Here is a 72089-nt window from a genome sequence, read left to right on the forward strand (position 1 = left end):
TTTTCACTTCGCAATCACTTTTCGCGCAAAACGATAAGATTTAATCGGACGATCCTTCCTTATGAAATTCAAAACGATATTCGAAATAGATATTGATTTCAAGATGTTCCTTTGCTAATTTCATAATCGAATTCAAGAATTACGAATATAGGATCGCGCATATCCGATCAAATGTACGTAATATAGACTCATTACGGCGTGCACAATACATGACATTTGTGTACAGACGACGCCCCATGGATCGTCATCATCGCCGGATATTAATGCGATAACTAATAGTAACAAGATTCAGCCCGGGCTGATTAATTTCGTGCAGCGTGCACAAACACTAATATATCCCCCGTGTGTATCATGATTCCACGATAGCTCGAAAGATCTCATATATACAGGTAGGTACGACCGCAAGCGAACTTTGATCATCGCGCGACACTGTGTGGCGAACCATCGATAGAGAGTCGAGGCCGGATAATCCCTTTTCAAGTACGAGGAGCGAAGGGTACTCCACTCCTGCAGGCGGGTTCCTCCCTCGGCAGACGATCCGTCCTCTCGACGTTCTTTCTCGCCTTAGGTCACAAGAGAGCCTCCGATCGCAATGCGCCGCGTCGCGTTTTTATTCCCGCCTCGAATTAGATAAACGTCCCGACGAATCCGCTCGCAGAAATGCAATTTTCTGGATTCTAAGTTGGACGACTCTGCAACGCGGAAGCACAAGAGTTCCGGCGATCGAAGAAAGATAGGCAAGCCAATCGATAGATTTTCTGCAAAACTGAGAACTGCGTCTGGAGCCTAGAAAGCTTATTTCGTAATTCGCCAGCTCGCATATCGCGGCTATAAAATGCGTATGATGCACTATATGATGCACTCTTTGCATTTCATATGAAATCTTTGTAATCTTCGCCATGAATAATCTATTTGACATCCAAGTCCATGTTTTCATGCATTTTTTTTTCTTTTTTAATGAGATAATAATGCTTATTATCTGGCGCAATCTTTGTCATTTCTTATCTGTAATTCTCTGTGATATCACGGCGGTGGCCCTATCTTTGTAGCGGAATAAAGCCAATTGTAAGCTGCAACTTTTAAGCTGCAAGAGAATTATGACTCAATCTGTAATGTGATATCTTTACGATATTGCGCAACGAGCGCAACGTACACTTTGTTGGAGAAGTTATATAATACAAAAATAATAGAAGAGGTCCTTTGATCGAAAGAGATACTTTCTTGAAGAAGCCGGACTGAACATCAAGTTGCTTCGAGAAAAAAAAAAAAAAAAAAAAGAAAAAAAAAGAAAAACCGATTGCCGTACCTATCAACCCGTGCAGCGCCCGTGTGCATTCGTGTGTGCACCTTTTGTCAGTTTCTCCCAAGTGCCTCCGGCGAAAGGATCGGTTCTTTCTCCCGCGGATCGAGACGAGCGAGTCGCGAAACGAAAGCGCGCTTTACATCGCCGCGTGTTACATTGTGGCTAACCGTCGCGATACGAAGAAATGGATAATCCCCTTTGTAAAGCACGATAGAGAGAGAGACTCGGGAATCCGCGTAGTTGCACCTCGAGGCAGGCAGGTGCAACTCGTCTCCTGGCACATAGACGCGCTTCTCGCCTCGAGATACAGGCAGGAGGATGTTCTTCCCGATCGGGGTGACATTGTTGACCCTCCGCCACATGGCGCTTCGCATATGGCGCACGACACGTACTCTCTCTTTCTCTCTCTCTCTCTCTCTCTCTCTCTCTCTCTCTCTCTCTCTCTGTCGTTTATTTTGTATATACTACGTAGATGAAATTCTGTAACGAGAGAAAAGAGCCGGGTGCATCTAGCTCGCCGCGCCGACAGATTGCCGGTTGACTCGCGAGATGCACCTGCACGCGATCGAGCCGAGACTCGGCCGCCGGAGCGGAGTGTTCAAATTTTCACGGGCTCGCTAACACAGCGGTAGAGTATAGTACTCTTAAGTACTCACAGTGGACTCAAGACTCTGATGTCTGGCAATGTAAACTGCCTGCGAAGCAAGCGCCATGTGCAATAATTTATTACGCCGCCGTGCAACATGATAATGCGATCGTAACTTTGGAGTCGTTACAATAATTATAAAGATTTGAACGATTGTAAAATATTCTCTGTGGAGAGAAGTGTCGTACCTTACATCGAGAATTATCAAAAAAATGTGCGTATTAAAGACGCACGAATTGAAGACGTATCGTTCTTCGAGAAAGAATTAATTCTGTACTTATAAATTTAAAGAGTCGAGCATCTTTAATCATTAAAAATATGACGTAATGTTATGTAATTACGTAATATTTCTTTCCGATACTGCGGTGACAATATATCGTGACGTAAATCGTCATCGCGATAAATTACATCACGGAAGGCTTGTAGCGGGACGGGCGAGCGAATCGTAAAAGGCGATTGCGCGGAGCGTGGCGTGAAGCTCGGTCCCTCCGCATAGCAATAGATGTAGTTTAATCAGAAAACTGCAGGGAGAGAACGGAGGGGGAGAGGAGGGGGGGGGAGGGGGGGAACGCGGACAAGTACCTACCCTCCGCCGCCAGAATGCAGGGGCATTTAAGTAGATGGAGGGTATAGACCCCTGTCTACTCCATTTGCTTTCAGCCCAGGGGACCTCGCCGCCGATATATATCCCAATATTCTCCGTAACAATGATGAATCACTGCGGAGCACCTCTTGCGCAAGAAGTTGCACACTTCCAATGCGCCCCGGTAAGGTCTCTCCATTCTCGGGGATACGGGAATACGGGCGACGCTTTAACGCGGATACGTTTCTGCACTTTGCGCGGTTATGCAAACCTGACGTAAGTCATGCCCAGGCGAACATGAATTCCATCGCCGAATAAGAGAGTACCGGGCCGACTATCCCCGGGCCGGCGATCCCTTTTGTGCCGTAATAACGCGGAAGCGGGAAGGGGCAGGACGAGAGCGCGATACGAATATCTATTCCGCGGTGCCAAACGGCGCCGATATTCGAACGCGAGAGAAAGAAGTATTCCGCGTACGCAGCGATTTAAGCGCATAAAGGATGAAACTCCGCCGAGGGGAGAGACGACGCTGCGCGACTCTTCCCTTGTATAAAATATGGGACAGCTTTATTTTTATGACAACGGTTACGGGGAATGTAATACGCGAAGTATATCGCGCGTCCTTCGCCGTATTATATTTACGCTTGGTGTTGTAATATTATATAAAGAAGCTCACTTGCACTTGCATATAATAGTTATCTTCTGGTGTTTCAAATAAAAACAGAGATATAATATTTTTTCGCTCAATAGAATCGATAACACTGCTTTTCCCATCGGCTACCTTTGATCGGTAACATTTTCATTTTTTACAAATGAATTTTACCAGAATTTCTTCTATATACTATGTAGATGAAGAGTATATATACGTAGATTCTATAAATTGTATAAATTTTTTGGTATATATTATTTTAATTATAAATTGTAAAAATAAATTTTTATTTACTTTATATTAAACATTAAATTGAAAGAATATACATTTGAATTATATACGACAGTTGTTTCTTTTATCATATTTTAATTTAATTCTATTAGTTTTAAGATAGATTTAAGTAATTATTAGTAAAATTAAATTTCTTAGTAATACTATCATTGATAAATTACTAAAAATATAAGATAAATTACTATAAATATAATCTAAAAAGATTTTAAATATCTTTGTGTATTATACTTGAGTAGATTATTTGAAAGAAAGAAAGAAATACTAATTGACTTTCAACATTAAATATCTCTGAGGCAGGACATACGTCATAATGACGAATCAGTTCGGTGGCGAGCTTGGCTGGTCTTATTAATACATTCGCTTCCCAAGCGACATGCTATGAATCATTCGATAGGCAACTGGGGAGATTCTATTAGACTGATTGGTTTGCATCTCTCTACGGTTGAATCTATGCCGATACATCTTTGTACCAACCATGCGCAAAATGCAACTGCCTCTTTTGATATATTCAAAGTGCTTGGAAAGATTGTACATGAATCTCGGGGAATGACAAATTATATTGCACACGATCTAAATATATTTCTAATCTCTTTCGGTTCAAAATTCATAATTTGTATGTATATAATCCTTTATTAAAAAATGTCTATATTTATTAAGAACAAAATGTAATCAAAACCAAATTGTGAAGATCTTAATTTTCAAAGATGAAAATTAACAATTTCTCGTTTAATTCATTTGAAAAGTTTAAGCTACTTTTATTAAATCCATTTAATAGTCTATTTTTCTCAGTTCATGAGTTATATCATAATGCGAATACATAAAGCTTGAATGGTTCCATGAATGAGGATCTTGTGATGGAAAACAATCGATTAGCCCGCTCTGAATTCGTGGTATTCTCCTCGGGCGAATCGTATCAGCACATGACTCAGCTAAGCACCTTGATTGCAATGACAGAAACGCGCATGCAACATTCCCCTGACTGACCTAGTTCGAAAGTCGATCGCGTTAATTCAGGAAAGATTCATCGTCCAGTGGCGAAGAGCATTGTAAGAGGAATTTACAGGCCTGTGCAGCCTAAACCACCAAAGATATCGCGAAATTAATAATAAAATAATAAAAATATTTTTATGCAGATTCATTAACTTATTTGTAATTTTCGTTTATAATTAGCTTTATTATATTATGCTTGTTTAATGCTTTCTCGTTATAGCATCGGTTTCACGTTTTCTGGCATTTAATCTCCTTTCCCCTAGGTTTCATTAAACAGACTCTTCAAATATGGCTAATCTGCAGACTTTTTTTGTACCCTTAAAGGAGTTAACAGCCACGTAGTCGCAACCGCAACAACTTAGTTTACGTTAAAAACGTACTACGTTCCGGATAGGATTAGCGCGCCCTAATTTATTGACTCTTCGTTCCACTGGCACAGAGAAAAGGGGGCTCGAACCCCCCGTGGGTTCGGAGTTAACGGTGTTTTACAAGAGGGGTGACCCTTCGCAGAGAAGCCGCCATCGAAAGATGCATATTGCATGCTTGTAATCAAGTCTGACAAAATATCACACACGCGGTGTGATCGTTCTAGTGTGAATTATTTACGTATATGAAATATTATACATATATATGTATGTATATATGTATATATATATATATATATATATATATATATATATATATATATACACGAGGGTCGGAATAAAAGTCATCGTGACGAGAATATACAGATCGAAATACCGCAGTATAATTATTTAGAACTAGTTCCTCTACGCTTTTTTAAGAGGGAAAATATATATTTTGTAATCTGAAACGAGCAGCGTCATATTGCACTGGTTTATTGAAAGCAATTAGTTTACAACGAAAAACTCGGGAGAATTTAACGTCTAGAAGTCGGATTCATTATAATTCTATAATACTTGAAATATTCGAACATCATAAAAGGATCATACGAATAATTATTCTGCAATTGTTTCAATTAGTGAAAAGAATGGCGATTAGAGAAATGACGAGGATAAATATAGATATAATAGAAATAATTGAGTATTTATCGATTGTTCTAAAATACACCTCTTGTATTATTTTATAATCATGATGATATATTGAAGATCTCAAATAAGAGATTCGCAAATGTTTAAATTTCTTTATAATTAACTCTAAATATGATTTTTATTTGTCTTCAATATATAGTATTAAAAATCATTTTCCTTTTTCTTTATATAATAATATATAATGTATGTACTTTCAAAAAATTTTATCTCATCCAGTTTTAATAAAAATCTCATTTTTATCGATTGGTTCAATTCATAGAATAATCTTCTCTTTCTCAAAGATAATTAAAAAGATTTTTTTAATAGAAATATAAGTTATAGAAAATACATTTCCCTTATCATTTTGAATTAAATATTAAAAAGCTGAAGCTATTTTTAATGCATGAAAAATTAATCTAATACTACATACAATGCAAAATGAAAAAAAGACGTATTTCAATTTCTTAAAATTAAAATTGTCTCAATATTAGCAGCTTACTATTATATAGAATAATTCAAACTCTCGTGTATGAAATATATATTATGAAAATAATAAATAACATTATCCGTTTATCGTTTAACAACCTACGATATTCCAAATGTTATTTTATTATAAGATAGTATAAACAAGGCTTGATTAAAATAACGTATAAGAATAAAGAAATGTCGTGACCATTATCATTTGATTGGACAGTTCCTATTTATACCGCGTATTAAACTACGTGGCATGACGTGACATACATATAAGGGGCGTAGAAGTTTGCATTCCATCCAATTCTCCTCAACAAGGCAATAACGGGCGTCTCGAAAATTTCCCGTCCTTCTGCCGCAGATCCCCCTAATTAAGAACACTAGCCGAGTGTTAGAGAAGGGAATCCAATGACGATGCTCATGTTCAAAGCCTAAGCGTCTTTCTCCCGTCCCTGGAATCAAATTTCCCATTCTATTAGCATCCACATTAGCGTACGAAGGAAAGAAATTAAAATATATGCAATTATCCAGAAAACTAAAATACAACGAATGTTACGTAATGTTATAACTATAAAATATTATTAAATAAACACTATCAAACAATATCTCAAATAGAACATAACAGGAAAAAATACAATTGGCTAGAAGTCATTTCTTAACATAGAATTTTCAACGCTATTTTTAAAAAGTTCTTTCTTAGTGTTCCTATTATGTTCTTTCTGTACTCTCTTGTGCTATGTTTTAACTCTTTTGTGCTATGTTTTAAACTTTTATGTTTATAACAAAGTTATTGAACAATAAATTTTATGCATATTAAGTTGAAATTATAATTTATTTTATATGATTCTCCTGTTTTTTTCCATTCACTGAAGGAAAATTTTAATTAAAGTGCAACTTTAAACTGAATGTAATACTAGCTACTAGTATTGCTATCTAGCGATGGCACGATGTAACTAAAATGTACAACGTATGGGAAAATCGAATAATCAATTGACACACACACCACACACACCACACACACACACACACACACACACACACACACACACACACATACCACACATACCACACTACACCACACCACCATACACCACCACACACATCATACACACACACACACACACACACACACACACACACACACACACACACACATACCACACTACACCACACCACCATACACCACCACACACATCATACACACACACACACACACACACACACACACACCACACTACACCACACCACCATACACCACCACACACATCATACACACACACACACACACACACACACACACACCACACTACACCACACCACCATACACCACCACACACATCATACACACACACACACACACACACACACACACACACACACACACACACACACACACAGTATGATTAATTATAAATACATAATTATAAATATATTAAACATTTATACAAGAATTATAAAAAAAAAAATATATATATATATATATATATATATATATATATATATATATATATATTTATAATTCTTGTATAAATAAAAATTATATGTGTGTGTATATATATATATATATATATATATATATATATACACACACATATAATTTTTTAATTAAAATAATTTCTTAGAAATAATAAAGAAAGAATATTCAACAGAAAATTTATATTATCTTCACATTAAAAAAAATAAAAATAGTTCAAAGAATAATATTTCTGTATGTAAATATATGAGAATATGTTTTTTATCTGTCAAATATATATAGTTTAAAATTGACAAGATTATCACTTTCAATAATAATAAGTAAGTAATAAATCAAACAAATAGAAATGAAATTCATCATATTTTGAAAAATATTAAAAATAATTAATAAATAGTAAATTCTCATACAAATCTTGTAATTATATTGCAGAAACTTTTGTAATATTGTAACACTGGAGCAATGATGCAAGTTTTTTTGTCATACAGGTTATATCCGGGCAATAAATATAATCAATATAATTTATTTAGAATGATAATATACGTATCTGATAACATCAATCAATTACATTTTTATTATATCTCGACAAAAAATAATTTTTTGGCAAAATATAACAAGAGATTTCTGTTCGATTCTTCATGTTGGAATCATGATACTGATAATAGCAGGATATTTAATCAATAAACTGATATCTTATGAAAGATACTCATAATATTTTTTCTCGCGTAAGTTGCAGTTTAAACAATAACAATTATAAAAAGTAAGAAGCGATTTGAATTTTAGAATAAATCCTTCGATTTGCCGCGCCGCGTTCCATAAATCATCACGATTTGATCTTTGTGAATATCAAAGATTGTATTTAATAAAAACACTTATTTTGCAATTATTAGTTTTCAGTGCTAAGATTGGATTATTCTTTTAAATTTAAAAATATAACTTAGGGTGCAGTCTTATATTACAAGTGCTTCGAAATGTTTAATTAGCCAATCAGAACAAAGAATTTGTTATGAGTTGACCAATCAAGACTCTTGATCTTAGCGCAACAATTTCCAATAATTATCAAATAACATTCTGTTAAAAACGCAATCAATAAAATATCAAAAGCGAGCGAAGTGGCAAGCTAAATAATTTATAATAATTATCAGATTGGTACAAAAAATTCATTGTATTTATTAAATAAAATTGAAAATGAAATTTCAATAAAAGCAAAGCAAAATTGCTGCCATGGTATTTCAATATATTTATTTTTTGTTTTTCTTTTTAGAAGGATATTTTACTCTTTTGTTTTTAAAAAATCTGATCTTTAAAATATTTAAGAGGTTCGACAGAAGAATGATGAATTTCCACATCAATCAAATATTGATTTTTGAACGTGTTGATTGGCTGTACAATAGTGAAATTTTCAAGTCTCCAAAAATTAACTATCTTGTAACCAATCAACATATTCCAATCAAAAAGATTATCGCACACGACGAATGAAATGTCAGATTGAGATCACGGGTATTTAATCACGTGACTGTTGTCACGCGTGTGTATCTTTAATTAGATAAAGTCAGCTGATTTCGAGTGATTCTCTGGAGCAAGTAAAAGAAGGAAATATGGCCAAAGACGAAAATCCACCAACGGAAGAAATGAAAAAAGAAGAAGATATGGAAGAGATACAAACAGAAGAAGCTAGTTACGATGACACTGACGATGAAGTAACCTATGTCGAAAACGAGGAACAATTGTTGTCGTCTATGGTCAGTCACATGGTTGATCACATTTGCGATCGCATTGAGGAGGATGCGTTTACTGAAGAAGATATTATCGGTAAATAAGCATTCTTGGATCTTTTCGAGTAGTTTTTGTGAAGATTTGAAATTTGATAATACCCTATAACTCTCCTTAACATCGTAAAGGGGTTACAGAATTCCATTAAAGTTTTATTGCATGTTCCTAATGTATATTTAAATAAATTCAAAGATATATGTATGGACAATTTCGAAAATAAACATGTACCTTTGAATTATAATGTTGAGCTTTCTGATAATGATTGAAACAAAATATATCTTTTTAAATCTAACTAAAATGAAAAAGTATATACTATGAATTAGATACAGGTATGAAGGCGTTAGAAGATGAGTTGGAGGACTTGGAAGCTGCTTTGGATCATTTGGAAAAGAAGAATGATGATATACGTGCACAACTAACTGAATTGCTCCAATCGAATCGTGAAGCAAGAAAACAGTTTCAAGAATCACGACTTGAAGAAGAACAGTCAAAGTGATGGTCACTTTGTACTTAATTACATGATTTATTTATTGGATGTTTAGAAATATTATCTAATCTCATTAATGAGATATTTCTTATTTATTTATAAAGAGAATGAAGGATGCTTTATAATCAAATTCATCAGAATATGAAATGAAAATTTTAATAGCATTCCAGATAGTAAGAATAAAATAAAGTTAGTTTGTGTAATCAATTTATAAATATATATTTAGAAAAGATATATTAATATGTGCATTTTTGTTAGATATATATATATATATATATATATATATACATATATGGATATTAAATTTTAATTGCATAATTTAAGAGTCCTAAATATAAAAGATATATTTTTTATTATATTATTAAAGTATTGTATTAAGATATAGTGTTCCAAATCAATTAAGAATAGTAAAAAATAGTAAAAAATGCACTTTTGAAAATAAAAACAACAGAGAAGAATAAATGTTTTTAAAACCACAAGTGAAATGACTAGAAAATATAATATATATAATATATGCGATTATCTATATATCTATATAATTGGAGCATTATTCCATAATAGTTTAATAATACGCCAAACAAGAAGGAAATATTTAAAGCGATAAATGCGTAAGAACAGTTATGTAAATTTTATTTGTATATAAACAAATACGTTTAATATAACTGTCAATAGTAGTAAAAGTATTTTTAATCTATTAATTTAGTTATATCTATCAGGGACTTAGTAATAAAGAATTATTATTAAGTTAAATATACAAATCAATAAACTAATATAAACAATGTATTTTATACATGCAGAATTTGTGTTATAACATTAATCACTTAAGTAGTTTTAACGTATACATATCTGGATTAGTTGTTCTCTTGCTGGCCCCTAATTATTTCTAAGCAATGTCATTGTTCTTTATTACAGTATGTACATATTAAGTGAAATCAATAATGATTTATCACCATATCAAGCGCAATATCAAATAATTCATTATTTTCACTTTCAATATCTCATTAATTTTTGAATATATTACTGATACCTCTTCAACAGTGCAATATCACAAGTATAACATACATATTTATTCAAATGGAAATACTTTTTATGATTAATATTTCTCATTAAACACATAAATCTGACATTAATATAACAGTTAGCAAATATCATCTTATACAGAAAAATATGCAAACATACTAATCATTTTAACGTAATGAATATCCAGATACTCATTACACATTAAAAATTTATTTGAAATGGATTTACACTCAGAATGTTAAAGTTCAATTTCACATAATAAGGCGTTTAAGCTTTTATTAGAACATATATATGGCTCAAAATAACGTCTGAATTTTGCTTTGGTGATAAATGTAAAATTTCAAAAAGTTACCTAAATCAAATTAAGACATACAATTATAACTTTTTTAATATATAATCATATACTATTTGAGCCATTTCTAATGTAAATGCACTAAATATATAAAATGATAGTAACACAGTCATTACATTATATAATCAATACTTATATCACATTAAATAATCGCATACATATATCTAAGGGGCTAAAGTATAACTTAGTGCATTTCATTAAATAGATTAAGACATTCTTATACAGAAAAAACACATGAATTACTAACCTATTGATAAAGATTCGAGATAAGATTTCAGTGTGTCCACAACACAACGATGCTAAGCTATATGTTTCTTAATCAAGATAAGATTTAAAGCTCGGTTCTCTCGCGATGCGATATGGGTTGTGTGACGTCAGAGGCGAGAAATGACATGTAAAAAGTTTCTTGCGTCGTATAGCTTTATCTTGTATTTTTCTCTTAAAAACATGATATTTTCGTAATTCTTAAAACTTGTAAAAAATACCAAAAAGTAAGATATCTGCCCAATAAATCAAACAATTAGAAATAAATAAATAGAAACAATTAGATTTAATGATCTGGTAATTTCTGATAGCTAAGCAGTGTACTATTATTTCAAGATTTATTTTACACTTTTACGTGATTTTGGACAGATTTGGACAGATATCTTACTTTCTGATATTTTTTAATAAGTTTTGTTTAATAAGAATACGAAAATATGTTTTTAACTACAAGACAAAGCTATACGATGCAAGAAACTTTTTACATGTCATTTCTCGCCTCGACGTTATAATTCAATATGGCTGCAAAGAGACTGTCGAGTCTTAACGAGTTAAACTTTTTTTTTTACACAACCAAAATATTTTCTGTAAAAATAATTTTTTCATATTAGCTGCTAACATTATATATATGTGTGTGTGTGTGTGTGTGTGTGTGTGTGTGTGTGCGCGCGCGCGCGCGCGCGCGCGCGCGCGCGTGTGTTTATATATATATATAATGTATTACATGATATATATTTGTTATATAATATATAATGTTAGATATATTCACACATCAGGATGTTCTGAATTAATACGAAATAAAAGAATTAATAAATTTTCATAAATTCACAATGAGTGTGCGCAAACATTCTCAGAAGTGTATCAGTGCGTATTCAAGATACATTTCAATACGTATGTAAAAATATCCATATTCGAAAATTTAAAAATTTTTACATATTACATATTAGATTTTACATATTAGAAAGCACTGAAACCTTAACTTGCAATTATCACTTTTTATGTTTTCATCTTATATCGTTATGAGGTAATTAACAGTTATGAGAATAAAAACATATGTTTATGAGGAAAAACAACTTTCCTTTTATGCCAAATTTTCAATCTTATGAGCTTATATTTTAATGTTTTATATAGTATACGAAAAAATATTATATTATTTTATATTGTATTTATATTTCTTACATCTTTTTCGGAAAATTATTTAAAATTTTATACAAAAAAAAAACAAATTTTTTTGATAATTTCACATTTGTTAATTTGCAAAATTTTAAATAACAATGATCATTTCATTATCTATTTTTTAGTAATATTATGTTTTGCTTTCTTGTAACTTTTGTCTGTTTTAAATATTTTATTTTCCAACCTATCTTTAATTGTTATCATACAGAAATATATATTTATAGAATTTCACAGTAGGCTAAAAAGAATTGTAACAGTGCACTTTATCTAATCCTTTATACTATTTTTTTCAAGTAATTAAATATTCACAAATAATTATCTAGAAAAAAAAAGAGATAAATAAGATATACAATACATATAATAAAAAAAGAATAATATACAGGTATTATGTAAAAAAGAAGATCGCAATTAAAGTTTTATGTTTATATATAGCTCTAAATTTATTTAATTTTCAAGTCTATTAATTTTCAAGTCTATTATTTTTTAATATTTTTTTCCAAACAAAATATATAATGTTAAATAAAAATTTTATAAAGAATAAGATGCTATTCATAAAATCTTGAATAAATCAGATATAAAATATTATGAAATATTTAATGTCACTTATATCTTATATAAAACACTATATATATTATATAATCGAGAATCACATTTATTTTTCAAATTATATCAGAAAGATAAAGTGCACCGATTACAATAGCAAGGATGTATTTCTTAACCTATAATCTTTTTTCATTTAATATTTCTATTATATACATACATACATAAGCATTCAAAGTATTTATCTGTAATACATTGTAAAACAAAAATTGATTTTTTATAGTTAATTCAATTCCTGATAAGGTTTTCTATATTCATATTGTGTAAATTATATAACCATAATGTACACTAATGATGTGTGAATTTCCAATTTATTTACATACATAAAAATAATGTAAAACTTTAATTAAATCTCAAACTATTACACCCTGATCAAGTAATTTTTATCATTAGTTCGTTATTCAAAATTTACAAAATTATAGTAAGGTATAATTGAAACTTAAATACTATGCACATACATTTATAAATTGTTATGGCAAAGTAGAAATTTTACTAATTTTTTTGACATATTATGGCTTTGATTTTATAATAAAATAAACAATTTTACAATCAAGATATTTACATTTGTATTACAGTTGAATTACTTTCTTATTTAAATCTGCAAAGAGAGTTATTACTAATCTATATCAACAAGACAAAAAAATAATATAAATTTGTTTCATATTAAACAGAGATATTCATTTTAATCAGATCTATTATAATGTAAATCCAATTAATTTTCAATGGTAAATGTATTATCTATAAAGATTGTCCTATAAAGATAATCATGATATCCAACATTACATGAATTAACAATACTTTTATGATTGCAAAATATATTAAAATTTTTATTTTAATTTTTACAGTTATGTCTGTTGATTAAAGGTACTGTTTATATTTAACCATACACAATAAAGTCTATTGAAAACAAAGAATTGGATATAACAGTGATCAACCCATATTAAATAAAGCAAATATGTTTTTTTGTAAAACTAAATGTATCCTTTTATAACCTAATTAAAATTTTGAGGATCTAATTTGTTACAGATTGAAAAGATTATTTTAATAAAATAATATAGATTATTACATATTTATAAATATAGAAAACCCAATACATATTAAAAATGTATGGTTAAACTTTAAAAAAATTAGAAACTGAAGAAAACTTTTAAATTGATTTGTTTCAAGAAAGCTATAAATCATAATTAACAAATTTATGATTTTGGATTTACATTATTTATCAGATGAATCAAGAAGTTTACTTTCCTCTAAATCTAAATCTGAATACTGACTATTTGTAGGTAAATCTGGATTCGATAACGATGGATTTTCCAAGAATATGTCATCAAAATCTAGTAGGTTAGATGATGAATTATATGTCATTAATTCCCCACCAGTAGATCCATTGGTAACATCTGATAATGTATAAAATTATAAATTATTTCTGCTCTATTTCCTTTATTAATTTTTTGCAATTAAAAAATTCAAAATTTTCTAATACTACTATAAATAGAAAAGAGAAAACATTGTTTTTCTTATATTTTAAATTAGAATCTAGGTAAACATAAATATAAAAAAATATCACATACACGTATAATTTTTTTGCAAAATTTAATAAAATATTTTAAATTACAAATCAAAAATTTATTTATTAAAATTAAGATGTGAATTTTGAAATCAAATTTAGGATTTATGTTTATGTAATAAAAATTGTTAAATCTTACTTATATTATCATCATCTTCTCGTCCACAATTTGGAGCCAACTCTGAATTAATTGGTAATCCAAATAGTTCATCTCCACTAAATAGCTGCTACAATAAAAAAAATCAATATCAAAATTTTTTACTACAAATGTATTTTTTTCTAAGAAAGAAAAAAAAAGAAAAGATTTTTATCATTTGATTATCATTTTTGCAAACATTTTTTTTCTTATTCCAATATTTAGAAAATATCTTAATTTAATATTATATTTACCCCAAATATATTAGCTACATTAGCGTCAATATTATACTTTTCAGCAAGTACATATTCATGCAAATTGCCCAAATCATTCTGTATTGTTTCCAGATGAGAATCCATTTCCTCCCTAAATTATCAACAAAAAAAAAATTAAATATTTGTATATAAAAAATTAGATGTAAAAACTGAATAGAATATTACTCCTAGATAAAATCTAGAAAATAATCATTTTCGTAAAAAGATAAGACAATAATTTTCAAGAGATACATAAAAAATATTTTTTAAATTCTGTCATTTCTTAAATACTTTGAATATTAATATTACATATAATATTATTTTACTTGATTTATAAAAAAACAATCTAAAAATTAGATTAATATATAAAATTGAAGAAAGTGACAAGATATAGAAATTTATATTCAATATAAAAGATAAAACAGAATTTTCACCTGTTTAATAATTTCTACTATAAAATTGAATAGAAATTATTATTCTTAATAATAATAATATTATATTATTCATGGTCTATATTGGACTTACGTTGGTTCTAACCTGTAATTAGCTTCAGATTTTCCAGAAAAATTAACACAGCTCACAGATAAATTTTTCGATGAACTTGCATCTGTCTTATCACTGTTATTTTCTTTTTGTGGACAATTTATCATTTTGTTTTCATTGAATTGTTCATTATTGTTTTTCACTAAAACACTTTTCCCACCATCGATTTGATTAAGTCTCTTAGTAGCTTTATTAGATTTGTTGTTATTATCTTGCTTATTCTCAATATTATTTTCAATATTATCATTAAGCATTTCCGGGACAATTAGGATATCTTCTAGTTTCACCATTGATGCATCATTGTCCGAAGCTTCTATGTCATCCTCCAATTCAGTTGGGATGTTCATATCAGTATCATGTTCATCTTGAGATTTATTAATATTCGCTGCCATTGCTGCGAGTTTAGAACTGCGCACAGTCGCCATGGGTACTGGTTTAGAACCAATGGATTCATTTTTCAATAAAGCAACAGCCATAGGCTCATCTTCATCAGTACCTAATTCAAGCATATGCAATTCTTCCCTATAAAGAAAAATAAATTAATGTCAATCTTCATTTTCTTTTACAATATTCGGACTTAAATTTTTTTGTTTATATATTATTCAATACTTAAATGCTACGATATCTCAATAATATAACGGTAATATAAAAAAATGATACAGTACATCCTAAGACAAAAGATAATATTCATGCAATTGTTTTCAATCTAAGATATACCAATATATAATAGAGTATAGTGAAACAAATTCCAAATAAAAGCAAAAATATCCATAGTCATATATATAAGTTAATATTATGCAGATTAAATATATAAATACCAAAATATTTTTCTAATAACAGAACATCTCCCTCTTTCTTTCTCCTTTTATCCTTTTCATTCACAAAAAAGTAAAGAATAGTGTATTTTATATATATATATATATATATATATATTATATAATACACATATAGGATGTCCCGCAATTCGCGACCGAAATTTTTATGACATTCTTGAGTTAAAAATAAGACGAAAATTCTAATGCGCAAATGTCGAGGCTATAATAGTTTTTAAATTATTAGCGATTAAAGTTGGTTAATCATAGAGTTTTATATATATATATATATATATATATATATATATATACATATAAATGCAAAATAATGCAAAATAATTCAGAAGAAAAAGTTAATAATATAAAAAGTGATAGTATTGATCATAAAAAAGAAATCATTCATATTTGTATATCTTCACATATTTCTGAAAGTTCATATGGAACTTTCTTCATAAACTAACTTATAAAAAAATAATTAATATTTCAATAAATTGAAAAATAAAATTAATATATACATTTCATAATTAATATAATTTCAATATTTTATTAATAGAAAAAATATCAATGTCCTAAATAATATATATATAATAATAAAAATAATATTTATAATTGCAAAATTAAAGAGTAATAATACTGTGTAAAAATTAATATAAGATGTATAACAAATATAAGTTCTCAGCTATAGCAAAATAAAGCTGTGTAAACATAAAGTTAGAGTAAAAGAAAACAATCTAGAATTATTTTGAGAAAGATTTTGAGAAATAAATACGTTTTCTATAAAAAATAACAGAAAAGTTGGAAATATATTTCTTTTTCTTATTACTTTAAACATTTCCTGGATAACTTCTAATAATAATATTTAATCTTATTAAAAAATATTTAGCGATCAAACTTATATAAGTTACATTATATATGTCCCATCTTAACTGTCATACTATAATACAAACTCAAATCGGTGCATCATCAGTGCATCAAAAAAATATTTCAAATAAAAGTTTTGAGAGGGTCATAATTATGATACTGATTTATTCGCAGGTGGCACCACTGTCGAGATTTTTTATGATCATTTTTTTAAACAAAATTATAAATTTTTGGTTATGCAATATAATTTCTCTAATTTCTGTGAATAAAAAAGTATTAGGTACACATGTCTAAAAATCAATAGTTCACAAGATACTTTATTCTGATATATTCCGATATATAAAATATTTCATCAACTATTCATTTTTTGATAACTGTATCTTAATACTTTTATGCATAGAATGAGATGAATAAATTGATATAAAGAAAATATACAGTTATGTCTAAAAAAAAGTATGTACCTGCATTCTGCAGCTTGCATAATTTTTTTTTTAAATAACTATGTATCTTCCTTTTATATACACACATTATACATGTAATGTGTGTGTGTGTGTGTGTGTGTGTGTGTGTGTGTGTGTGTGTATGTGTGTGTATTATATAAGTTCGATCATATTTCTGCAATATAATCACATAAATTTAATTCATGCAGAGAAATAGAATAGTAACGCTAACATAACAATATAACTACAGGAAAATTTTAGAACACCGATACCAAATAACAAGACAAAAATTAAGTTAACCTTGGTTTTTCTCCATTTTCCAATGGTGGTATTGAAATTCTGATAGGCACCTTGTCTTTTCTCCTGGTAATATTTAAATAGTATTTGGATAAATATAATTAACAGGATTTTCAAATAATATTGCTAAATAATTGCTTATAAATGTAACTAATTGTTATTAATAAAAATATTAATAAAAATATTAATTTAAATAAATTAGCAACTTGAATTCTATTTTTTAAGTATATATAGAAATTATCATGATAAATTTCCATTCTCTGCATTTAATATTGCTATTAATTAACATCTTTTCTTTCTTTTTGTAAACATTTTTAGAGAGATAATTTTTTCTAAATAAAAATCTTAATATTCAATAATATTAGTAATTAAATCAATAATTTTTATTTTTATTTACAGTATATGACATAAAAATGTTGAGATATTTCATTTTAATTTCTTTTTCTAAATTATTCTGAAATTTCATGTAGAGTGACATCATGTTAATTTTCTGCTAATACTATATGCTAATATATATCATAATATTCCATCATAAATTGTCTGTTATTTGTTATTAAAATATATATATTCTTTTAAAAATTAATATATGCACATATTCATTAAAAATTTAATACAAAAATATGAATCAAACTTACTTCTTTTTGCCTTTGATAATATATTTTTTATTTTTATCAATCTCAGGATTTTGAATAGAATCTTTAATTAAATGAACAGTTTCCATCTTTTCATCATCTATTTCATATTGTTCCTGTGGACTTTGAACATTTGGAGTTTCACTTTCTAATATACTAAAATAAATAATTATTAAGATATAAATCTCAATGTTTATAATAATACATATTACACATATAAAAATATTAAATATATATTTTTAAATTATTGAAATAAAAGAAATTTTTATTACAAAAATTTAAATTGCTAATTTAAAAATAAATATAAAATTTATGCACTTACTCAGCAGCAACGTACTCTGCATTGACATCAAGATCTGATGCATCAAGTTCATGAATTACTGGTCCTGTAGGAGATGCTTGAGGCTACAAAATATATATTATATTTGTTATATATACATACACCACACACACACACACACACACACACACACACACACACACACACACACACACATACACACACAACGATCATAAAAAAAATATAACAGGCGCAATAATCATACTACCTTAGATACTTTGCTTTGTTTATGTGGACAACTTGAATCATCTATCATTAGTGGATATCGCCTCTTAACAGATAAACCACCTCTTGATGGTTGCACAAGAGTAACAAGAAAGTGAATAAGTTTGTTAACAATTTGTTGCTGTTTTAAATGTTTTTGCCTCAATGCTACCAACTGCCCCCATAATGTTGCATTTTCAAGCTTCATTGCACTTAATTTATTATCCATGTCTTCTTGACGATCTTTCATGTTTCTTACGTCATTTAACACTTTGTTCATTATTTCTGATTTAATAGGCGAATGTGTAGAATCTTGATTTTTATTAGAAGCAATCTAACAAAAAATATAATTCTATATCATATGTATCACTACATACGTAACAATATTAATAAAGTTTAATTTTCCTATTTCGAGCTTGTATTTAAAATTGCATCTTTTATGAATTTATTTTAAATTTATATGATATTAATAATGTTATCATTAAGTGTTTGAAAATAAATCATTAATATAGAAAATCAGGATTATTCTTAAAATCTTTTAGAATCAATTTCTAACTTTAGATTTTTAAGAAACAGAATATAACTGCAATTTTAATACTATGAAACATTTTAAAATACATACTTTTCTTTTAATATGCTCGACTAAATAAGGTCTATCTTTGATAAAGTACTGATGTGCAAACTCCATATCATCTTTATCACATTTTAGGCCACCCAGTTCTACAGATACCTTCTTATGAAATCCATCTAAAATATAAGGAACATTAGTAAATGTCTTTCAATCTCTCCATTATTCTGTTTCATTATATATATCTTAGAATCATGTAAAAGTTAAAAAAACTTACACATATTCAACTGTCGTATAAAACTGGCCATATTGTTATGTTTGTAGTAATGCGGTAACAAATCTCTCGCAAACTTTGCTTGATCTCTAATGAAAAAGCTTTTCCCACTCTAAAACAAATATGTCATTCAACAAAAATATAATCATTCAATATAATATAATTCAACAAAAATATAATTCATTATAATCTCTAAGCCTGTATCAGATTTATTAACTGTGAAAACTGCGATTTAATTGCCGACTACTGATTTTTAATAGACCAATCACAAAAAATGTCGACTGACTGGATTGATCAATTTAAGTTTAGACTCTAGTGCAAAACATGACAATTGGGTCGGCTCCACAGTCGGTACTCTGATATGAACTTGACATATTATTCCATTTTTTAAATAAATACATCAAGATATAATTTGATCGAGCGAAAAAAACTAGTTTTTATTCTCTTTTCATTAATTTTCAACAAATATAGCGAACTGGCGAAAACACGTTCACAATTCAATCCAAATCAACTTATAGCAAAATATATTAAAAACAAAATAATAAAATGCAAATGTAAATATTAATATATTAATTATAAAGTTAATAGAATATCATATCGAGCCGATAGGATAAAAATGTGTATCATTTTATTTAATTACATAATTTATTTAAATAATACTTTAAATAATACCTTTAATTCTTTCTTCAAATTAATTGCAATGTTTATTATAAAATATATACATAAATATAAATAATATTCTAATATCATGTTCTGATATACTGCCAGTATTAAAAATCTATAGCTTATGTGATATATATTATAAATTTTCAGTATTAGCAGTGTATATCAGCCTAAAGTTAGCGAAGATACGCTTCGTGAAAAGGAAACAAGCAATAAGTAAGGTCGAGAGCACACACTTCTGCATAACACATAATGCATAATGTATAAGAAAAAGAACCAATCATAATCCTTCATTTCTATACTCACAATGAAAATGAAAGTAATTGGTTCATTTTTTTATGCGTTATGCGCAGAAGTCTGTGCGATGGTCCTAAGGCTATTCTGCATTGCGGTATAGTGGGAATAATATGCTAACTTTTCTTTGTTCCATAAAATTACAGCTTTATGAATATTTCACATATTACTTTTTAATATATATAGATATATATACCTAAATTATGTGTATTAAAATTAAATTGACAATACAATTAATATAATAGTAAATTCCTCAGTCAATATTCATTTACATAACTTTTTATTAAGTGCATATTATTAAGTAATACAATTAAGAAATTAATAGTGAATTCTGTTATCTATATCTTGGATACTACACTGGATTATTACACTGGAGTATACATTAAAGGTTATTATATAAAATAATTAAATGCAATGGCACAGTATTACTTCTTTGATAATAAAATCATTAGTGCATTTTGTATTAAATAATAAGACATAAGACTCATTGTTGACTATTTATATAGTTGTTTGAAATGTTATATATTTATATATTTTTTACATTTCATGTTTAGCAACTTATAGTATGCATTAATTCGATATATTGTGAGTAACCAAATTTACGTTATACATTCACGTGGTATTTCTTATTTAAATATTAAAGTATATTGAAGCTTTTTTCTAAAGGTAGAAAAAGTTATAGACTGCCAATAGCAGTCTTTTAAATGATGAATGATGTAATATCAAATGTCGAGTGACAATCGATACATGAATGCATAAATATTAATCGCAATTGAAACATAATCAAAGCCGAGTTATCAGAAGTGAACATCCCATCCCATAGAAGACGTCGACGTCGCACGTTCGATGATCGCACATTTATTGACGCGGTTGTTGCGGCGTGATTGTTGCTCTCGCCGACAAGGCGGCCGGAAAAAGCATACAGTGGCTACAATGCGCAATTCAACGATCGACACCACGTGTTTACCATTCGTATGATCTCGCGAAATAATCCGGCTCGGAGTTATGCGAATGAAAGGTAAATATAAACGGATAAATAAAGCGTATACTCACGGGTGACCAGAAGATGAGGTGGTCGGTGTCCGGATCCTCGACCAACTTCCAAAGCTTGGCAAGGAAGGCCGGTACATTTGAACTCAATCCCAAAGTCGGATGCATCGTGGTAACTCGTGTACGACTCAATGCACAAATGAATATCTATCCTGCACCTCAAACTCCGATCAGAATAATTCGCATCGTCCCCGACAATGGCCGACCTCTGACGATGTTATTCTACTGCACATCCACTCGCGCAGTAGAACACGACGGGGGAAGAGGAAGGGGACAAGCATATGCATCCGAGCTTCCTATTGGCCGTTGAATCAGTTAAATTCCGTTAGTTATTCTGTATCGCGATACAATGATTCCAACGATAAACGTGGTTTTAAACCTCGTATTCAAGAAACACGAACCTGGGGGCAAGCTAGAGGGGTGGCACGTCCGCGAGAGGAGAGGAAATGGATTTAAAAAATCAAGAATTTGAATTCGGCAATGACCATCCATGACGAATCCATTTCTATACATTTCTGTTTACTATCAATCATTTTGACAATTATTGTTTTTCTCTCTTTTTTTTTTTTTTTTTTTTTTTTTATGTCATTCCGTTTGTCGTTAATAACTGAGTTCAGCAAAAAGAGCAGCTTTGCAACTGTTTTAAGATTCTTCAATACGATTGGTTTGTACATTTAAATCCATAAGGAACTTAAAAAAAATATAGTCGTGTTCCAAAACTCATCAAAAATAGAAATATTCTAACCTTCTTGCGCGAGCGCATCTTGTAGATGCAATTTCTTATGCACTTGGTGCAATTGCACTATGCTATATTCCATTCTCTTTGCATTTCAGAGAAGATAAGATCTTCGGAATAAAAGAGGAGGAAAAAAGGCTACTCTTCCACATTATTAGATTACGTGTTTACATTCCGTTTGAAACTCTCATTGGCGATTCGATAATTCGTATCAACCGCGACGTACTCACGGATGTACTCACGTTTAAAAATGCGCTCGATAACAATCGTAGCATTTTTTCACACGAGTGCAAACCCAATGTGATTCGGTGCACCCGTCGCAGTCGCGAGCCGTGAAAGCGTTGCTTTCTAGATGGGAATGAAAATTGACAGACAGAGATGCGCGTGCATCCTCTCGCTGCATTAAATCATTAAATCGATTCGTATGGAGCGAAATCTAGATCTCTCAGAATCAGCTGTTGAACGTCGCACATGTTTTCTTTTATTTTGTCGAGTCAGCAAATCGTTTATCGTCACATCCGTGTTAGATTGAACGAATAAATAGTGTGATTCACGGGTTATTGGCTGAGAATGATCGAGAGTAATAATATCGCATGAAGGAGAGGGAAAAGAAGAAGAGATAAGAGAGACAACCTGAGAGTGTATATATTTTTTTTTTTTTTAACGGAAGATCATTTCGTTGATCATGTAAGGCGAGCTACCAAAAGTTTCTAAGTAGACAAAGGAGACAACGGAGACAACATTATTCGTAGTGAATTGAAGTGTTTTCAGAATTTGTATTATTAATAGTATTATTAATAGTATTAATAATATGAAATACATATGTTGAATCAAAGATTACGGAATAATTTCGTAAGTAAATAACAAATGACAGAATTAGATAAAATTAGATGATTTGATATGATATTTATGAAATTCTTTAAATGTATATTGTAAAAAAATTATGTAAATTATTTTTTAAATGTTCTCCATTGTATTTCTTGGATTATTATAATTCCGTATATTGTTATTATTATGTTATTGATATTTTAATTTTTTAAATTGGCATCTGATATGTATATTAATTGTTATGTTTATGTTTTTATGAACTTTTATATCTCTTTTGTATATATTGATCAAATAGTAAATTTTAATATAGTATTTTTATATATAATATATATATATATATATATATATATATATATATATATATATATATAATATAGACATTAGAAAATGTCTTGTGATCTTTAATATAAAAAATAATACATGGATTTATTTAAATATACAAATTTATTTAATTTTTGTAAAGTAGTTTATTATGTAGGAATAATATATAATTGTTTCAATGGTTTATAAAATAATTTATTTTGTGTTTTTTAATATAATATTATTAGATATTATTTATTAATTAAAATTTAAATTAATTTAAATTAAATGTGATTAAATGTGAAAATTTTCTTTAAAATTGACTTAAAATTAAGTTTCAATTACTAAAAAATAATCTTTACAATTGACCTAAAATTATGTTTAAATTACAAAGTTATTTATTTCTATGCGTTCTTATATTTAAAAAATAATGTTATTATATTTAAGAAAAAATAAAATTTATTAATTTTATTTTTGAAAAATATAAAATTTAGCACATTTAAAATTAAAATTTAGCACTTTAATAATCAGAAATATGATTATTAAAGATTATTGTTCATATTTTATAGAATTACTTATACACATATACAATATATTATGATATATTTCCTCTTTAATAGATTTTTTTATGGTTTTTTTCTTTGATAGATTTGTCTGTTTGCATTTCAAAAGTTTAATTTATCAACAATCTTCAATTTCTTATCTCTTATCAAAAATTGCAATATATCTTTCACCAAAAATACTACATATATTTTAAATTCTGTTTAGCAATTCAGTATTAAAACAATAGGTTGTTTTTTCAATAATTATAATTTGAAAAAAATATACAACTAAAGTTATTTGTAAATTTGTATTTATTTGTATTTGTATTTATAGATACATATAAAAAAAGTTCTATTTTTAAGATTTAAACTTAATAATTTACTATTTATGGATCTTATTATCTATAAATATTTATTTATAATATAGATATAGAAATATTTTTTACTATTTTATTACTATTTTTATGTTTAATTATTTAATTAATTTGATTATTTAACTTTACTATTATTATTTAATATTATTTACTGTAATTTAATATAAATATTTAATATAAATACAAATATTTTAAACATTAATTTTGTTAAAAATGTATATGCAATATAACTTTAATATAAAACTTTAATTGTAAAAATTTTAACTACATGTCTCTATTCACACACTAGGTTGATGATCCATATGTCATATGCTGATGTGCTTTGTAAAAATATTGATTTGTATCTTTGACAAAAAATTTCCTATCTTTTAAATATAGAAGAAAATAATGTAAAAATTTTTTAATGGATCGTTGTAAGAAATTTTTTGTCAGAAGGTAAATTGTATTTCAATTTTTATTATTAATTATTGTTAGAGATTTTAAAATATTGCTTATTAATGATATTATTGAAAGAAACTAAATAAAAAATAATCTTATTAGTTAAATTTGTATTTTGAATTATTTGCAATGCTTTTAGATATAATTTGTAAATTATTAATAATATATTTTGTAAATGCATATATGTATATGAAATATTCAATTTTGTAGACATACTGAGCTTCCTGAACTTTCTCTTGATGATTTAGAAACTGAACTTGAAAGAAAAGAACGATGGAGGAGTATCTATATGATTTATTTTACCATGTTCTTGATGTCACTTGGCTTCAGTATTATTCTTACTGGAGTTTGGCCATACTTAGATAAAGTATATAACATATATTAACAAGATATATATTGATAATATATAAAAATTATATATAATATGTTTTGAGTATATGTTTGTATTTTAGTTGGACCCAACTGCAGGAAAAGAATTTATGGGTTATGTAGTAGCAGCTAATCCACTTGGGCAAATGTTATTTTCACCTCTAATAGGTTGGTGGGGTAATAAAAGAGGATCAGTAAGGTTGCCACTTTTAGTAACTTTAGCATTGTTTACCATTGCATCAGCAGCTTATAGTATTCTTGAAATGATACCTGGTGATAAAAAAAGCTACATGCTCATTGCTAGATTCTTTGTTGGAGTTAGTTCCGGTAAGTTCAATTTTTGCTATAAAGATTTATATATTGAAGATGTTGTTTTTTATTTAATTATAAACAATGATTTTTATTTAATTATAAATACATATGAATTTTTGCAGCTAATATTGCTGCAGCAAGATCTTACCTATCTGCAGCTACAAAACTTTCAGAACGTACACATGCAGTTTCTATGGTATCTCTTGCACAGGTAATTTTTCATTATTATATTTTTATATCAAAGTATATAATATATAAATAAAGTCGCAGTATACAAATATAATCGCAGTCTTTTTCTATTTAGATTCAAAAGAATTTAATATATGATCTTGTTAAAACTAGCTTATTTCTATTTTTATATTTTTATATAAAAATAAATAATTAAGTTGGTCAAATACAAATGATAAGAATAAATTTTATAGGTTCTAGGTTTTGTAGTAGGTCCTGGATTACAAGCTGCTGTAACACCTCTTGGAGATCATGGTGTAATATTTATGATGCTACCTTTAAACATGTACACGGCAGCTGGTTGGATTAATGTAATAATGGGGATTTTTAATTTTATCTTCTTGTTACCATGGAATTTTAAAGAACGTAAGATTGCCATAAAAGAAGCTATGCGTTGTGAGGGTAAAACTACAGGTATGTAATAAATCTATATGTTTATATTATATCTTAAAGTTTGGTTATAATTATATCTTGAAGTTTGGTTATAATTTCGAATATTTAATAATCAGAAAGAATTGATCAATAGAATTAACGCAATAATTGATTTTATTCCATTTTTATATTATAAATTATCAATACTATATATATCGGTATATATATATATATATATATATATATATATATATGTGTATTAGTATCATATATATCAGTATTATAAATATATTTCAAATATATGATTCTACTATTATTTTTTACTTTTATATCTATAATAGAAAAATTGAATTTAGTATGATAATCTCGGAATTTATTGCAATTTCAGAAAAAGAAACATGGAAAGCCATAAAACCAGATTATTTGGCTTCATGGACTTTGATTTGTGCATTCTTTGTTTTGGTTTTTAATTTTGTTCTTCTTGAAACGTAAGTATATATTGATATCCTAACATTTACAATATATTATAAGAAAAAGAAAACAAAAATTAAATAAGATATAAAAATAATTAGAAAATTAAAATAGCATTTTATTTACGAAGGCAAAATTAAAAATTTAATTTTGAAAATTTTAATTTAACATCTATAAAATATTTTTATGACATATTAAAATAAAAACCATAGATTGAAATATCAATCTGACAAAGTTTTAATTAATAAATATTTTTTATTTGTAGTCTTGGTACCTCCCTTACCATGGATCAATTCGCTTGGACTAAAAAAGAAGCATTATATTATATGGGAATTCTAATGAGCGTTGGAGCTGTGATAGCTTGTATTACATTTACCATGATAGGACCGCTTTGTAAAAGGTAAAAGCTTTAGTAAAGATTTTCAATCTTTTCAATATATTTAAATAATTAATATTTATATATTACAAATATTATTAACTTTCTATATATTATTAAATAAAGTATATATTATAATTTTTTTACAGATTTGAAGAACGTAAAATAATGCTATGGGGTGGATTTTTTTTCATGATAATTGGACGAGTACTATGTATTCCATGGGGTCCTGATCCCCCTAAAATTGCAGATTTCGGACGTGAGTATCTATTAAATAAGTAAATAGTTTAAGTTGTACACTTTTACATTTACAATTTTGTGTGTTTACATTTATAATTTTTTATATAATAGTTTTGTAATAAAAATGTTTCAATATATTATAGCATATAACAATATAACGGAAGATGCCAATGGTACAGAAATTGTAGGATGTCCTATTACTCAGGAATGGTGCCTATACACTCCACAAATCACGATTACTCAATTTCTTATCGGTTATGGATTTACATCCATAGGTTATCCTTTAGGAGTTACTTTGATACAAACTATATTTAGTAAAATTCTCGGCCCACGTCCACAAGGCGTATGGATGGGTCTAATGACAGGTGCAGGATGTGCATCTCGTGGTTTAGGCCCTGTATTTGTAAGTTACATTTATACTCGCTTAGGAACATATCATATTTTTGGTATTACTGGCTTAATGCTAATTATTTCCATGATATGGCTACAAATTGTGAATAAGCGTTTGATTGCACCAGAATTAAAGAAAAATGTTCAGTGCAATGAAGCACCAAATATGCAAAGAAAAGATGTCGAAATTCCATTAGTTCATTTAAGATCTGATAATATTCAAACATCACATGAAGCTGTATAGTTTAAAGGAACATCAGTAAATTGTGATAATGAAAGTTATATGTTGAGAAAAAAATTTATCTTTTTGTGAATGCAATGTGCAACTGCCATAATTAATTTGTTTAATTATCAAGAAACATTAAGATAGCAATACAATAATCTATATTTTTTATATATGTGTATGTTAGAATGTTGTTTTCAGATTATTACATTCTTTAAATGTATAGATATTTTACGCAAAGTTACATATTTTACTAAATATGATGAAAAAATTGATATTTTAATATAATTATAAATATATAATTCTAAATTAAATATTATGATTTTGAAATAAAAAGATTCATAACATGCTTAAAATTTAAAAGTATAATTAGTTTATACTTTTTTCTGATATTTTACTTATATAAATTCGGATTATTAATATTAACTGTAATATGATATTAAATGTTAACATGTATAACTTGAATCATAAAAATTCTAGACTTGCCATAGATGCATTCATATGGACTATTATATATAATTTATATGATAGTTTATATTTTTCCAGTTTTTATATTTTTCCTTAAAAAGAAATATTGTACGTCACTCTAAAATGCACAATATATACTTATTAGTATTAGTGCTGATAATATCTTTTAGAGAAAATACCATATGTATACATAGACAAATACTGGTACAAATTGTAAGTCTTACACATATTGATTTTCTAAGTCTACAAACATTTTTATCAAATTACTCTTATCAAGAGTAATTTCCATACTTGACATTTAAAAATTTACAAAAGTGAATTTTCTGCAATAATCTAGGTCTTATGAACATTTTTATACACCTTTTTGGTCTTTTATAAATTTTAAAATTTATTATAGCTTAAGAAACTGTATAGGAAGCTGTATAAGAATTTTAGTAAAATGTACAAATTCATATTAGAATAGTATATAATAGCGCGCCATATCTCTTCGAAATTAAGAGAATAATATTATATACAAATGCGTTAAATTATAACAAATATTATGCAATATTATGAAATTGTTTTTTAATTATGTATTATGTGATTGCTTAAAGCTTGATCAATTCTTTTTTCTTTTTAAATATTTTTATTGTTATTATATATAGTGCAATAATTATTTTCGCTCAAACTACATTTAAATGTTAAAATGCTCGTTAGATTATTATAACATTTATGAATTGCTTTACTTTATTATTTGCTTACAGATGTAATGTAAATGCAACATAAATCAATGCAAAAGTATAAAAAGATACAGTCTGTTTTTTCATGTAACTTAAAAGACTGATCTAACTAAATAAAAATTTTTAAAACTTAGTTTTATATTAATGAAGAAATGAATATCGATATTATGCACAGGCGCATAGATATTACTGCTAATTTTCTAATATATTTTAATAATTATTTTGAAAGACAATCATAAATAATTGTGATAAAAAAAATATTTTATGTTCAATATTAGAAAATTATAGTTAAAGGTATATCGTTGCTGTGGCGAATACAATAGCAAAACTCGAATGAAAATAATGATATTGTACGATAAAAAGAAATGGACTATATATTTTTTTTAAATATAATTAAATTATAGATACACATATAGCGATTTATATTTTACAAATTGTTATATTCTGAAATACGTAAGTAACATCGAAAATATTTGCAGAATGACATGCGTTCATGTATTATCTAATTACTTATTAAATATGGAACTAGCATCTTTTAGTATGAATTCCGCATGAATTTTTGATTCCGACAAACAATAATGAGATTGTCAAATCTTTGAGCTTTATAGAAATGATGATCAGAGCTGATGTCTAACTAAACGTCTAGTGCAATTATGATCATTTTAAGTAACAGATATAAAATTAAAGATTTATTTCTTCGAGAAATTATAAGATTGAAAAAATTATTTTACTTATACAATTGCGGAAATATTCAGCGTTCTGCATAAACACATATATATGTATATGAATGGGCACATATTTTTCTCTATTTGTAGACAGAAAGTAATTGAAACATACTTAATAGCAAATCAAAATGTATATATATTTCTATTACATTTTATAAACTATAATGAAAATAAAATGACAAATATGAAATTATGATAAATAATTCGTATTATCCTTATTTGATTATAAACATTAATTTATTTTTGAGATTAACAATAAAGAAATATATGTTATTAAATAAATATTTAGAATATTATAATGCGCCAATATATATTTTTGATAATTAATAAAGATAAATCAAACTGGTTATTAAATATTAAATTTTTTTATTTCATTATTGCATTAGAAATTATTTGACTATCATTTCTTACATTTCTTCTTACATACTCATAACGCGAATATAATAAAATCAACTCTAAAAAAAGCAATTGTCAAATTGATGAAAAATTGACACATTATAAACACATAGAGTCTTGTAAATGCTGTGCTTATCACTTATAAATGCTAATGATACAATAAGAGTGCATTCTTACTATGGATTACAAAAATGATTAATATATCTCTTTTTAAGATGAATTGTAGAAATGCAGGTTATATATATTCATACAAATTATCTTATAATTATAATTAATCTTTCTTCTTTGGTTTCTTAGGATTACGTGAACGTGATTTTGCTTTACAAAGTGGACAAATTGGTGCATTCCTATGAATCTGTTGATGACACGAAAGGCAAGATTTCATAGGTGGTGGTTGTTGCCTGTGAAGTGATAGAAATATTCTTTATTATAGACACAATAATAATAGTTAATTTTTCAATTTTACATAAAAGATATAATAAGGGGACGAGATATACCAGTGGTACCTGAATGTTGGAGCGGGTGGCCCTGTGGCTGGCGGTAATGGCCTAGGCTCTGGTTTGCTTGGCCCTTGAAGTGGTTGCGGAGCTAGAAAAGGTGTAGAACCACCTGGATGCCCAGGATGGTGTAATCCAAGTGGTGGTAATAAATCGTCACCTCGTACCTCTACTCTCCATTCTGCCTTTTGCATCGGACGTTCAAAGTAACTATGAACAAACCGTCTACACAATAAAAGTTTAACTCAGCTCAGTACATAATTTCATTTATCAGCTAGTACTAGATGTTTTCTTCTTACAGCTGATCTTTAATAACTTTGCGATAATTTGTGTACTTACTCAGGCGAGATAAGATCTGATTCAGTTTCATACAACTCTGGTAATCTTTCCAAACCTAAAAATTCTCTGCGCATACGATCAATGTCATGTTTCAATGGTTGATAATCATTATTATGAATCAATTTCGCAGTTTCCCTTGCCCTATTACGTGCTTCTTCTGCTTGCTTGATCACCGATTCCATCTAACAAGATATAATGATTTCAAGTAGCTTCAATATATCTTATATAATTCTATTTTATCTTATTTGCAGGAATAATAAAGTAACGAGCAATGTAAGTTCACCGCATTGATATCTGCATGTATCTGACGCAATTCCTCTACGTGTGCCATTTTCTCCTGCATTAGTAAGTCCATTTCTTGCTTGTACTCTAATAAACATTTTTCTTCTTGTTCGGTTTGTTCCACTTCTTGCAATATCCTCTGTTTCAGCTTCTCCAATTGAAGAGTTTTTGACCTGAGAGGATACAAAGGAAATCGGCACGAAAGCACAAATAAATCCTCAATATACAAGAGAAAAATCGTATCACAAAAAAAATATTGCGTTCATATACCTAATGTCTTTTAAAGCTTCCAGCTTCGCGAAAATCACCGCCGTTTCGGACGCTGACATGTCGGAGGTTAATCTCCGTTATTTATAATTACAAACTCTCCGTGGAAATCAGAAGCAATTCTATTAATTCACAAATTCGAAACTACTGCATATTTGTAGTATTGGAATAATTAATTTGATTAGAAAAGACTTTAAAAAATATGCGTTTGACGGAAAAGAAAGCTACGCGTAATCGCACGATTCCACGAATCGGTCTCGAACGATTTTGACCAAGCTACTTGACAGAAGCTTATCAAACAATATAGTACAGTATAGTGAGAGCGCAGCGGACCAATTCACTAATTATAATTTTTTCTCATCCGTCCGCGTAAGAGAGCAAACTTGAAATCTATTCAACGAGATTAATCCGCGTGCGCCATCTGGGATGCTGGAACTCGCAATCTCGATGAGCGCCTCGTTTCAATTTCCGCCGAGCTTTTTCTCGCGCATCACAAGATGAATTTCTTCTTATAATTCCGTTCCAGATAATAAGCTAACGTTGTTTCACTAAGTGTTGTCTCACAAAGACAATACTTAAATACTGTCATTTTGACAACAACTTGTTACTTAGCGGTGTAAAAAGCATTTTAGAAATCAGGATGCGCAAATAAAATGCATGTCAAAAGAGGACTTTATAAATTGTGAAATGTAGATTTGTTTCTCGAAATCTTAACAAAAATTATAAAGCAAGCATTAAATATGCCTCGTTTATTTCTTAAAAATGTTGACTTCTTTTTTTGAAATGAAAATACACTTAAAAATATATTTTGCATACTTCATTTTACATTTAAAGTAATTTTAATTAGATCAAACTGTAATTATTCATATTCATTTTTACCAATTTAAATTAACTTTAATCTCGGTTTAATTTATTTTTTATCTTTCTTTATTTTTAAAAAATAGAGAAAGAGTAAATTGAACTAAAATTAAAATTAATATATAATGATAGATATTAATAATTCAACTCTAATTTTATTTTTCACACATGCTAAACAATAAAAAATTGATAATAATAATAATTATTATTATTATTTATTAATAATTATAATAAAATATTAGGTACTACTTGATGTGTTAATGATCAATTAAATTAATCAGAATTTAATCGATGCTATCTCATTCGATTTCGAGTTTGTTTGCCGTGACGATCGCGCGTCATATTGCCCTTTAAAGAATCGAACGACCGCATTTAGCGAAGAGACATGAATAATATACCATTGATCCCTATTTAACCCTGGAATAGAGCGAGTGACGTATGTTCACCTAATTTTTTTTCTTAGTGCTCCGATGATAAAATATCCATAACAGCTCGAACGATCTCTCGACGTTGCATAACTTTCAAGTTGAGCAAACAACGCGAAGGCAACACGAAGAAGAAAATTTTCTTACCGAAAGAAATTTACAGAATAATTTATCGAACAATCGAACAGAAAAATTTACAGGATTTATAATATATTTCATTCATAATTTATTTTAAGGAGCCCGATGAACACTCGAGAATTAACATTATATCTCTCTTATTTTTTAAGTCATTTAATAATCTAGATACGAATTTTCGATGCGAACATGACAATTACAAAGATGAATAAAAATAACAAAGAAAGATTAGATTGTGGCATTCGAAATTTCATACGTTAAATATTTAAAAATCGTTTTTAACTGGATTTTGATCGCTCTGAGCGATTAATGATATTAAATCTATTTTGGACTAGAGTTACAATCAAATAATCATAATTATGTTTAAACAAATAGATGCTTAATTAATACTTCAGAAAAATATGAAAAATAAAATTATATAAGTTATTTTGCAATAAATCAATTAATAATTTAATATTTTATACTTTTTTATATGTTTTTAATCAAACTTGAGTTTATTTGTGACACATATCCAATTTAATTGATTATACATCGAGTCAAACTCACTATATATAATCGAAAATATTATTAATAAATAAATTCATGAATTATTGTGTATTTTTGATTACATCTTTTTTAATTTTTTTTTATTTTATCGTTAATTCGAAAGCATACATGTGTAATAAAAATGATTTTATTTTATTTTATTTGTAAAATAAATAGAAAATATAATAATTATTGCTTTAAATATATTTATTAGCTAAATGAAATTATATCATATATTATTATATACAATATTAAAATATTAAAATTTTATTGTTAATCTAAATCTTGCTACATTATTAAAAAGGATTAAAAAAAAAAAGGAATTTATTAAAAAGAGAGATTGAAAATTTCTAAATATTAAATTTTATGAATTTTATTTTCTAATAAATGTTTGTTATCTCTTTTCCCTTTTTTTTTTTTTTTTCCAAGAGTGTTCTCTTCTTCTTTATCTACTTTCGATATCTTATCAACAATAATCCTTGCAAAATTCTGAGAAACGAAATAAAGATAGATGGCGTCTTGTGTATCATTGAAGATCATTGAAGATAAATTCTTTAATAAGAACTGATCTCATCATCTCTGATTAATTTAATCGACTGCTTATTCTATTGGAATTCACCAATCGTATTGCAAAATTAACTATTTGACAAACGTGATTGGTCAATCTCAAAGAAAATATTAATGTCCGATTAATGTCCATTTCTACCAATATGAATTAATTTTAATCTCGATTTGCTTTCTTATTTTTCTGATCTGAAAAATTAAAAAAAGGTAAAAAATAGATTTAAACTGAGATTAAAGTTAATCTATATTGATAAAAATGGAATATAAATTAATCAGAGATGAAATTGACCCTAGAATTCGCAAAATCTCCGATTTTGATTGGTCCTTCTGTATATTCTTAAAATTGATTATTGGACGAAAAATTTCAATGATCGAGGAGGAAAAATGTAAAATGGACTTCAAAAGAAAGGAACGAAATACGAAAAAAACCGCACCGAACCGCGTATTGATGTATCATGCTCATGCATCAATTTCGCCGCGTTTTTCCGGAGATCGGGGGGACACGTCCTCGTGGATTCCGTTTTCAAGTGACCGCGAGCGTGAGTCCGGTCGCGCATGCGCGCCGTTCGCGCACGCGCGCTCCGACAAGCCCTGGAGGGGCGTAGAAAGGAGGCCATATTGTACAGTTAAATTGAAAGAACGAAAATAATTGTATCGCCGTCGCTGATCGCTCGCGCCCGCGCTTCGCCTTCGGTTCCCCCTAATCTTCGTTCCCCCGTATCGTCCGCGAGCGACGGCGGATCCTCCGATCGTGGTCGCCGTATCATAACGTGTATCCACGGCGAAGCCGAGTAGAAGCGAGAGAGCGACGAGCACAAGGGAGCCAATCGGCGGCTCCTGGCCTCCTCTGTCCTTTGTATATAAGCCATACGTCGTCGCAGTAGCGCGGTTTCGACCCCGGGAATAACTGACGTAGGTTCGCTCAGAGCTTGTTGCTGATTGCTGTCGAGATGGGCACTCGAGACGACGAGTACGATTATTTATTCAAAGGTAAATGGCCACTTGTCTCTCTCCTTCCTACTTCCTTTCTCTCCTCTCTCTTTCTCTTTCTCTCGAGCTCGTATGGTCGCTTGTCTTTCTTCACGTATTCCGGAGGAATACACGCTCCCCGCACGGCGCGACTTCCGACAACTTACGGAAATCGCTCCCGTTTCCGTTCGCAACGACGTCGCGTCCCTCACGCCGGACGATCATCGTCCGCCGTGACACAGCGACGGTCGCCTGTTCCGTGTGACGATGATACGCACACGCGATGACATCAGAAATGATGATCCACCATCGACATGACGGAGGCTACAATTCTCTCAGAGAGGGTCGCGAGACTCCTCGAGAGACGACCTCCTCGCCGACGGCATGTCGGCCTCGGTTCTCAACGAGGCCTCCGCTGCCTCTTTTTTTTCCTTCTATTGTTCCCCTTTGACTCAGCTCTTCTTTCTCTACACCGAGAAAAACGCCCGCGATTTACATATTACGCACGTAATTGGGCACGATATATACACGTTGAATATATGCGATTCGCGGTGTTATGTCCGCAGTAGCGATTGTATGGTGTGTGTATATGTGTGTATGTGGTGTGTGTGTGTGTGTGTGTGTGTGTGTGTGTGTGTGTGTGTGTGTGTGTGTGTGGTGCGTGCGTGCGTGCGTGTGTGTGTGTGTGTGTGTGTGTGTGTGTGAGGTGTGTGTATGTGATATACGGGCGAATTCGTGAATGTACGCGCAACATACATGAAATTTCTTTCGACCTTGTCATTCCACATCATCTGCACTTTCGTAGAACCGTGAGAAAAGAAGAGAGAGAAAGAAAAAAAAAAGAGGACAAAGATTACTGTACTCTCTCAACTCTCTCTTGTCAGCTGTTACATCCACCACTTGATGTTTTCTCTTTATTTGTGTGACAATTAATGTTAATCATTTATGCGCTTGTGGGTTTGGAAATACAGGTCAAATTGATTATTTACCACTTATTGTTTCATGGGATACTTTCATCAATTTCGTTTCGATCTCGACCCTTGACTTCATAAAGGGTATATAATGCAATCATATATATTTGGGTCACTGTCACTGTTGTGATTTGAATATATGGCATTGCAATAGATAGCTAAATTAGTGATTTTTAGATAATCTTTTAATGAGCATGATTCTTATATAGAATTGATGTCATGCAACTGATTGTAAAGATAAAAAATGATGCATTTTGTTCTAAATTATCTCATTAAAATAATCAAGTTTTTAATCTAAATTTATCTTTAGACAAATCAACAAATATATAAACGTGATATATGTATACATAAACAGATATAGGCTATATTTATGTTTCTTACTTTGATAGAAGCAGACATTGAATGAGAGAATTCAATGAGATCTCTGCTATGCATTATTTCTCATGTTTTATGTGTGAATAGCGATCTATAGAAAGAATGTATAATGTACATTATATATACACACTGTACATGAGCATGATGTGGCACTGATTCACTGATACATGACATAACTTTTTCAATTTGACAGATAAAGAACTTTGTGTGATATTTATTAAGTCATTACTTTCAGCTATTAATTTCTTGCATTTATTATACAACGATTATTAATTTTAATTATGAAATTAAATCGGAAAATCTGATATGATCATTCACACTTTGAAACTATCTATAACTATACTATATTTGTAACTACCTTTAATATATTTTAATATATTTTTCATATTGAGAAGGAGGTTAAGTTGTTAGTTTAGTTATTACATAATTTAAAAATAAGACATTTCAAAAAATAATATACTCATATATTTTTTAATTTTATAGTTTAAGATTTATATTTAATCTCAGTTACAAATTTAAATATAATAACAAACCATACAAAATTTCAAATTATTATTTTTAGATAATAATGATAGTAATTTTACTTATAATATTTTAAAAAATTTCAATCAAACTTTAATGTGTTTGAGAAGAGAGACAAAAATATGGCTTGATTATAAAACATTTTTGTTTTCATTTTTCACTAAATAACATAAATTAAATTATTGTTAAACATTTGTCTAATTTTCTTTATTTTTCCAGTTGTTCTTATTGGAGATTCTGGAGTAGGGAAAAGTAATCTCCTATCCCGATTTACAAGAAATGAATTCAATTTAGAATCAAAATCTACCATCGGAGTTGAGTTTGCAACACGCAGTATACAAGTAGATGGTAAAACCATTAAAGCCCAAATTTGGGATACAGCTGGACAAGAGCGCTACCGTGCAATTACCTCTGCGTAAGTTTTAATTTCCATCTTGTATCTGTTATTAAAAAATATAAAAATAACAATGTTTTATGAATTGTTTTAATTATTATTTCAAAATAAGAACTTTATTATATTTTTTAATAGTATAAAAATAGTATTAAAATAGTAGTATTAAAGTGTAGTGAAAAACTTATTTTTTACATTGAATAATATTAAACATATTTTTATAATAAAATTAGATTTTGCAGTTATTTATTATTTATAATGATATTTGAATGTTTATATATTTTTACAAGTAAAATTAGAATTTTATAACAATTTAATTTTATTCTAATTGATCTCTAATTGAATTTAATAAAATAAAAATTGATTATTATATTCGTATACATTTGTATTACTATAGTTTAATTTATCAAAATCATTTATGTTCAACATTAAGGGACTATATAATTAAACTTTTTATAAATCTATTAAATTTTCTAAAAAATCAATTATTTATGATAATGTGGAAAAATAAAACAAAATAGAATTTTATTCTATTAGATTCTTTTAATAAATTTATTTTACATAAAACTTTTTGTAAATTGGATACAATATTTATCATATATTTATCAATAACCTTTCTTTAATTACTAGATATTATCGTGGAGCAGTCGGTGCATTACTTGTATACGATATTGCAAAACACCTGACGTATGAAAATGTAGAAAGATGGTTACGAGAATTACGGGACCATGCTGATCAGAATATTGTGATCATGTTAGTGGGAAATAAATCAGACTTGAGGCATCTGCGTGCTGTTCCAACTGATGAGGCTAAAGCATTTGCTGAAAGAAATGGCTTGTCCTTCATTGAAACATCCGCTTTAGATTCTACCAATGTTGAGACAGCGTTTCAAAATATATTAACAGGTAATAAAACTTTTTCTATAATATTATTATATTAAGCTGAATTAATTGCAAATCATATTAAAATTGTAATTTAATCAATATAATAATGTTTTGTTTCTATGAAAATAATTATCAATATTTTCATATAGTTAATAATGATTCGCATATGCTGTAATACACATCTTTTAATGCCATAGACTGTCGGAATTATTATGAGATTTATTTGAAATTTTTACAAACAGTTCCATATATGTATATTAATTATTTTATGTCATGATCATGATTAATTTGTTTTTGAAATAACTTATAATCTTATTATATTCTTTTGTTCAAACTTTTTTAATTGTTTAATCAACTTTTTCTAAAAGTTATACGTCTACAACGTAGGTATATAAAGATAAAGATTGAAACGAAAGACTTTTTGCCTATGATTCGATCGTAATGCGTACATGTCATCATGTATTGTCTTGACATTAATCAAATTATCTAACTCTGTATAAATTATTTAATTTCTTACATATAGTACAAATTATTACATTAGAAATGCTTTTTACATAATATGTTAAAATATTGTAATATCATTAATATTTTTTCAATGTCTAATTTATTTTAAGTATTGTGTTTGTGTTTGAAATTATTTATTATATATTAAATTAAGATTGTATGTAGCATGTTTTTTTTATGTCTTTATTTGACATATTTTATTTTTACAGAAATATACAGAATCGTATCGCAAAAACAGATACGTGATCCACCTGAAGGTGATACAATCCGGCCACAGAATGTAGAACAAATTGAAGTCAAACCAACGATGAATACCGAGGGAATGCGTAAGCAGTGCTGCCAGTGACTCACCTTGTTGCTTAAAATGTGTGTACACGCATATACAGTATGAATATCACGGAAATACAGTTGGGGATAATATTTAATTTCTTAACGAAAAAAAGATTTCGTTTATGATGCAGTAAAAAATTTCTGGAATGATTATTTGTATGATAGGATAGATTTAATATAAGAAAACACTGTGGTTAGTTCATTATAAATGTTAACTTGATTGTAAATTGAGTTAATTTTAACATATATCAAAATTAAACATTACTAAAGACATTTCCATCATATTTCTTTCATTCCAATAATTTGTGTTCTCTATATCATTAAAATCATATTGAAATATTGAATTTTTTATTTCTGCCATGTATATATAACTATGGAGTTTCTTATACATATTTAATTTTCTACTAAAATATTTAAGAGATTGTTTTCTTTAGAGGATTGTGTTGCCGATTAATTTTATAAATGTGTTTCAAAATAACCAGACATCCTTTTAGTTATATATCCTTTGATTAATTTAATATCGACATTTTCTCAATATCTAAAGTCAATATTTTGCAAGTAATTATCGATTGAAAGACATTTGATAAATCAAAAATTGTAGGAGATTAAATAAACAAAATTAAATTTTTCTATGAATAGTAATATTTTTCTTCAATGTAAATATGAACTTGTATATAAAGAAAAATACAATGCTAAAAATTTGTAAAATATCGCGTTACAGAATTTTTTTTTTTTTTTAAGAAAATGTTGAGTTCGAATTGATCAAAGAATTTGTGATTAAAAGGATGTCCTGGTGATATTCGAATATCTTATATAATTAGATTCTATATAACCAGGCGATAAAAGTAAAAGCGGTATTTGTGGCCAATAATAAATATATATGACTGAATGGTGTTCCAAATTATTTGTAATAACATTGCTTTATTTTTAGATCTATTAAATATCTTTAAAATATCTAAATGAACTGGAATATATAAAAAAGTTGTTACATTTATTAGTTTTTTTATATGTAATAATTCCATTGATATTAGTGCCATGTTATGTTTGATGATTGTATATATGAATATACAACCTGTATGTTTTACAATCTTAGAAATTTTGTTGGTATATTTCAATATAATTTCAATCCTTAATAACTTATTTAATAATTATGAAATAAAAAAAAATTCGCAATAAAAATAATATTAAGCATTGATTATATAGGATGATTCATATCTTAATCTCTTGATGATCTCTGACGTCACCGTAAGAAAGTTTACGTAAGCATGGATGTGATTCTAAGTATTTATAGAATTATGTAATATTCATAAATTCTAAGAAAATTCTAATCATGAATTTATAATATTTGTGTATTTTTTTTAAACATTTTTATTTCTGTTCTTTTTATGTATTTTTCCTATTTTCTATATTTTTTTCTTTTTTTCTTTCACATAATGAATAGATACATACTTTCACTTTAGATAGAGAATGCAAGGAAAAGAACAACTTGTTATTTTGTGCTTGTATAAAATTCTTTTGTTTTCTTTTAAGATTTAAGCAGCCATATATCTATAATCCTTTAGAATTATTGATTCGTGCTTATATATGTGTGTGTGAATCTTTTCTTTCTAAAAATATTTTTTCTTTTTTTGAGATTAGATTCTGAAATTAATACTTGATCGTATAGAATGTAAAATATCTGTTATATTATAGGCTTGACTAATTATTATACAAATATTTTCTAAATTTTTTAATGTAACTTTTTGAAGATTTATAATCTGATGATATGTTTAAAATATGCACGATCAATTAATTTAAATGACTCGATTACTTGTACTTCAATATAGATTATATTACACACCCACATTTTTAAAATAAATTCCATGATACACATGAAAAACTGCTTGAAAAAGGTATGTTAATGATTCGAACCAATAGTGAGTTCTTATATATATGTATGTATCAGCATACATATATTTCTGTTATATTTGTTTAACAGTTCAATTTATAATAAATTTAAAAGCGGATATATGATAAATCAATGGAACGATAATCATCGTTTACTAAGTACAATTTTAAACATTTATTATTTATAATTTAATTGCTATTAAGAGTTATGTATTTTTATTTTACAGAAGCAGTTATACGGAGGAGAAAAAAGGGGGAGTACTAGTTGGCGATAGATATAACAAGTGCATAACAGAACGAGAGTTAAGACTATGTGCGCAAGCATGTAATCTCGTATGTTAAAAGAAATTTTATCCTTACCAGTACAAGAGAGAGGACATCCATCAATTCATATATGAGTATGCATTACATGTTCGTGAAAATAATCAAGTAAGGATAAACGACAAGAAAAACAAAAAAAATTGTATAATGCTATAAAAGCGTACACACGCACCATTCTGTCCGCGAAGATCATCTTTACTCTCTCTGTCTGTCTCTCTATCTGTCACGATATAAATTATGTTATAATATAAATAAATGTTATATTACTGCTTCTTTGTAATACATACACACACACACACACACACACACACACACATATATATATAAATATATAAATATATATAAATATATAAATAACTTCTTAACGCGTAGCGTGAGTATGTGGACAGTTTATGATCGTATATGCAATGAAGTATCATGAATAAATACTATCATGCACTGCATAGAAGAAAATATATGATATAGATAATGGGCTTACACGACGAATGATAAGGAAAGGGACGACAAAAACAGTTAACTTGAGATAGTCCTTTCTTATTGCTCACTCTCGGCTCTTCGTAAATGATAGTACTAGTCTGTACAAGCTTGGGCACTACATGCTTCGGGATTACTTTATTTTTACATGGGTCTTTCGAAACTTCTTACCGAATAAACTTATATAAGGACAATTATAAGCAAAGTTGTATAGTAGACGTTTTTAAAAACCTTAAAATATATTGTTGCTTTCTGTGTGGTTGTACTGTAATACGTTATCGTCTCATGAGCTTTTATTGTATCTTAAATAAAATAGAGAGTGAGTAAAATTAACAGATCGAAGTGTCTACTTTTCGATGGATTATATGAAGGATCAACGATTTTCAAATTTACTACTTATAATAATTTTTAATAAGATTATTAAAAAAAAGCAAGATAAATAATGAAGGATAATTATAGTACATCATGCGTGCGTTTAACTTGATTTATAGTACGTATAATTTATATTATCGCGAATATATATATATATATATATATATATATATATATATATATATTAATTATATATATAATTATCTGTTGTAAGAAAGTGTTGTGAGAAATAAAGCGTTGTTTCTCGAAGCAATCTTAAAAATGGTAAGATAATCACGTATAATTACCATTTGATATAGCGGGCTTATTACTTTATTATGAACACACACACACACACACACACACACACACACACACACACACACACACACTCAGCAGATATAAAACTCAGAACTGTAATGTATACAAGCAATGTCGAAGTGACCATAGTTTTCTACAGATATCTTTGAGTTATTCTGTATCCTTAGGCCACAAGCTACAAAACTTAGGAAAGGCAAATTTCCTTTAAACTAAGTAGAGTAAATTTTATATATATATACAGCTGATGAAAAAAAAAAAATATATATATATATATGATTTAAGATATAAAATAGTTTCATCCTCAGTTGATTACATACGAAAGGGATTATATCTATAATATAGATTATTAATAATGCCTTGTATTTCATTATTTTATTAATAAAATACCAAATTTGCTTTTAAGATAAATGTTTATAATGAATGTATCCACAAGTGCTTGAGTTATAAACTCCCATTTTTATGTTGTAACAACACATATTTATATGATAGGAATAAAATTACTGCTTTCTATGGAATGCAACTTGTTATGTAAAAAATGAATAATTAAAACGAACACATATGATTTATATGTACATATACATCTAATTATTTTATATGATATATAATATTGAAGCATTAATAATTATTCTGACATTATTTAATTATAATATGTAAAATGTTAAAATCATAAAATTATAATATATTTAAAATATTTCTATATATGAAAGATATATACCTTATTCAGATATATATCATATTCAGATGTATGTCTTATTTAGATATATATTTTGTTCAGTCTTATAGTTTGTTATATATGTTATAAATGTTTATAAATGTTATAGTTTATATATTATAATTAATATTATACAAAGATATCACGTATAAAAACATGAAACAAACTATTTTATAAAGAAAATTTATATAGTGCTTTATTTCAAATACATAGCTTATATCTAAATTTACATTTGATCGCGAGAATAAAAACAGATTATTCTTTATTCTAAATCACTACTTACATGCAAAAAAGATTATGAAGATACAGGTAGAGATGCTGATTCCAAACGAACAGTATTTCTCTGAGAGTTACTGTGATTTTTCTGTCGCCATTCGAGCCATCGTGATAATTCTGGAGATGCATCATTAAGATCAGTCCGTCCTTCCAATTGCTGATAATACGCTTCTCTAAGTAATCGGAAGGTTTGTACATTTTTGTATGGTAATTGTGTCATAGGATCCAGATACTTAGCAGGTAATCTGTTTAAAACAATCCAAATTTTCTTTATTTAAAATATATTATTTATATTATTTATTCGTTCATAAATAATATAACACAAATATATAGTAATCTTAAACATGAAAATAAATTAAATAGCAATATTTTTTACCGTGTAATTGCACATAGATGTTTCAAGGGTGGTCGTTGTTGTGTCGATTTTTTAAATACGTTTAAATACGATTGTTCATTTTCAAAAGTAATAAATGTACGTTCGTAAAATGTCCCAGTTTCTTCAGCTTGAATATCCTTCTTTTTAATAGATTCAGATAGAACAATTATAGATTCTTCTTTATCTTTATTATCTTTTTCGTCGCTGAAATAGTAGATGAAGAAATTATTAAGCACTAAAATATTTTAAATGCTTATTTTGAAACTTTATTTCTTATACGCTATTTCATATTTCATCATAGAAAAAATATTTTTTAAATAAGCTGTACCTTCCTTCTTTTGGAATATTATCAGAACTTGCATTATTAGAATTTCCTTTTCCCTCATCATCACATTCGACATTTATTTTTTCATCTTCATCTGTAGATTTCTCAGACAATATCATGATTGGCATAGACAATGATTGATATCTGATCATTGGTCCAACATGCGTTTTTCTTATAGTCCTCGTAGTCTTTTTTTCATTTTCTAATTTCTGATATTTTTCTACAAGAATAATTTTAGCCATTTATATTTTTAAGGTAATTATGACATAATTATTCTGTTCGTAACTTTCAGAAAGAAATATAATTTTAATTTATTTTAATTTCATTTTCTTAAGTCTCCCTTTTAATTTATATTTTGCAACTTTGAGAAAAGAAAAAACGTTCAAAGAACATTATTTAATATTTTATTATAAAATGCACCTAATGATTTCATATTAAGTTCTTCTGTTTGCAATGCTTCTTCTAGTAATTCTTCCTGGGTAGGTTTCCATATATCATGTTTCACAACTTTTATCTTTCGTCTTTGATCTTCATTTCTTTCTCGCAAACGTTTTTGTGTAGCAGCAGACTTTGCAGCAGTAGAACGGCGTATTGATTTTCTTTCTATATAAGATAAATACAGATGAATATATAAGAAACATTTATCCTAAAATTTATATTACCTATGCTGTCTATGAAAACCTTATCTTGTTTTGTTTGTTTTATCTTCTTCTCCTTAGGTGTTGATTGTGCATGCAATGTAGCAGGTTTGGGCTCCCTGTATGCCTTTGTTATTAATCTACGTTTCTTTTTTGGGCCCTCTTGCTCGGTATCGGAAACTGGCTCGTCATTCTCATCGATGCTAAAGTCTGAATCTACTTCATCTTCTCCTTCATCTTCTTCCCTAAAATTCAAATATTTATGTATTTCATTATAAGTTCTCATTACAGATAAACATAATAGAAATTATGAAAGCAGTTACAAACATATAATCGTGATCTTGTTCCACTTCGTCGAAGCCACCATACGTAGTCTTGTAAAAGTCATCTTCTTCTTCTTCATTTAGCAGTCTTGCCATTTTATTGCCAGCATTGGCTCGCTTTTCTCTTGTCGCAGCCATTGCAAAACTTTCTAGCTAACAATGTCTTATGTATGTAATATAATTAATACATATACCTAATTACGTTATAAACTTGTGAGAATTTGAAGACAAAATACAAAAGTATTAAATCACATTATGTGATCCACTTATATACTTGTCAAGCAAGATTATATTTAGGTTAGAATCTTCAATCTCAAAATCTTCAATTTTATTTCCGATTCTTCTCTCTTCAATGTACACGTTCCACACAAAATGGATATTATTTTGTCATGTATTAAAAAATTTACGAATAATTACACCTTGATTCCATTACTTGTTATTTAATTATTAGTGGCTTACAAACGTCTCTTATGGAAATCAACTGTATTATCGCAATATGGTATGAATGTGATAAAAAAATTCGATACTTCTGCCATCTTATAACTCATAGCGAACAAAAATTTCAAAACTCGTCACTATCAGATTGCATTAAATTTTCCATTCACATAGTTGAATTATATGTGTATATGTACAGCAGTGAGATAGGCAAGCGTAAGTGCTAAATAAATAAATTGAATATGTACTTTTCACTATGCATGGTGGATCATGTTTTTCGATTGATGCAAGGTTTCATTGCGTTCAGAAATCGTAACTACATAGTAAAAAATTATGTAATGTACATAGTCTACCTTATATATGTACGTATGATGCAAAGTTGATTTGAGATTAATTTTATGTGTTAAATTTATTGGCATATTTTTTTAAAGCGCAAATTTTAGGCCGATTCGTTGACTTTAAACACTTCTTATTTAGAAACTATAATAGCCTTGACAGTTTTGTCTTTGCATTTTCATCATTAATTAGATTAAATATATTTTCGATCACGAAAATACGACATAAAATAATGGTGAGATACAAACAATAAGTTGTGTCCCATATTTTTTGATGTCACATGCATCTGTCAACTATGTATATTTGTTCATAAATCTACTCTGTTTACATCTGATGTAATAAAGATAATAAAGTTGGCTATTAGCTTAACAATAAATTAAAAGACATCAGAGAATATGATTTAAATACTTTCACATTTTATCCCCAGATTTTTACAAGTTTAAAATATAATTAGGTTCGTACATTAATTGTATCATCACATAATAATAATATTTAAAATTTAGAGTAATTTAATATAATAATATAATAATAGTTTGGTATAGTAATATAGTAATATTTAATAAGTAACATTTCTCAGATGTAATGTTTTTCAGCCATTTATCTTCTATATTATTTAATCTCGTTTCTGTTGTTATGGCCATTATAACGAAGAGGGAATGTTATCATATCTATAAAAATAACTTCCAGCTTTAAGATTATTCAGTCAACGAGCAGACCTGAGCAGATTGAGATAACTGTTGCAATTATGTCTGAAACTGTAGAACAGATCTTAGAGCAATATATACCAAAGAAGAAATTGGCTGATGTAAAACGTATTTTATATGGACGTACACCTATGTAAGACTATATAAATAATTTTTTTTACATATAAACATTGACTTAAAAACACTTCTTTAATTAAATTGATTAAGAGAAAATATTGTATTCTGTGAGCAGAAATATTTTTTAAATAAGCTGTACCTTGCTTCTTTTGGAATATTATCAGAACTTGCATTATTAGAATTTCCTTTTCTCTCATCGTCACATTCGACATTTATTTTTTCATCTGTAGATTTCTCAGACAATATCATGATTGGCATAGACAATGATTGATATGATTTGATCATTGGTCCAACATGCGTTTTTCTTACAGTCCTAGTCTTTTTTTCATTTTCTAATTTCCGATATTTTTCTACAAGAATAATTTTAGCCATTTATATTTTTAAGGTAATTATGACATAATTATTCTGTTCGTAACTTTCAGAAAGAAATATAATTTTAATTTGTTATTTTAATTTCATTTTCTTAAGTCTCCTTTTTAATTTATATTTTGCAACTTTGAGAAAAGAAAAAATGTTCAAAGAACATTATTTAATATTTTATTATAAAATGCACCTAATGATTTCATATTAAGTTCTTCTGTTTGCAACGCTTCTTCTAGTAATTCTTCCTGGGTAGGTTTCCATATATCATGTTTCACAACTTTTATCTTTCGTCTTTGATCTTCATTTCTTTCTCGCAAGTGTTTTTGTGTAGCAGCAGACTTTGCAGCAGTAGAACGGCGTATTGATTTTCTTTCTATATAAGATAAATGCAGATGAATATATAAGAAACATTTATGCTAAAATTTATATTATCTATGCTGTCTATGAAAATCTTATCTTGTTTTGTTTGTTTTATCTTCTTCTCCTTAGGTGTTGATTGTGCATGCAATATAGCAGGTTTGGGCTCCCTGTATGCCTTTGTTATTAATCTACGTTTCTTTTTTGAGCCCTCTTGCTCGGTATCGGAAACTGGCTCATCAATGCTAAAGTCTGAATCTACTTCATCTTCTCCTTCATCTTCTTCCCTAAAATTCAAATATTTATGTATTTCATTATAAGTTCTCATTACAGATAAACATAATAGAAACATTATGAAAGCAGTTACAAACATATAATCGTGATCTTGTTCCACTTCGTCGAAGCCACCATACGTAGTCTTGTAAAAGTCATCTTCTTCTTCTTCATTTAGCCGCCTTGCCATTTTATTGCCAGCATTGGCTCGCTTTTCTCTTGTCGCAGCCATTGCAAAAGCTTTCTAGCTAACAATGTCTTATGTATGTAATATAATTAATACATATACCTAATTATAAACTTGTGAGAATTTGGAGACAAAATACAAAAGTATTAAATCACATTATGTGATCCACTTATATACTTGTCAAGCAAGATTATATTTAGGTTAGAATCTTCAATCTCAAAATCTTCAATTTTATTTCCGATTCTTCTCTCTTCAATGTACACGTTCCACACAAAATGGATATTATTTTGTCATGTATTAAAAAATTCACGAATAATTACACCTTGATTCCATTACTTGTTATTTAATTATTAGTGGCTTACAAACATCTCTTATGGAAATCAACTGTATTATCGCAATATGATATGAATGTGATAAAAAAATTCGATACTTCTGCCATCTTATAACTCATAGCGAACAAAAATTTCAAAACTCGTCACTATCAGATTGCATTAAATTTTCCATTCACATAGTTGAATTATATGTGTATATGTACAGCAGTGAGATAGGCAAGCGTAAGTGCTAAATAAATAAATTGAATATGTACTTTTCACTATGCATGGTGGATCATGTTTTTCGATTGATGCAAGGTTTCATTGCGTTCAGAAATCGTAACTACATAGTAAAAAATTATGTAATGTACATAGTCTACCTTATATATGTACGTATGATGCAAAGTTGATTTGAGATTAATTTTATGTGTTAAATTTATTGGCATATTTTTTTAAAGCGCAAATTTTAGGCCGATTCGTTGACTTTAAACACTTCTTATTTAGAAACTATAATAGCCTTGACAGTTTTGTCTTTGCATTTTCATCATTAATTAGATTAAATATATTTTCGATCACGAAAATACGACATAAAATAATGGTGAGATACAAACAATAAGTTGTGTCCCATATTTTTTGATGTCACATGCATCTGTCAACTATGTATATTTGTTCATAAATCTACTCTGTTTACATCTGATGTAATAAAGATAATAAAGTTGGCTATTAGCTTAACAATAAATTAAAAGACATCAGAGAATATGATTTAAATACTTTCACATTTTATCCCCAGATTTTTACAAGTTTAAAATATAATTAGGTTCGTACATTAATTGTATCATCACATAATAATAATATTTAAAATTTAAAGTAATTTAATATAATAATATAATAATAATTTGGTATAGTTTGGTATAGTAATATAGTAATATTTAGTAATATTTAATAAGTAACATTTCTCAGATATAATGTTTTTCAGCCATTTATCTTCTATATTATTTAATCTCGTTTCTGTTGTTATGGCCATTATAACGAAGAGGGAATGTTATCATATCTATAAAAATAACTTCCAGCTTTAAGATTATTCAGTCAACGAGCAGACCTGAGCAGATTGAGATAACTGTTGCAATTATGTCTGAAACTGTAGAACAGATCTTAGAGCAATATATACCAAAGAAGAAATTGGCTGATGTAAAACGTATTTTATATGGACGTACACCTATGTAAGACTGTATAAAATAATTTTTTTTACATATAAACATTGACTTAAAAACACTTCTTTAATTAAATTGATTAAGAGAAAATATTGTATTCTGTGAGCAGAAATAAATGTTTATATTACCTTTTTCTAATCTTTATCTTGTAACTGATTTAGTCATAATAAATGATAGAATCTTGGAAATTTTTATTTAATTATGATGACTAGCTTATTTATTGAACATTTACATATGAATATTTACTTAAAGAATACAAGAAATATATACAGAATTCTTAATAGAATATTAAATAAATAGAATATTAAATAAATAGAATATTAAATAAATCTTGAAAAATCGAGTAAAATATTGTTATATACAGTCAGTCTAATTATATAGATTTGGTATTTTTATATTACATATGATTTATATATTCATATATTATTAGACCATTAGATATAGGAGTGGAACGTGAAAATTTTGAAATAAAAGGATGGCAGATAATTAGTCCGATCCATGAACAGCTTCGTCCCGAACGTTTAGTTCGTGTTGGACTGATACAACATCAAATAGCAGCAAAAACAACAGAATCTATTCAAGCTCAACGAGATGTGATTCATGAGAAAATTAAATCATACATCGTACGTGCAGCTGAACATGAAGTTAATATTTTATGTCTTCAAGAAGCATGGAGTATGTGACAACTCCTATTAATCATTTATTAAATATATACATATAGTTATATAATATATAGTATATAATATTGTGTGTATATGTACGCGCGCGCGCAACACACACGCACACACACGCACGCACGCTAATTTGTGTATTTTATTTGCGATTATTCTAGCTATGCCATTCGCTTTTTGCACAAGAGAAAAATATCCATGGTGTGAATTTGCGGAAGATGTCCAGACTGGGCCTACGACCGTATTTCTGTCTGATTTGGCCAAACAGTTCAACATGGTAATACTATCGCCGATTTTAGAAAGAGATTCTGCTAATGGAGATACCATCTGGAACACATGCGTGGTGATTAACACAGATGGTACAGTCCTTGGGAAACATAGGAAAAATCATATTCCCCGTGTGGGGGATTTTAATGAATCTACTTATTACATGGAAGGCAATACAGGACATCCAGTATTTGATACTCCATTTGCACGTATTGCGATTAACATATGTTATGGACGTCATCATCCATTGAATTGGTTGATGTTCGGTTTGAATGGGGCAGAAGTAAGACGCTAAATACATTTCTATGTTATTTTTATATAAAATATAAATTCGGTCTTTATAAAGCTTGAAGTTAATTTTTTTACTAGAAACATTTTCTTTCACAACTTTCCAATATTTTGTTAGATACTTCAATTATAATCTTCCGTGTTTTTCAGATCGTTTTTAATCCATCCGCAACTACTCAAGGATTATCAGAACATTTATGGCCAATCGAAGCAAGATGTGCTGCGATAGCGAATAATTATTACACTTGTGCTATCAATCGTGTAGGCACTGAGCATTTTGCAAATGAATTCACCTCTGGTGATGGACTTCCAGCGCATAACAATTTTGGATTCTTTTACGGCTCCAGTTATATTACCGCTCCTGATGGTTCGCGAACTCCGAGTTTAAGTCGACACAAAGATGGATTGCTCATTGCAGATCTAGATCTCAACATGTGTCGACAAATGAAGGATATATGGGGATTTAGAGTAAGTATTTTACATGCATTTGTTATTTGTTGTATATAAAATAATACGTAAAATTATTAATACTAAATTTCATTAATTTGATTAGAAAAATTGAATAAGATTGCAGATACTTTTTAATGAATAGAAATCAAATTATAATAACAAAAATATATATTTTTTATTCAAAAATATGAATTATTTGAAATGAAAAAGAAATTTAATGTCTAAAACTTCGATCAAGAGTATATCCTGTCAAATACATAAAACTTCTATTATTTCTTGCCAACGTATACATATTAAAAAACATATAAACTCAATTTGTTTAACTTTTTTAGATGACGCAGAGACTCGACATGTATGCTAAAGAACTTGCTGAATATGTTTCAAAGCAGAATGGTAAAGATTAGAAAACAATTACGCTGGTACAAATTTGTATAATTTTATAATCAAATGCATTTAAGCATCATATATATTACTATAAAATATATGATAAAATTTTATATTTTTAAAAAAGTAATTTAATTCAGTAGCATATTTTGCATTCAATCAACTAAATTTTTAAACATTTACTGATGTATACATACCAAGTTTTTTAGAGTTTACAAGTTTATATTTTTCTATAACTTAAATATAATTTATCCTATAATTGTGTTATAACAAAATTCATATATATATATATATATATATATATATATATATATATAGATTATATAGAAAATAATTTTTACATATCTTATTTTATTTAGATAACACAAATTTCTAAATTATATTTAAAATTTGTTCTAAAATTTAATTTAATAAAATTAATCTAAAAACTTTATAATGAAATTATAATAGCGCTTTATATTATTTTAATATTTAATTTAACATCTATTTTCACATATTTTCTCCGCTTTGTTAAATTAATGTAATTTAAATTAATATCTCTATCTTTTACATATAAAAAATTTGCAATATAATATAATTATGTAGTAGATATATTATCTAATACAGCATTATGTGTTTGTTTACGGTAATGCAAAGCTTCTTGATAAGCTTTCTTTACAGCTTTTCTGTCCGCCGGTTTACGCGATTCGATCAATTTTGCTTCGTCTACTTCCTGTGATACTCCAAGTTTTTCCAATTTTTCACCTGGTAGCCATTGCCTAAAAAATTTATTATTATTAAACAAAAAATCTTTGCTGAATTATATGTTATTTATATTATATTGCTTTTATAAAATTTGTAAATATTTCATAAAACTGTTATAGATATATAGAGTAAAATATACAATCTATACAACATATATTGGATTATTCATTTCTCAACATTCTTCTTAAATTTATTTATGGCCAGACATTTCATACATATATGTACACACACGTTTTTGAATTAAAAATTAAGAATCATTACCAAGTTCGTTTTGTGTCGAAGAAAAGCACAAGAAAAACTCTCTCTTTATAATTATCTGCAAGCGCCAAAACATCATCAGGTGGTGCTGGGATTGGTACTCCTTTATATATAGTACCCCGTGGTGTGTTAGGATCAATAATCAGGGCTGGATACCAAGGATATCCACGACACTTGGCCCATACGAGCTGCAAAGCCTCTAAACCATTACCGGTGCTTGCTTGCTTGTTCTCATTTCCTTTTTTTGTATCAACAATCTCTTGTTGTTTCTCTTCTTGTAGATCGGGAGTAGTGGATCTACTTGTGGGACAACTACTACAACTTGACGATTGACTTTCTCCCTCGCCTACATCACTATCCATTGCTCCACTTCTAAAAATATAAATCGTATGTAACGTTTTAAATATTTGCATGAATATTTGAACATTATTAGCATATCAATAAGCCCAGATAATAAGTATAATTTAAAAAAAATGTATGTATCATTTCGTTTAATTATATTACCGTAATTTAAATTTTATAATAGATACGTCATAAACATTTACATAATTACTTATTGTGCGAGATTGTCACGATCACATTTATTTACCTATATACTTTAAAACTGTCACTTTGTTTCTTTCTGTCATCCTCCGGAAGAAACATTTGGCCACTTTTGGCATTGCGCGCTCTAGCTTTACGAGTGAATAGTACCGCTGTTCTCCTATTTACACCACCTCCACCAATCTCCTTCTCGCTGGATTGCGATTCTGTTTCTACGCGATTACGATTAGATCTTTCTCTCTTTCTAGGTTTAGAGCCAACCTGTTCAGTTTCAGTGACTGGATCGAGCTCAGGATAATCTTTTCGAACTTGTTCTATCAGAGCTCCGCCTTGTTCTTTCATTTTCATTCCTGCTCGATAAAACATGGTATCTTTGCGATTATATGCAAGACAATTGCTCACCATTAAATTGAAATCAACCTCAAAAGCCGCGATAGAGTCATATTCTTGCTTTTCTAATTTCACCTATAATGAAAAATATATGATTATAGATAATTATGGCTCGGTCAAGTTTCAGATATGTAAAATGTACTTTAATAAACATAATATGAAATACTTCTTATAATTACCTGCATAGTAGAGAGATCCATAGGATGTGATACTATTTCAAGATAATCTGGAACTTCTTTAATGTTAACTGGTTGTCCAAATACATCATTGACATCTTTCGCTTTCAAAGCTTCTAACAATGTACGCAAAACACTTTCTAATGGTCGCAATTTAAGCCATATACACTTTTCCTTTCTGCAAACAATTTTCCATTTCAGCATTTTTCTTAAAATTCTCAATTAGAATTTTACAATGTTAATTTATATTTATAATAAAATATATTTTTCTTCAAAATATATATATTTTTAAATATATTTTTGTTTTTTTAAATATATAATATCTATTTCATATAACATATGTCGTATAAATACTAACACTTTGATTTGTTCTTTCTTTAATTTTTCACGCTTCCGTACTAATTCACATAATAATCGTGCACGTTCCAAATCTTGACGTAGACACTGCCAATATTTAAGCTGACGATACAATTCTCCTCGAACCTCAGTATCTTGTGTAGGCGAAGAGGGATGTTCTCCGAGTGGAGGCGGTCTAGATTGTGGATGGGAACTTTGCAATCTTCTAAGAAGCGGAACACCATTCCTGTATTGTCGCTTCAATGTCCAATAGGCGATGAGACGTTGTATTAATTGACTTCTTTTTGGTATTCCTTCTGCTAAACTGTTTAAAATAAAATAACATACATAAATTTAACAATACATAAAAAATTGCTTTATTATAATTTAGATGTGTTTAAATTATATTCATCACTATTTTATTATTACTACATAAAAATAAAGTGTAAATTTTATTACCTAGCAATTTCTCTGATTCTTTCTGGTGGTATGGTGGGAATAGAGATAACGGGCGCTGAAGAGCTTTTTTTGTTAGCTATAGCTCTCCTTCGTGCATCCACGGGATTTGTAGAAGGTTGATAATCAGGAGGTGTATGCGCTTCGCAATAAGCTGTCTTTTGTACCAACATGGGTTCACCATTAGAGGGTTGTACAGTTTTCATGCACATGCACAGACCAGCTTGTTGGGCGCAAGTTACATGAAATGCCGCATAACAATTGCTTTTGTGACACTGAATGCAGGCGCCTGCTCCCTTGCGTTTACACACATAACACGTAAGTTTCCAACGAGCTTGTGGTATGCTCTCTATACTGTCAATGGGTTCTAAAAACACAGTATTGGCAAATCTTACTTCAGGTATCCATAAAGCACAAACTACGTGAGCCCATGTTGCAGAACGATCAGTTTGTTTGAAGGCACCACCTCTGTTTGGACAAAGAATGCAATCTACAGCCCTGGATGGACTCTGCAAACACCTTCTACACAACCATTGTCCTTCTGGTATATATGGTACACCATAACAATCTTGATGGACCGCGAGATTACACATATCACAAAACAGAATTGCATTACTGTTCTGGCATTCACCATCCATACAAATGCAACACACAGCATCTTCATCTGCAGCAACACCACCTCCACCATTACTTTGCTGTTGAAAATATGATTCTTTTTCTAGTCTGTCCATTAGTAGCTCAAATGTGTCTGCTTCTAACGGTGTTAATCCGGAAGCTTGCCTTCTTTCGTTTACTATAGAAAGCCATGCAGTGTCTTCTTCATCCAAGTCATATTCTACTTCTCCTAAATAATATATCAAGTTAAATATTTTTGAATTATAGTAATAATTTTATGATAAAAACAAAAGTTCTCATATATAAAAACTATACAAAAAATTTAACATAATACAATATATAAAAAATACATTTACATTTAAAAAAATTTACAATAAAAATTTACAATAAAAATTTACAATAACGTAATATATAAGGTATTGCTGTGTAATTATTGATATAAATGTTAATGTAAATATTGAAAATAGATATGTAACACGTTATTATTAATAATAAAAGATAAACTGTAATATCATAATAATAATAATAATAATTAAACATAATGTTAAAATATAAAATCATTTATTACATAAGTTGCATAATATATTTTACCATCAAGCTCTTCGCCACTGCGCTCCATAAACCTAATATAAGAATTTGGAAGTGGTTCAGCTTCTCCTAATTGATCCTGATAACCTTCTATTTCTTTAAATGTAGCAATAGGTAAAGTATTGAGAATATTCTTGTCTTCCTTTTCCTTTTCCAACGATGCTACATTACTTTTTTGTACTTTTTCATCTAGTGTGTTTGCATCCATGGAAATTATAGGAATTGCATCTGAGATGGCTAATTTAATTGATTTGTTTGCATCCTCTCCTATAGGATTTACCTTTAAATTGATAAAATAAAATGTCTTTAAATAAATCGAAAGATATATATCTTATATATATTATATATATTAATATAACTAATTTAATAAAAATTCTTTTGTTGTTAGAAAATATATGTAGAAATATAAATAATTTAGCAATATTTGTATACTCTTACTGTTATAAAATCAATATTTAATATATATGTATATATGTATATTTTATGTGTGTGTGTGTGTGTGTGTGTGTGTGTGTGTGTGTGTGTGTGTGTGTGTATATTCTTAAAATAGATTAATAGATTAGTAGATTAATAAATTAATAAATTAATAAACTAATAGATTTAATCTGTCAAACACTTGTACTTTTGCAGTCTCACTTACTAAAATCATTAGGCTAATTACTTGTATACAATCAAACTTTTAGCATTAAAATATTCTTCAACTATTTGCAACAAATAGAATATTATATATTGCCATGATTCAATGAAAATAAAAAGGAAATTATTGGGATGTAATAAGCGTACGTTTAAAAAACATACCAAAACAAACTTTGTTGCCTCTTGGGTGCTGAGTGTCTCCGCGTTTATAGGACTCGCGCTTTCATTCGATACGCCAATTCTGCTTCTCCCTATCTTCTTATTCTTCTTGTTTGAGTGCGGCGTGTTCATATTCGCTTGTATTGCGATAAACTCACGTATTCGATATGGACCGCCGCGATTCGACGAACACAAAGTACTTCACTTTGGTTAACTCGCCGCACGATAGTTCACAACGGCCCGTGCAATTGCCAGCTATGAAATTTCGCCGGACGATCGAAACGTGCAGAGCCGGTCATTTCTTTATTAGTAAATATTCACAGCCCGAGGTAACTAATGATTCACGTATAATGCAGAAGTATGGAATACAGTAGTCGGCGAGAATCGGAAAAAATAGCGGCTATCCCGATATCGTTTGATATTACGTTCAAATAAACGATCGCGTCGAAATAAACGGTCGCCAAAGATGTATTGCCAATCTTAAAATGAATAGCTTTAGAATCCCTAGAAATAAAGTTTTTTTTTTATTTTGTGAGGCTCGAGACAACTTAGGGCTCTCCACATTGAACGCGATGAGCGATGAGCGATGAGCGATATCCAATGAGAGCTTTGCTTTTTCAACGTCACAGATGGACGTTTGAAAAACCAAAGCTCTGAAGCCTAATCTATAATAACATAACATAAAGCTATAAAGCTGTAAGACGTGATTGTAAGAACCTACTTAAATGAATTATTTTCATTTCTTATGCTTAACTGTGCTGTAACTGTGCTATAACTGTGCGGTATACTGTGACGTAAGGTTGTTAAGCATAAGAAATGAAAATAATTCATTTAAATAAGTTCTTACAAACACGCCTTACAACCTTATAGCCTTATGTTATGTCATTGTAGACTAAACTTAAGTTTTACTGCTTAAGTTTTTTGTGCCCCGGCCTAGAGATACTACAATCAGAGACTGGCCACGACCATAGACATTTATATTATACACCAGACCGTTAACTCCTCTATTTACTGACCCTGAAAATTGACCCCAAAATTAGTGTACATAATGTGACGTAAGGGGGACAAATGATGTCACGTGGTCACGTGTCACGCGAATATGTAATATGACTGATGCACTATAAGCATAGACATTTTTATTAAAGATCTTAAATATTCCCATTCTTCAAATTCTGCTTTAGAAATTTTTTTCATTTTGTATTAAATAAATCTCTTTACCTAAAAAAATATATATATATATATATAAAATCAGATTTAGGTAAAGAAATTTATTTAATACAAAATAATATATATACCTATATATATATATATATATATATATATATACCTATTTCACATAATCATACTTTGTAATATATAATATAATATACATATATATATTTTAAATTTTATTACCTTTAAAACGCTTATTTTTAAATTATAATTACAATTTGAGATTAATGTAATTAATGTATTTAAAAATAAGTGGAAATAGCCAAAAGATGACGGACCAATCAAAAGTGGCTTTTTCGTGACCAGTCTCTGATTGTAGTGTTTCTACCTCGGCCCTTATTGGATATCGCTCGTCGCTCATCATGTTTAGTGTGAAAGGGTCCTTAAACGGCCGGTATTCATAGCTGTGTTTCGATATTCACTGCCAGTACTAAAAATATATAATTTAGGTTACGTATAGATTTTCAGTACTGGCAGTGAATTTCGAAATGCAATCATGGTCGATTCTTATTTTAAGACCTTAAAGCTTTGTGTTCATGATGCTAGAAATATGTTCAAGATAGGATTTCGGACGGAAAGAGAATTGACCAATTACATTAGTTAATACTACATTAGTTAAAATTGGCTAAATTATTCAAACATAAATAATAAATTCTTTTTTCATCTAAGATTTTAGATCAATTTCTAGTATCATGGACGCAAGACTTAAGTTTTAAATCTGTTTAAATTGCACGCAGCAAACGGCAAGTGTCAAGCAGCAACCAATCAACAAAGAGATGTTTTTTAAAATTTAAGCTTTAAGATGCTAATACGGCTCTGTGAATAGTTGATAACCTCTTAAGACAATACTTAAGCAGTCTTAAATATAAAAGTGTTTTTTCATGCTGACGCTTGACGCTCATTTTTATCAACTAGATCACGTAATCAAAAATGACCATTCAGATTTCACTATTCAGTTTAATTTTGATCATGTGATGTGGGGGGTCAATCATGTAACTTTATGTGAAATTTTTCACTTTTCATTTTTCACTTTTTATTTTTCATTTTTCACACCTTGGGGTCAATCATGTAACTTTACGTGAAATTTTTCACTTTTTAAAATTTTTCAAATTTTTCATTTTTTATACCTTGACATTTCACATGAAACTTTTTATGTACAACGATTATATATGTAGCTTGGATGCGTGGAAAGTGAAATCATGAAACATAGTTTCATAAGTTTTTATAGCTAATGAAAATTATTTTATTGGTACAGTATTATATACATCTTTTAATAATCAATTGTATATGTACTACGTACACTTAATCCTAAGTGTCGGTCCACAATAAGTATTTAATCTTTAAGCCGTAAGAAATTGACTAATCATAGTCGAGTATTCTTTTCATATTCGATTATAATTAGTCAATTTCTTACTTCTTAAAGCTTAAATCACCTATTGTGGACCGACATTAATAGGTGATTTAAGCTTTAAGAAGTAAGAAATTGACCAATCATAGTCGATTATTCTTTTCATATTCGATTATAATTAATCAATTTCTTACTTCTTAAAGCTTAAATCATCTATTGTGGATTGACACTAAAGCGGTATCTACAATGAAATTTTTAAGCATAACACTTAAGAAATTGGCCAATCATAATCGATTTATAGAAGAATAACTGATTGTAGATTAAAGTCTCATTGTAGACGCTGCTTAAGTCCTAGTCTACAATAAGTGATTTAAACTTTAAGCCGTAAGAAAATAACCAATCATAGTCGATTATTCTCTTATGCTTTGACTATGATTCGTCCATTTCTTATGGCTTAAGGCTTAAATCACCTATTGTAGACCGAGACTTAAGCCAGAGGCACACGATTCTTTTTTTTCTGCTGATTTGCTAGCTGGATTTGTGTGCTCGTTGAGCTCTTGTCTCTGATTGGTATATTCTTTTGGATCTAAAAAAATATACCAATCGAAGACAAGAGTTCAATAAGCACACGAATCTAGCTAGCAAACCAGCAAGAAAAAAAGCATCGTATGCCGCTGGTTTTATGCTCGACTCGACTTGGAAAGTCAACAAATTCAATATTCTTTCTCTTAATTCTTCACACTTATGCTCGCGTCTATCGTAAATTATTCAAGTCGTCCATCTACAAGGAATCGCATAATCCACGATCATTTCTCGGGCAGATTCGTGATCATTCGCCTGCATACGCCTCCCCAAGTGCTACGCTCAGTGGAAGAGTGGTGGGGAGAGCAAAAGAGATCTAACTTTACGTCAGTCATATCAGCAGTGCTCGTTCTCGTGTTCGTAGTTCTGGTGGTCTATCTCTCGAGTCGTAATCGAGATAGTTTGGGTGTGAGGAGAATTTTCTTGGGAAAGAGAGACCATTGCCATTGCGTCACCTTCGTCGTTATCATCATCATCCTCGTTGTCATTGTCATTGTAGTCACTTCGCAATTCCGTCACCTCCGTTTCTCCGTATCTCCCTCTCTCTCTCTCTCTCTCTATATATATATCTCTCTCTATCTCCCTCTTTTAATTCCCCTTATTTTCTATATATCTCCCTGTCCTTCTCCTTCACCTCTCGTATCGCGCGTATTGTGAAACAGTGTGAAACGCAAGGCGGGCAAGCAGTTCCGCGAAACGGGATTCATTTGCGAGCGCGAGTGGCCGAATGTCCCGTTGAGAATTATGTGGAATAGTGACGCAGAATTGGGATCGGTCGCGCGTCAAGTCAGCTGACATATTGCGCCCTGCTGCACCGCAACAGCCTTCGGTAAGTGTCGCAATTCCGTGCGCGCTCTCTACCCCGCGGCACGGCCACTACCCCGAACTCGCCGCAAACTATTTTCGGTCGGGATAGCCGTGAGAGAGACGGATCCACACGGCTATTCCATCTCCTCCTCCTTCACCTCCTCCACCTTCCCTAGCTCCTCCGTCTCCTCCTCCTTCTTCCCTTCCTTCCCTTATACTCCCTCCGTCATCATTCCTCTCTTATCCTCAGCTCGGCTCCGCGTAGCACGTATTCCCGAGCAGAACGCGAAAGCTCCGTTTCTCTACTCGCGTGGCCCCCTCGCGCGAGTTATGTGCGCACGTAATTATCTTTGATCGGGACGAAACGAGCCCGGGAGTAGCCGCCGCCGCCGCGCCGCGCTGCGCCACGCCACGCCGCACCGTGCCGTGCTGTGTCGTGCTGTGCCGTGCCGTGCCGTGCCGTGCCGTGGCCGCGCCGCGCCATGCCGCATCGTGCCGCGCGGCGGAACGGAACGGCGGCGGGCGCGTAGGATCGTCTACGTGTTAAGTGGCCGCGCGATCTCCGCGAGCGGAGAGACGGACAAAGGAACGACGCAATTTGCGGCTTAAGTGCGTATTCAAGGATGTGGAAGCCATGTCCCTCCGTCTGCCACCGTATGCGTCCGTCCTTCTGTGCTCTTTACATGCGCGTTTGGCTTAAGCCAACTCTTTCTTTCTTAACCTCTGCTTCTCCTCCATCCTCTTCGCTCTCTTTTTATATATATATTTCTCTCTCTCTCTCTCTCTCTCTCTCTCTCTCTCTTTCTTTCTCTCTTTCTCTCTCCTCCTCCCTCCTCCTCCTCCTCCTCTTTCCCCACTCCGTCATTCCTGTGCTCGATGTGTTGTCTCTCTTTTTCCACTGTCGGTCCGCATGACGGCGGCGCTTCGATCTGATTCGAATATGCGTATACTAGACGTCATAGGGGCTATCCTTACTCCTCCAAATAGATGCTTCCCGAAAGGGTAAAATATTCTAGATAGAATCGTGCTGCGCGCATAGATACGTCTACGAGATGAGAGTTTACGTCATTTTTAATGTACTTCGCAATACTTCGTCTTTCACGACGCCACGAAGTAGAACGCGTACGAAACGCTATCGCTATCTAGCGAGAGCTCGCTCGTATCTGCGTGTGTGTCATGAATCATTCTCGATCAATTAATTAACTTAGATGTACGTACACTTTTCTCTTGTCGTCATCCTCGTTAAAAAGAAAAAGAAAAGAAAAAAAAAGAGTGCCGGTCCAGTAACGGGTCCGTGACGCATACGTTTACGCGCTTACGCCATTTCTTCTTGCCTCCTCTCTTCTTTTCTCTCTCTCTCTCTCTCTCTCTCTCTCTCTCTCGCTTTCGCTCTCGCTCTCTCTCGCTTCCTCCCTCCGAGATATCTGTCGCCGACGCACTTCCCTTCAAGTGTCCCTTCAGGCATTCCCTCCTCCTTCCCACCTCCGTTCGCAACTCCCTGTTATTTACAATCTTTCTTTCCGACTCGAGAGTCGGGATCGCGCGGAATCGCGGCCGAAAGCTTGACGGAGTGCTAGGAGTCCCCGGACGGGTGCCCTCGACGGTCGAACGGAACTCTCTCGCCGTATGTTTCCCAGCGTAGCGCGCGCGTGCAGTGCGCCTCTCCCGCAGCCTTATCAAGAATAATTTCTCGTATCTACATTGCGGCACTTCCTCTCTTATACGCGTTTTACCTGACCCGGACCGCTCACGGCTTTGACGCCAGCCGTTCGCGCCCACGTCATTACACGCGCTCGCTCTATCCCTCCCTCCCTCTCTCTCTCTCTCTCTCTCTCTCTCTCTCTCTCTCTCCTCTCTCTCTCTCTCCTCTCTCTCTCCTCTCTCTCTCTATTTATCTATTTCTAGCTCTATCTTTCTTGCAACCTAGATTTCCTGAATTGAGAAATTCTCAGAAAGAATAATTCATGCGCGATAGAATAGCAATGCGAGTGTAATTTTTAATTTACCTAGCGAACTAAGAGCGTAAAATTTAAAATTTAACTATTAATCACTTGATCCGTTCCGAATGTATTTGTATATGTTTATGTGAAAGAATGCATACATTCCTGTCTACCGTTGTGTCAGAATGGGTAGCACATCTATTTTGCAAGTGAAACATTCAGAAAGATTAATTATTGGAATATTTTAAGTATAAAATTAATATTCCAGGTCATGAAGTTTTCAGAACGTTTTCTATTTAAAATAGTTGAAATCGTTGCTTTGCTTTCATTCGCGTGCAAAGGATGTTCTCTGAACCATTGTATATCCGTGTAACTGCAGATAGTAGAGCACTAATTTAAGAAAAGTGATGGTTACTTCATGGCGCATAAATCGTTGCGGTGTTATTTAACACTGAAAATTAGAGACGATGTCGGCGCATTGAGCTGCAAGAATGGAGTTAGATAAAAAATAAAAGCTCTTTTATCTTTAATTACATCTAATCAGATGTTTTTTTTTTTTTTTTTTTTTTTTCATAACGGAAATTCAATCTCTGATTAATCTGAAATGATTGCCACTAAAAAGTGAAAATTGAAAAACTAGCCTCGGCCTCCCGCGTAGCTTCCACTATTCGTTGTAATGCGCGAAATTTCTTAGAAATTTCCCGCGTATTGGAACATCCTGCGCGAGCCGCCTATTTTTTTGATACACTCGACTAGAAGGCTTGCCGGACGAGTTTAATAGACGCTTGCTCCTCCTTTCCGCGGTGCGTTCTCCTGCCTTCAGACGCGTTTGCATCGTAGTTTACATTGCCGTTAATGTCAATCGCAACGTAATTCTTTTACTGTACCCCGCAGGTTTTTTTCTTTTATGATCGTCGTAACGGATCGTCGCGAGCGTATAATGAATTCCGCCTCTCCTCCGCCTCCCGCGCCTTGTTTATATCTACAGATATAGATCGATATACTCTAAGATCCAAGTTTATGTATCTATCGCATCTTATTTTACTGCGTACGCCTTAATGTATGGCCAGGGACTATCAAAGCCCTGCCTTTGTTTATATCTTTGCACATTTACTTTTCTCTCTCATTCACCATCGTATTTGAAATTCTCTGTTTAATATGTTTTTATGTATTTCTTCTTGTCAATTGTATCGATATACTATTAAATCTTTAAAAGTTTCATAATTTTTGTAATTTTTTTTAAAATGTTATACGTTTCGTTCATAACCACCAAAAATGTACTTTCATCAATTTTATTAATGCTCGCAAGGATCCTGCGTTAAATACAGATTGCATGATTTTAATGTTTAATATCAAGATAATTAAAAAATGTAATATATTCTATCTTTACTGTGTTAATCCTAAATTCTTTGACGTATTCAAACATTCAATTTTATTATTGTCTACTTTGATTTGATTCTTTGCGAAACAACACACGTGACGTTGATACATCTTTTGTTTACATCTACATGAATGACAATTAACGCGTTCTAAATTTTCCATTTCGCTTTTCTTACACTGAGAAAAAAATACTGTTGAATTAATAGCATAGTCTAATTGGAAATAATTTTGTTAATTCAACAGTATATCATGTTCTTATTTTAATAATCAAGATCTTTGTTTCATTAATAATGTCATTGAATTAACAAAATTATTTCCAATTAAATAGTGCTGTTGATTTAACAGCATTTTTTTTCAATGTATTTGCTATATTTTTCCGACTCTCACTTCCATATTGTTTGGGCTAATAATAATAATAATAATAATAATAATAATAATAATAATAATAATAATAATAATGACAACAACAACAACAACGTTTTAATCTCTTTTTTCCTTCCTCATTCTCTATATTTCTTTTTCCTCCAAACTTTTAAACTTCATTTTCATACTACATGTAATGCACATTATCAATTAGTCATAAGTAAATTTCCCGATGATCTAATGCTGTATTTTTTGTAATTATTGAAGATAATTTTGGTGATATTAAAAATTATTTTATATCATATAATCTAGGCATCATTTACATATGTTATATCATATAAGATTAGAATTAGCGATTTTATAACTTGGTTGGACAATTAATATAACTACTAATATAACGCACATATTGCGTTTTTTTCTGCGTTTATAACCGAGATTGACCGAGTGTTCTTTCATTTTTAGTTTGTGCTTAAAATTATATTACATAAAGAGAACTGACGTCGGGAGAATCAGCACAAATTTATATGCTTTAAATGTCCGATTCTCCAATTGATCGTCTTGATTGATACAAACGTGCCGTATGTGCTACAGAAGGGAGCTACAGAATTATCACATATAATTGACAGCATCTGTCAAAATAAGTAAAATAACCAATATTCAGTTTTAATAACATTAAGTTAACTTCAGTCTTAATTATGGCTCGTTATCTATTTCTAAAATCGGAATTAGGAGACACGTGTATTAAAGTAACTTAAACGATTCTAATTAATAAGATTAGCTATTAATAACGTAATTGTAAAAATCGAATTGACTCCAAGGTACGAAATATGTACAGTAAACGATTTATCAATATGTATTAAGAACAACTATCCTCATGACCTATTTCCACTATAAAGTGTGATGTATCATGAAACGCGCCATGATATCCGAGACGAGCTATTGCTTGGGATATTAATGATTGAAACCTATGGAAAGTTTTTGAAGAAAAAAATAAAATTGAAATTTTAGACAATTAAATAATGCGTAATGATCAAATATTAATATATTTAATAATCTCTGACTTTAATCTAAACAATATTCGACATAATTATCAAAATTCACACTTTTAGGAAAAGAAGATAAATGAAAAAATAAAATCGAAATAATTCGTGATTTTTAAATAGATAAATCAATCCAAGACATCGTAAACATTCGTCATATTCCTTGCACATTCATTCAGAATAATAAAAAGTCTAGCCTTTAAGCCATTGTTTTTCACCGTTAAATTTTGGAGCGAGGGACCTCGCTGTGAGACCGATTTGGCTTCTCTTTCTCGTTGACTCAGTCATAATTGCTTTCTATTTAATATTTTATTTTCATATCTCGTTGTGTTCTCGGCTTTTGCACGCAGTGGCGTCACACGCACACGCGGCACGCGCGTGCGCACGCAATGCGCAACGTCTGCACGCGCGACTAAGGGACTCTCTCTCTCTCTCTCTCTCTCTCTCTCTCTCTCTCTCTCTCCACTCTCTCTCACTCTCCCTATCTCTCTCATCTCTCTTTCTTTCTCTGGGACAATGTACTCTCCGCACTCACGCACGCGCGCACATGTATGTGAAAGCTGTGGCGAGGTCGTCGTGAAGTTCGACGCCTGCCCGAGAACAGGCGGGCAGGTAGAGACGCACGGGGATGACCATTCAAAAAAAAAGCATCGCCGCTCTTATTCACTTAAGTATCGACAACGGGGACGGCTTATCGACGAACCACGACGAATACCGTTAAAAATTAACGATATCAAGCGGTACCGGGGCATTAATTGATAATAAATGTTTTGTATGTTTTTTTGCATCATTTTCAACTCGATGTTTACGATTGAAAAAATATAAAAAAATTATATTTTTAATCGAGATCTAAATTAAAGAGTAAACTATTATCGAGAGAAAAGTAATAAGTATTTATTTGTTTCATTTATAGACCTAGTATATAAATATATATATATATATATATATATATATATATATATTTATTTATTTTTTTTGTAATATGAAACTTCTTCACATTTTCTCATAAGATTTCTATTGTTGCTATCTATCAATGTTAATACTTTCCAGTATCGATATCGGTATCTTTTTAAGAATCGATGGTTACCAACAGCGGTGCTATCTGGCATTGGCTAATTCTTGCTACCGATACTTTCCGGGTGGATTTTGAAGCGCGTTGATCATTGGGAATTTTTTCGCGCATATGCCCGATAGCGTGGCGACGCGTCCTTGCTTGTCATGCATGCGGACGCGGCGCTATGGCGCCCGCGCCCAGGCTACGAAATGAATATGAATCATCATCTCGCGGTCGGCGTGAGTGCGCGAAAAATGCGGGACGGCCGTCGTGCCGCGCGGCGCCGCACCGCGGATGCGCGCGCACATGTGCACGCGATATCCCGTTCCGCGGCGCGTTTCCGCGTGCGCGTGATCCAGCGACGAGTGAATTTAGTGCCGAACGGATCTGGAAATCGTCTCGTGGCACGAGTCGCTACGTACACACTGCATCGCACACAATTTGTATGCGTACCGAAGGCAACGTTCGAAACGTGCTTCCCATTTAAATATTTACGTGACCGTTGGTCATTCGCGTGTACCGCGTGAAGTTGACGTTCGCGCGAATTTTCGATTCTCGGGAATAGCCGTTTCGACTGCATCACCGTGCAGAGCCGTAACAAAAAAAAAAAAAAAAAGAAAAGAAACGCTTAGGTATCGCTCGGATTTAGTAGTGATTCAATTGTTAATTATATGCAATCTAGTGATTTTGACAGAAACTGAGACACGCGAATTTTTTTCTATTACGTGTCATAATAAGACACGTATGTACAACTGTATGTACGACCTTTCATCGTGCTATCGCGAATTGAGCTTGATAGAAATGAGGCTTAAATGTTTTCCGCCTTTCGTTTTGGCTACCAAAGCGTAGCTATCGATACGCGTTAACGCGTCGCAATGAATAAGAAAAAAAAAAATATGCTACGAGCAGAGAAAGCCGATCCGGATAAAATATCGATGCTTTTTCCTTATCTGTATCCGTGATCTCGTTGCGCTCGAATTGCATCGTTCGGTTGTTACACACGAAGCATCGCTTTGACTTTGATCGACGAATCCTGGATTTGTTTCGCCAGAGAAATTAGTTCGGAAAGCTCATTTTGCGCGTTAACGCTTTCTAAGGCAAATTTATCGCCCGGATTTCCCGAACGACGGCTCGAATTCCCGATTTCGCACTCGAACGAAAAGTAAATACTAGTTTCCGTCTAGCGACATAAATAGCAGGTGCTCGCGCATGCCGCGGTCCGTTGTGTAATTGCACAGATTTGAAGACCAGTCGATCCTATTTTCTTCACCGTTTATTATTGACTGGATGCAATCGCAGAGCATGCACGATACAGAGTTAAAAATGATACCATGACAATATTAAACGTCTAAACACAAACTCGAGCAACATTTTTAGTTTCGTGGTCGTTACCTGCATCTATTCTAAATTTAGTTCCTACATACAGGGCAAGAAGGAATATGTCAGTTCTCGGAGAACTTATAAATTCAAAAATGTGCGTAAATTTTCAATATATATATTCTTTTATAGAAAACAAGAGAAACAAATTTTGTGTAAATAAATATGTTATTGTGTATGTATATAAATAATATAATTCTGTAGTCCTCTTATTTTCTGATCTCCTTTTATCTTTATGTTGTGCCGTTCTTATCTTCACGTGATATTTCTGACATTCCTTTTCATTTTAAAAGAAATGCAAATTAGATTGATAATATAGCGTAAGGCTATCTTTGTAATTTCAATTAATCTAGATTTTATTGTTACGAATATACAGCGACATAGAACCTACATTTTATTATGCTTTATTATGCTAAGATAAAATTATTGTAATCAAATTGTCATTTTGGAATATGTGAGTTTAATTTTGCTCAATTCCGGACATTTCCATTGTCCTCTGTGGAAAAAAAGGCAAAGGCTATCTCGAAAATTGTGACTCGTATGGCTGAGCTCTTCCGAAATCTGAGATATTCCTGTACAATAAAGGTGACAGTGCCTGGGCCGACTATACAGCTTTACGAAGGTCGAACAATCGTGCAACATTAGCAGCCATTGTGAGAAAGGTCGTTTACTCCATCGAGTAAACAAAGCTCTTGAATCTGACGTAGCGATGAGTCTTCCGAGCAACTGTAGCCGCGCTATTTTTCTTTTGGTACAGCACAAAGTTGCAATTGTTAAATATTGTTTGTTCTTACTACACACTACAACAATTTTAATCTGATTTATTGTACAATAACTTTGAGCAATTTACACATTTCGAAATGCGTTTTATGATAACGCATAATTCAATGCTGTTCTTTTTCTCTTGGTGGAAATTTAAATTGACGCTATCCTTCGTCATGTCTTCTTAATTTTCTTCGTTATTGTCGCCCACATTCGTGCAAAGGATCTCACTTCGTTATATACACGGATTCGATCGATACGCGCTCTCGCCCTCCGTTGCTTGACGTCATCCTCTTTTTATTTCAATTTATTAAAATCGACGTTAAGGTCGCGCACGCGTTACACCTTTGACACGTTCAAATGAACATCGGAGAGTAGGGAAACTTGAAAAAAAAATAACGCGATCGAATTTCGAAATGTAAAAAGTTACGTTCGAGAGGAAACACGACATTCTAGCATGACCGGCATGAATGAAGAAGCGTGGCGACCGAGTCATCGCGTCATGTGAACTTTACCATGACTCTCACTATTCCTTCATGTATATGTGAAATACCTTCCCCCCCTCCCCTTCCTTCCCTTTCCTTTTCTTTTTCGCTCATTTCTTCGTTCTGGAGTGGGTATTTTTCTAACCAACACGTGCTGTTTATAGTATATTGAGAAAATGTAAATCATGACAATAGTACAATAGAAAATCTTTTTGTCATGTCTTCAAATAAAAAACGATAATTTTGATTCTTTGATTTTTTAATAAAGTTATAAAGATATTTTTCTGTCACGCGAGGGAAAATGTATCGTAGACCTCGCATGTGGACCTCGCAGATTAATTCGCGAACAAAAACCGTCCAGATAAATAATCGGGAAATTGCGAGTGCGTCATTGTCCACGCCGCATGAGTCAAATGCGCGGTCTTGGTAAAAGACGCTCGTGATTGGCGATCCATTTCACAATGAAGTCAGCCGAAACTCGACAATTTTACGCTGACTATACCGTGTCTTTTCAAAGCTAGCGATTAGTTATTGTCGCGACAAAAGCGAGGAAAGTTGCGTGCTTTGCCTTTATAGAAATTCATATTATTTGTTATTCATTGTTGCGATAAAAAAGAAACGAAAATAACATATAGATAATAAAGAAAATAATAATAATAATAATAATAATAATGACGTATGAATGAACATTGACTTGTAAACGTTGCATATAAGTTCAATCGACGAGAATCGCATGTGATTTTATTCTTTGACATTATAATCTAATTTGACTGCAATGAAAACCGACAGAAATTATAAATATGATAAACTTGCTGATAAGTGCATCGATATTCAAACTATTTTCGTTATTGTATATTATAATAAAGTAAACATTAAAAAATCTATGATATATATATAAAACTTAGAGTTGCACGTATATCGGGACATATACAGAACACGTGATTCATATCTGAATATGCATTATGATTATTAATTCGAGAAATATTATTATTATTATATTATTTATTGTTATGTTATTCATAAAAAATTGATATATCATAATGCAATGCACTAACTGCTGTTTTAAGATAACGTTGCCACTTCTCGAATATCAACAGTCACGATGTATAAGTATTTAGACAGGGAACACACGCACTCCGAATGTGTTTCGATACGCGTACAGTTTTATGCGCTAAGGCTTCGTGTACTTTCACGGTTTCAAGAAGTAGTAGAAGAAAAGAAAAGATTTCATCTATCTTTCTGCATCACTCGCTTTTGTTTGCCTCGGCCTTGCTGTGGCATTGCCTCTTTCCTCATTGTGACGAAGACGTTTGCCAGCTTGTACTTATAACTGATGACGACGTAGCTATGACGTGGCTAGGATAATGTCAAAGCTATTGTCTCATGAAATGTCGACAATTATTTACGTAGAAGATAATTACGCAAAACTCCCTAGCTTTATCTAAAAAAAAAAAAAAAAAAAAAAAAAAACTGTCCTAGAAATATTAAAATATGATTCTTGATGTTGTGTGTTTGCGAGAAGACAAGAATAACCAAAAACTAGATTAAACAAGATAGGATGAAAGTGCGCATAAAGGGAACGTCACACAAATTATTAACGCTGTACGAATTATTAATTAAATGTCATTTAACTCTTCACTCGCATCGTGTCGTTCTGCCGATTGACGTCATGTCGACATCGTATTGCAGCTGTCAAATTTCACGTGTCGCATCCGTGTTGTCGGTCGAGTTCGGCAAAGAGCGCGAAGTGGGGTTAAAGCCCGATTAAGCTGGCTCTCGCAGATCGAAAGTGGAGGGAGAAATTACTTTTCGACGGATTGTACAAACGATCGCTGTTTATACGCATCTACCCGCGAGCATGATAATTTCAAGTAAACGAAACAACATCTCTAATATCTACGTAACATTTCAGGTATTCACGTATTTCACGTAACGCTTATCGTTTTTTTTTTTTTTCGATAATCTTTCAAGGCTACATTTTAAATTTTCTTTTCAAGACAATTTTTTTTTACTTTTTTTTACTCGATGAGTTTTTCGGATTGACAAAGAACCAATCAAAAACATTTATAAAATTGTGGAATAATCAACGAGTAAAATTTTCCTCGAAAATGAAAGTTTTGAAATGTAGCTCAAAATATTTGAATTTCATTTCTTTGAAAGCAAGAGAGAGAGGAAAAGAGAGAATCGCTATTTAATTATGCGCTCTGGGACAAGTCTCTTCAAGCGCAGAAATATAAATATTATATTGTATGCATAATATAAAAGATAACATAAATGTAAAAACACAAATTTATTATTATTATTTTAAACAAATTTTAAAAACATTAGTAGAAAAAGAAAAAAATATAGAATAAATAAATGAAAATTGAGTGAGAAGGAAAGAGAAGGAGAGGGAAGGAGGGAGGGAGATAAGAAAACGCTTTGTCAAAGCTATACTTTGCGAGCAGGCAAGTCATTTAGTCATTTAGTGACCGCGTGTTCGTCGAAGCAGTAGTCTATTCTGCGATGTTGGCATAGGAGATATCGTTTCCGTGGCGGTGGCGGTGGCGCTACGAATTACCGCGAGCGCGGGGTACAATGGGGCGAAACTATGGAATTAAATGAGGAGTAATCGCCGTATTAAAACTCGTTGTCGTGCCACCTGTCCTGTCTGTGCTCCCTTCGTCGCGCCGCAGCGTAGGAGCGTGCATTGGAAACACCTCACGGAAAGATTTTGATTAGCGGGTCTCGTAGTACTAGAAAGCCTCGCGCAGGGGCGTTGCAAGCGCGCGTGCCTGCCCCTCTCCTCTCCCCGTTCCTACTCTCCCCTTCACTCTGCCTCCTTATCCGCTCGGTTTTCTCGTATTATCGCCTCACTTCAGTGCTGTCTGCTAACCACTGCGGTGTCTCTGTATGCAGCTTGCTCCGATCTCGCGGCACCTCCCACTTACATACATACGATTTCAGCTCTGCCTTCGCATATATGTTGTGTCACAATTTTTATCGTGAGAGTAACCAGGAGAAGAGAATTTCTCTCGCGCAATTAAAGACAACGGCGAGGACGCGTCTTGTCACGAGAGGGAATGTGTTCTTACATAAGTTTGGTATTTGTTAAATTTT

General features: G+C 30.5%; 9 protein-coding genes across 16 annotated transcripts; 4 read left to right on the forward strand and 5 right to left on the reverse strand.

Annotated features, from left to right (window-relative positions):
• The first annotated feature begins 8954 nt into the window (after positions 1–8954).
• On the forward strand, positions 8955–10478 carry LOC105430513 (uncharacterized). Its single transcript, XM_011644113.3, has 2 exons — positions 8955–9247; positions 9532–10478. The coding sequence occupies exons 1-2, from the start codon at positions 9034–9036 to the stop codon at positions 9702–9704; spliced, it is 387 nt and encodes a 128-aa protein (XP_011642415.1). The 5' UTR covers positions 8955–9033; the 3' UTR covers positions 9705–10478.
• LOC105430514 (uncharacterized) lies at positions 10458–22312 on the reverse strand. The gene is given in 12 exon segments (XM_089078364.1): positions 10458–14328; positions 14330–14498; positions 14808–14895; positions 15059–15170; positions 15584–16123; positions 18015–18077; positions 18647–18799; positions 18966–19048; positions 19192–19521; positions 19810–19934; positions 20033–20141; positions 22040–22312. Coding segments are annotated over 12 exon segments (1908 nt in total). The 5' UTR covers positions 22145–22312; the 3' UTR covers positions 10458–14297.
• Positions 22313–22892: 580 nt separating this feature from the next.
• On the forward strand, positions 22893–30350 carry Cln7 (CLN7/MFS domain-containing 8). 2 transcript variants are annotated; one of them, XM_089078365.1, is made up of 10 exons: positions 22893–23624; positions 25106–25251; positions 25465–25621; positions 25707–25950; positions 26058–26146; positions 26358–26577; positions 26924–27023; positions 27272–27406; positions 27532–27641; positions 27766–30350. In XM_089078365.1, the coding sequence occupies exons 2-10, from the start codon at positions 25220–25222 to the stop codon at positions 28254–28256; spliced, it is 1578 nt and encodes a 525-aa protein (XP_088934491.1). In that variant the 5' UTR covers positions 22893–23624; positions 25106–25219; the 3' UTR covers positions 28257–30350. The 2 variants fall into 2 exon arrangements, with proteins under 2 accessions (XP_088934491.1, XP_088934493.1); XM_089078367.1 differs by having other exon boundaries at positions 22893–23413.
• Positions 30351–30493: 143 nt separating this feature from the next.
• Positions 30494–32534, reverse strand: LOC105430516 (zinc finger C4H2 domain-containing protein). Of its 3 annotated transcripts, none has more exons than XM_011644116.3 (5): positions 31932–32534; positions 31663–31834; positions 31380–31561; positions 31041–31265; positions 30494–30944 (listed from the first exon to the last, which is right to left on the reverse strand). In XM_011644116.3, the coding sequence occupies exons 1-5, from the start codon at positions 31988–31990 to the stop codon at positions 30815–30817; spliced, it is 768 nt and encodes a 255-aa protein (XP_011642418.2). In that variant the 5' UTR covers positions 31991–32534; the 3' UTR covers positions 30494–30814. The 3 variants fall into 3 exon arrangements, with proteins under 3 accessions (XP_011642418.2, XP_011642421.2, XP_011642420.2); XM_011644119.3 differs by having other exon boundaries at positions 31041–31250; positions 31932–32533; XM_011644118.3 differs by having other exon boundaries at positions 31050–31265; positions 31932–32522.
• Positions 32535–35026: 2492 nt separating this feature from the next.
• Rab11 (RAS oncogene family member Rab11) lies at positions 35027–43143 on the forward strand. Its single transcript, XM_011644121.2, has 5 exons — positions 35027–35425; positions 37492–37687; positions 38294–38568; positions 39261–39417; positions 41496–43143. The coding sequence occupies exons 1-4, from the start codon at positions 35386–35388 to the stop codon at positions 39395–39397; spliced, it is 648 nt and encodes a 215-aa protein (XP_011642423.1). The 5' UTR covers positions 35027–35385; the 3' UTR covers positions 39398–39417; positions 41496–43143.
• A 473-nt stretch (positions 43144–43616) lies between these two features.
• On the reverse strand, positions 43617–45524 carry LOC105430521 (Vacuolar protein sorting-associated protein YL-1). Its single transcript, XM_011644128.3, has 6 exons — positions 45390–45524; positions 45087–45307; positions 44845–45027; positions 44428–44644; positions 44100–44303; positions 43617–43968 (listed from the first exon to the last, which is right to left on the reverse strand). Exons 1-6 carry the CDS (start codon positions 45521–45523, stop codon positions 43743–43745), a joined length of 1185 nt encoding a protein of 394 aa, XP_011642430.3. The 5' UTR covers position 45524; the 3' UTR covers positions 43617–43742.
• Positions 45525–46550: 1026 nt separating this feature from the next.
• Positions 46551–48573, reverse strand: LOC148936441 (vacuolar protein sorting-associated protein 72 homolog). Its single transcript, XM_089078371.1, has 5 exons — positions 48069–48573; positions 47778–47984; positions 47531–47718; positions 47117–47327; positions 46551–46911 (listed from the first exon to the last, which is right to left on the reverse strand). The coding sequence occupies exons 1-5, from the start codon at positions 48200–48202 to the stop codon at positions 46860–46862; spliced, it is 792 nt and encodes a 263-aa protein (XP_088934497.1). The 5' UTR covers positions 48203–48573; the 3' UTR covers positions 46551–46859.
• pyd3 (beta-ureidopropionase pyd3) lies at positions 46860–52637 on the forward strand. 5 transcript variants are annotated; one of them, XM_089078368.1, is made up of 6 exons: positions 46860–46993; positions 49539–49688; positions 50110–50354; positions 50512–50900; positions 51056–51373; positions 51688–52637. In XM_089078368.1, exons 1-6 carry the CDS (start codon positions 46902–46904, stop codon positions 51757–51759), a joined length of 1266 nt encoding a protein of 421 aa, XP_088934494.1. In that variant the 5' UTR covers positions 46860–46901; the 3' UTR covers positions 51760–52637. The 5 variants fall into 5 exon arrangements, with proteins under 5 accessions (XP_088934494.1, XP_011642428.2, XP_011642429.2 ...); XM_011644126.2 differs by lacking the exon at positions 46860–46993 and adding an exon at positions 48597–48711; XM_011644127.2 differs by lacking the exon at positions 46860–46993 and adding an exon at positions 48712–48857.
• Positions 51506–57108, reverse strand: Br140 (bromodomain-containing protein 140). Its single transcript, XM_011644122.3, has 8 exons — positions 56644–57108; positions 55849–56125; positions 54646–55486; positions 54209–54511; positions 53854–54028; positions 53331–53749; positions 52745–53113; positions 51506–52497 (listed from the first exon to the last, which is right to left on the reverse strand). Exons 1-8 carry the CDS (start codon positions 56770–56772, stop codon positions 52317–52319), a joined length of 2694 nt encoding a protein of 897 aa, XP_011642424.2. The 5' UTR covers positions 56773–57108; the 3' UTR covers positions 51506–52316.
• Between the last annotated feature and the right edge of the window lie 14981 nt (positions 57109–72089).

The sequence above is a fragment of the Pogonomyrmex barbatus genome, unplaced genomic scaffold, assembly GCF_055798465.1.
Source record: "Pogonomyrmex barbatus isolate J1 unplaced genomic scaffold, ASM5579846v1 scaffold22, whole genome shotgun sequence".
NCBI classification, from domain to species: Eukaryota; Metazoa; Arthropoda; class Insecta; order Hymenoptera; family Formicidae; genus Pogonomyrmex; species Pogonomyrmex barbatus.

Excerpts from the sequence above, each read along its gene's own strand:
- LOC148936441 (XM_089078371.1), bottom strand. The coding sequence starts at position 48,202 with ATGGCTGCGACAAGAGAAAAGCGAGCCAATGCTGGCAATAAAATGGCA. Across the intron at positions 47,328-47,530 it reads ACTTAATATGAAATCATTAG|AAAAATATCGGAAATTAGAA; the intron begins GTGCATTTTATA and ends TTATTCTTGTAG. Across the intron at positions 46,912-47,116 it reads AATATTCCAAAAGAAGCAAG|TTTCAGACATAATTGCAACA; the intron begins GTACAGCTTATT and ends TCTGTTCTACAG.
- LOC105430521 (XM_011644128.3), bottom strand. The coding sequence starts at position 45,523 with ATGGCTGCGACAAGAGAAAAGCGAGCCAATGCTGGCAATAAAATGGCA. Across the intron at positions 44,304-44,427 it reads AATATTCCAAAAGAAGGAAG|CGACGAAAAAGATAATAAAG; the intron begins GTACAGCTTATT and ends CTACTATTTCAG. Across the intron at positions 43,969-44,099 it reads CATCTATGTGCAATTACACG|ATTACCTGCTAAGTATCTGG; the intron begins GTAAAAAATATT and ends TGTTTTAAACAG.
- LOC105430513 (XM_011644113.3), top strand. The coding sequence starts at position 9,034 with ATGGCCAAAGACGAAAATCCACCAACGGAAGAAATGAAAAAAGAAGAA. Across the intron at positions 9,248-9,531 it reads TACTGAAGAAGATATTATCG|ATACAGGTATGAAGGCGTTA; the intron begins GTAAATAAGCAT and ends ACTATGAATTAG.
- LOC105430516 (XM_011644116.3), bottom strand. The coding sequence starts at position 31,990 with ATGTCAGCGTCCGAAACGGCGGTGATTTTCGCGAAGCTGGAAGCTTTA. Across the intron at positions 31,266-31,379 it reads TCAGATCTTATCTCGCCTGA|ACGGTTTGTTCATAGTTACT; the intron begins GTAAGTACACAA and ends TTTATTGTGTAG. Across the intron at positions 30,945-31,040 it reads CCAACATTCAGGTACCACTG|GCAACAACCACCACCTATGA; the intron begins GTATATCTCGTC and ends ATCACTTCACAG.
- pyd3 (XM_011644123.2), top strand. The coding sequence starts at position 48,738 with ATGTACTTTTCACTATGCATGGTGGATCATGTTTTTCGATTGATGCAA. Across the intron at positions 50,355-50,511 it reads ATGTCTTCAAGAAGCATGGA|CTATGCCATTCGCTTTTTGC; the intron begins GTATGTGACAAC and ends CGATTATTCTAG. Across the intron at positions 50,901-51,055 it reads TCGGTTTGAATGGGGCAGAA|ATCGTTTTTAATCCATCCGC; the intron begins GTAAGACGCTAA and ends CGTGTTTTTCAG.
- Cln7 (XM_089078365.1), top strand. The coding sequence starts at position 25,220 with ATGGATCGTTGTAAGAAATTTTTTGTCAGAAG. Across the intron at positions 26,578-26,923 it reads TTGTGAGGGTAAAACTACAG|AAAAAGAAACATGGAAAGCC; the intron begins GTATGTAATAAA and ends TTGCAATTTCAG. Across the intron at positions 27,024-27,271 it reads AATTTTGTTCTTCTTGAAAC|TCTTGGTACCTCCCTTACCA; the intron begins GTAAGTATATAT and ends TTTTATTTGTAG.
- Rab11 (XM_011644121.2), top strand. The coding sequence starts at position 35,386 with ATGGGCACTCGAGACGACGAGTACGATTATTTATTCAAAG. Across the intron at positions 35,426-37,491 it reads GTACGATTATTTATTCAAAG|TTGTTCTTATTGGAGATTCT; the intron begins GTAAATGGCCAC and ends TTATTTTTCCAG. Across the intron at positions 37,688-38,293 it reads TACCGTGCAATTACCTCTGC|ATATTATCGTGGAGCAGTCG; the intron begins GTAAGTTTTAAT and ends TTTAATTACTAG.
- Br140 (XM_011644122.3), bottom strand. The coding sequence starts at position 56,772 with ATGAACACGCCGCACTCAAACAAGAAGAATAAGAAGATAGGGAGAAGC. Across the intron at positions 56,126-56,643 it reads AGGCAACAAAGTTTGTTTTG|GTAAATCCTATAGGAGAGGA; the intron begins GTATGTTTTTTA and ends ATCAATTTAAAG. Across the intron at positions 55,487-55,848 it reads CAGTGGCGAAGAGCTTGATG|GAGAAGTAGAATATGACTTG; the intron begins GTAAAATATATT and ends TATATTATTTAG.